This window comes from Scyliorhinus torazame, chromosome 18 (assembly GCF_047496885.1).
Source record: "Scyliorhinus torazame isolate Kashiwa2021f chromosome 18, sScyTor2.1, whole genome shotgun sequence".
Taxonomy (NCBI): domain Eukaryota; kingdom Metazoa; phylum Chordata; class Chondrichthyes; order Carcharhiniformes; family Scyliorhinidae; genus Scyliorhinus; species Scyliorhinus torazame.
Window position 1 is genome coordinate 27,563,711 of NC_092724.1, and position 57,411 is coordinate 27,621,121.

General features: G+C 47.7%; 1 protein-coding gene and 1 non-coding gene across 2 annotated transcripts; one reads left to right on the top strand and one right to left on the bottom strand.

Annotated features, from left to right (window-relative positions):
* The first annotated feature begins 16,349 nt into the window (after nucleotides 1–16,349).
* LOC140395071 (gamma-interferon-inducible lysosomal thiol reductase-like) lies at nucleotides 16,350–53,380 on the top strand. The gene is made up of 7 exons (XM_072482440.1): nucleotides 16,350–16,526; nucleotides 25,591–25,770; nucleotides 28,574–28,648; nucleotides 30,804–30,899; nucleotides 39,195–39,347; nucleotides 40,837–40,905; nucleotides 52,403–53,380. Exons 1-7 carry the CDS (start codon nucleotides 16,401–16,403, stop codon nucleotides 52,466–52,468), a joined length of 765 nt encoding a protein of 254 aa, XP_072338541.1. The 5' UTR covers nucleotides 16,350–16,400; the 3' UTR covers nucleotides 52,469–53,380.
* On the bottom strand, nucleotides 24,974–25,045 carry trnag-ucc (transfer RNA glycine (anticodon UCC)). The gene has a single exon. It is a non-coding gene; the product is annotated as a tRNA-Gly (tRNA).
* Nucleotides 53,381–57,411: the final 4,031 nt, after the last annotated feature.

Sequence of the window (57,411 nt, forward strand, 5' to 3'; positions counted from 1 at the left end):
CACACACAGACTCACTCACACAGACTCAGTCACACAGACTCACTCACACACAGACTCACTCACACACACAGAGTCACTCGCACAGACTCACTCGCACAGACTCACACACACAGAGTCACTCGCACAGACTCAGTCACACAGTCTCACTCACACAGACTCAGTCACACACACAAACTCAGTCACACACACAGACTCACTCGCACAGACTCCCTCACACACACAGACTCACTCACACACACAGACTCACTCGCACAGACTCACACACACAGACTCACTCTCACACACAGACTCAGTCACACACACAGACTCACTCGCACAGACTCCCTCACTCGCACAGACTCACTCACACACATAGATTCAGTCACACACAGACTCACACACACAGACTCACACACACAGACTCACTCACACACACAGACTCACTCACACAGACTCACACACACAGACTCGCCCGCACAGACTCAGTCACACAGACTCACTCACACAGACTCAGTCACACACACAGACTCAGTCACACACACAGACTCACTCGCACAGACTCACACACACAGTCTCAGTCGCACAGACTCACTCACACACAGACTCACTCACACACACAGACTCACTCACACACACAGACTCACTCGCACAGACTCACACACACAGTCTCAGTCGCACAGACTCACTCACACACAGACTCACTCACACACACAGACTCAGTCACACACAGAGTCACACACACAGACTCACACACACAGACTCACTCACACACACAGACTCACTCACACACACAGACTCACTCACACAGACTCACACACACAGACTCACTCACACACACAGACTCAGTCACACACACAGACTCAGTCACACACACAGACTCACTCGCACAGACTCACTCACACACACAGACTCACTCACACACACAGACTCAGTCACACACACACACAGACTCACTCACACACACAGACTCACTCACACAGACACACACACAGACTCAGTCACACACACACAGTCACACACACAGACTCACTCACACACACAGACTCCCTCACTCGCACAGACTCAGTCACACACACAGACTCACCCACACACACAGACTCAGTCACACACACAGACTCACTCGCACAGACTCCCTCACTCGCACAGACTCACTCACACACAGACTCAGTCACACACACAGACCCACTCACACAGACTCAGTCACACACAGACTCACTCGCACAGACTCACTCACACACACAGACTCACTCACACACACAGACCCAGTCATACACACAGACTCACTCACTCACACACAGACTCACTCACACACACAGACTCAGTCACACACACAGACTCACTCACACACACAGACTCACTCACACACACAGACTCACTCACACACAGACTCACTCACTCACACACAGACTCACACACACACAGACTCCCTCACACACACAGACTCCCTCACTCAGACTCAAAGAACAAAGAACAAAGAACAAAGAAATGTACAGCACAGGAACAGGCCCTTCGGCCCTCCAAGCCCGTGCCGACCATACTGCCCGACTAAACTACAATCTTCTACACTTCCTGGGTCCGTATCCTTCTATTCCCATCCTATTCATATATTTGTCAAGATGCCCCTTAAATGTCCCTATCGTCCCTGCCTCCACTACCTCCTCCGGTAGTGAGTTCCAGGCACCCACTACCCTCTGCGTAAAAAACTTACCTCGTACATCTACTCTAAACTTTGCCCCTCTCACCTTAAACCTATGCCCCCTAGTAATTGACCCCTCTACCCTGGGGAAAAGCCTCTGACTATCCACTCTGTCTATGCCCCTCATAATTTTGTATACCTCTATCAGGTCGCCCCTCAACCTCCTTCGTTCCAGTGAGAACAAACCGAGTTTATTCAATCGCTCCTCATAGCTTATGCCCTCCATACCAGGCAACATTCTGGTAAATCTCTTCTGCACCCTCTCTAAAGCCTCCACATCCTTCTGGTAGTGTGGCGACCAGAATTGAACACTATACTCCAAGTGTGGCCTAACTAAGGTTCTATACAGCTGCAACATGACTTGCCAATTCTTATACTCAATGCCCCGGCCAATGAAGGCAAGCATGCCGTATGCCTTCTTGACTACCTTCTCCACCTGTGTAGCCCCTTTCAGTGATCTGTGGACCTGTACTCCTAGATCTCTTTGACTTTCAATACTCTTGAGGGTTCTACCATTCACTGTATATTCCCTACCTGCATTAGCCCTTCCAAAATGCATTACCTCACATTTGTCCAGGTTAAACTCCATCTGCCATCTCTCCGCCCAAGTCTCCAGACAATCTAAATCCTGCTGTATCCTCAGACAGTCCTCATCGCTATCCGCAATTCCACCAACCTTTGTGTCGTCTGCAAACTTACTAATCAGACCAGTTACATTTTCCTCCAAATCATTTATATATACTACAAATAGCAAAGGTCCCAGCACTGATCCCTGTGGAACACCACTGGTCACAGCCCTCCAATTAGAAAAGCATCCCTCCATTGCTACCCTCTGCCTTCTATGGCCTAGCCAGTTCTGTATCCACCTTGCCAGTTCACCCCTGATCCCGTGTGACTTCACCTTTTGTACTAGTCTACCATGAGGGACCTTGTCAAAGGCCTTACTGAAGTCCATATAGACAACATCTACTGCCCTACCTGCATCAATCATCTTAGTGACCTCCTCGAAAAACTCGATCAAGTTAGTGAGACACGACCTCCCCTTCACAAAACCGTGCTGCCTCTCACTAATACGTCCATTTGCTTCCAAATGGGAGTAGATCCTGTCTCGAAGAATTCTCTCCAGTAATTTCCCTACCACTGAAGTAAGGCTCACCGGCCTGTAGTTCCCGGGATTATCCCTGCCACCCTTCTTAAACAGAGGAACAACATTGGCTATTCTCCAGTCCTCCGGGACATCCCCTGAAGACAGCGAGGATCCAAAGATTTCTGTCAAGGCCTCAGCAATTTCCTCTCCAGCCTCCTTCAGTATTCTGGGGTAGATCCCATCCGGCCCTGGGGACTTATCTACCTTAATATTTTTTAAGACACCCAACACCTCGTCTTTTTGGATCACAATGTGACCCAGGCTATCTACACCCCCTTCTCCAGACTCAACATCTACCAATTCCTTCTCTTTGGTGAATACTGATGCAAAGTATTCATTTAGTACCTCGCCCATTTCCTCTGGCTCCACACATAGATTCCCTTGCCTATCCTTCAGTGGGCCAACCCTTTCCCTGGCTACCCTCTTGCTTTTTATGTAAGTGTAAAAAGCCTTGGGATTTTCCTTAACCCTATTTGCCAATGACTTTTCATGACCCCTTCTAGCCCTCCTGACTCCCTGCTTAAGTTCCTTCCTACTTTCCTTATATGCCACACAGGCTTCGTCTGTTCCCAGCCTTTTAGCCCTGACAAATGCCTCCTTTTTCTTTTTGACGAGGCCTACAATATCATTCGTCATCCAAGGTTCCCGAAAATTGCCGTATTTATCTTTCTTCCTCACAGGAACATGCCTGTCCTGTATTCCTATCAACTGACTCTTGAAAGCCTCCCACATGTCAGATGTTGATTTGCCCTCAAACATCCGCCCCCAATCTATGTTCTTCAGTTCCCGCCTAATATTGTTATAATTAGCCTTCCCCCAATTTAGCACATTCATCCTCGGACCACTCTTATCCTTGTCCACCAGTACTTTAAAACTTACTGAATTGTGGTCACTGTTACCGAAATGCTCCCCTACTGAAACATCTACCACCTGGCCGGGCTCATTCCCCAATACCAGGTCCAGTACCGCCTCTTCCCTAGTTGGACTGTTTACATATTGTTTTAAGAAGCCCTCCTGGATGCTCCTTACAAACTCTGCCCCGTCTAAGCCCCTGGCACTAAGTGAGTCCCAGTCAATATTGGGGAAGTTGAAGTCTCCCATCACCACAACCCTGTTGTTTTTACTCTTTTCCAAAATCTGTCTACCTATCTGCTCCTCTATCTCCCGCTGGCTGTTGGGAGGCCTGTAGTATACCCCCAACATTGTGACTGCACCCTTCTTATTCCTGATCTCTACCCATATAGCCTCACTGCCCTCTGAGGTGTCCTCTCGCTGTATAGCTGTGATACTCTCCTGAACAAGTAGCGCAACTCCGCCTCCCCTTTTACATCCCCCTCTATCCCGCCTGAAACATCTAAATCCTGGAACGTTTAGCTGCCAATCCTGCCCTTCCCTCAACCAGGTCTCTGTAATGGCAACAACATCATAGTTCCAAGTAGTAATCCAAGCTCTAAGTTCATCTGCCTTACCCGTAATGCTCCTTGCATTAAAACATATGCACTTCAGGCCACCAGACCCGCTGTGTTCAGCAACTTCTCCCCGTCTGCTCTGCCTCAGAGCCACACTGTCCCTATTCCCTAGTTCTCCCTCAACGCTCTCACCTTCTGACCTATTGCTCCCGTGCCCACCCCCCTGCCATACTAGTTTAAACCCTCCCGTGTGACACTAGCAAATCTCGCGGCCAGGATATTTATGCCTCTCCGGTTTAGATGCAACCCGTCCATCTTATACAGGTCACACCTGCCCCGGAAGAGATCCCAGTGGTCCAGATAACAGAAACCCTCCCTCCTACACCAGCTGTTTAGCCACGTGTTTGTCTGCTCTATCTTCCTATTTCTAGCCTCACTGGCACGTGGCACAGGGAGTAATCCCGAGATTACAACCCTCGAGGTCCTGTCTTTTAACTTTCTGCCTAGCTCCCTGAACTCCTGCTGCAGGACCTCATGCCCCTTCCTGCCTATGTCGTTAGTACCAATATGTACAACGACCTCTACCTGTTTGCCCTCCCCCTTCAGGATTCCCTCTACCCGTTCGGAGACATCCTGGACCCTGGCACCAGGGAGGCAACATACCATCCTGGAGTCTCTTTCACGTCCACAGAAGCGCCTATCTGTTCCCCTGACTATAGAGTCCCCTATAACTATTACTCTTCTGCGCTTTGACCCTCCCTTCTGAACATCAGAGCCAGCCGTGGTGCCACTGCTCTGGCTGCTGCTGTTTTCCCCTGATAGGCTATCCCCCCCGACAGTATCCAAAGGGGTATATCTGTTCGAGAGGGGGACAACCACAGGGGATTCCTGCACTGACTGCCTGCCCTTTCTGGTGGTCACCCATTTCTCTGCCTGCACCTTGGGTGTGACCACACTTACATAACTGCGATCTATGACGCTTTCCGCCACCTGCATGCTCCTAAGTGCATCCAATTGCTGCTCCAACCGAACCATGCGGTCTGTGAGGAGCTGCAGTTGGGTGCACTTTCTGCAGATGAAGCCATCCGGGACGCTGGAAGCCTCCCGGACCTGCCACATCTCACAGTCAGAGCACAGCACCCCTCTAACTGTCATTGCGTCAATTAATTAAAATTAAAATTTGTCTTTTTTTTTTATAAATACTTTTTTTTTTTTTAATTACAAAGTTACTGTCAACTATCTGTTTCCTAGCACTAGATTTCTAATAGAAATGCGATAGCTAACTATAATATCCTCCGATCTCTGGCTTCGATATCCTCTAAATTATAATTAAGTTATTATGTTTAATTAGTTCCCAAATACTCAAAAAAATTTAGGTTAGAATCCCAACCAGCCACTCAGGTCACAGCTTTTCTGTGATGTCACTTCAGTTTCCCCCCGACACACACAATTTGAAAAAAAGATATAAAAGTAAAAATCACTTGCTTACCTTCTGAGATGTTCTCAGGTTCTCTCGCTGACAGAGACTGCTCCTCCACCTCCAATCCTTGGCCTGCACAATGCTAATAATATATAATATAATATGGCACTTACCTTACACCAATGGGTCTTATTATTAGGTTAGAGGAGGAGGGTGGGTGGGAGACACTACACGTGTAGTGTCTCGGGTTTCCTCTCCACCAGAATTTATTGGGGGGGGGGGGGACTTGCCAGAGGTCGAACTTCCGGTTCCCGCCGAAATCCAAAGGGCTGCTCCTGCAAAGGTAAGAGCCTTTAAACTAACACACAGACTAACTCACTCACTCACACAGACTCACTCACTCACACAGACTCACTGACACAGACTCACTCACACAGACTCACTCACACAGACTCACTCACACAGACTCACTCACACAGACTCACTCACACAGACTCACTCACACAGACTCACTCACTCACACAGACTCACTCACACAGACTCACTCACTCAGACTCACTCACACAGACTCACTCACACAGACTCACTCACACAGACTCACTCACACAGACTCACTCACACAGACTCACTCACACAGACTCACTCACACAGACTCACTCACTCAGACTCACTCACACAGACTCACTCACTCAGACTCACTCACACAGACTCACTCACACAGACTCACTCACTCAGACTCACTCACACAGACTCACTCACACAGACTCACTCACACAGACTCACTCACACAGACTCACTCACTCACACAGACTCACTCACACAGACTCACTCACACAGACTCACTCACACAGACTCACTCACTCACACAGACTCACTCACACAGACTCACTCACACAGACTCACTCACACAGACTCACTCACTCACACAGACTCACTCACACAGACTCACTCACACAGACTCACACACACAGACTCACTCACACACACAGACTCACTCACTCAGACTCACTCACTCACACAGACTCACTCACTCACACAGACTCACTCACACAGACTCACTCACACACACAGACTCACTCACACAGACTCACTCACACACACAGACTCACTCACACAGACTCACTCACACAGACTCACTCACACAGACTCACTCACACAGACTCACTCACTCAGACTCACTCACACACACAGACTCACTCACTCAGACTCACTCACACAGACTCACTCACACAGACTCACTCACTCAGACTCACTCACACAGACTCACTCACACAGACTCACTCACTCAGACTCACTCACTCAGACTCACTCACACAGACTCACTCACACAGACTCACTCACTCACTCAGACTCACTCACACAGACTCACTCACTCAGACTCACTCACTCAGACTCACTCACACACACAGACTCACTCACTCAGACTCACTCACTCACACAGACTCACTCACACACACAGACTCACTCACACAGACTCACTCACACACACTCACTCACACAGACTCACTCACACACACAGACTCACTCACACACACACACACAGACTCACTCACACAGACTCACTCACACAGACTCACTCACTCAGACTCACTCACACACACAGACTCACTCACACAGACTCACTCACACACACAGACTCACTCACACAGACTCACTCACACACACTCACACACACAGACTCACTCACTCACACAGACTCACTCACACAGACTCACTCACTCAGACTCACTCACACACACAGACTCACTCACTCAGACTCACTCACACAGACTCACTCACACAGACTCACTCACTCAGACTCACTCACACAGACTCACTCACACAGACTCACTCACTCAGACTCACTCACTCAGACTCACTCACACAGACTCACACACACAGACTCACTCACTCACACAGACTCACTCACACAGACTTACTCACACACACAGACTCACTCACACAGACTCACTCACTCACACAGACTCACTCACACAGACTCACACACACAGACTCACTCACTCACACAGACTCACTCACACAGACTCACTCACACAGACTCACTCACTCAGACTCACTCACACAGACTCACTCACACAGACTCACACACACAGACTCACTCACACAGACTCACTCACTCACACAGACTCACTCACACAGACTCACTCACACACACAGACTCACCCACACAGACTCACTCACTCACACAGACTCACTCACACACACAGACTCACTCACACAGACCCACTCACACACACAGACTCACTCACTCACACAGACTCACTCACACAGACTTACTCACACACACAGACTCACTCACACAGACTTACTCACACACACAGACTCACTCACACAGACTCACTCACTCACACAGACTCACTCACACAGACTCACTCACACACACAGACTCACCCACACAGACTCACTCACTCACACAGACTCACTCACTCACACAGACTCAGTCACACACAGAGTCACACACACAGACTCACACACACAGACTCACTCACACACACAGACTCACTCACACACACAGACTCACTCACACAGACTCACACACACAGACTCACTCACACACACAGACTCAGTCACACACACAGACTCAGTCACACACACAGACTCACTCGCACAGACTCACTCACACACACAGACTCACTCACACACACAGACTCAGTCACACACACACACAGACTCACTCACACACACAGACTCACTCACACAGACACACACACAGACTCAGTCACACACACACAGTCACACACACAGACTCACTCACACACACAGACTCACCCACACACACAGACTCAGTCACACACACAGACTCACTCGCACAGACTCCCTCACTCGCACAGACTCACTCACACACAGACTCAGTCACACACACAGACCCACTCACACAGACTCAGTCACACACAGACTTACTCGCACAGACTCACTCACACACACAGACTCACTCACACACACAGACCCAGTCATACACACAGACTCACTCACTCACACACAGACTCACTCACACACACAGACTCAGTCACACACACAGACTCACTCACACACACAGACTCACTCACACACACAGACTCACTCACACACAGACTCACTCACTCACACACAGACTCACACACACACAGACTCCCTCACACACACAGACTCCCTCACTCAGACTCACTCACTCACACAGACTCATTCACTCACACAGACTCACTCACTCAGACTCACTCACACAGACTCACTCACACAGACTCACTCACACAGACTCACTCACACAGACTCACTCACACAGACTCACTCACACAGACTCACTCACTCAGACTCACTCACACAGACTCACTCACTCAGACTCACTCACTCAGACTCACTCACACAGACTCACTCACACAGACTCACTCACTCAGACTCACTCACACAGACTCACTCACACAGACTCACTCACTCACACAGACTCACTCACACAGACTCACTCACTCACACAGACTCACTCACACAGACTCACTCACACAGACTCACACACACAGACTCACTCACACACACAGACTCACTCACTCAGACTCACTCACTCACACAGACTCACTCACTCACACAGACTCACTCACTCACACAGACTCACTCACACACACAGACTCACTCACACAGACTCACTCACACACACAGACTCACTCACACAGACTCACTCACACAGACTCACTCACACAGACTCACTCACACAGACTCACTCACACAGACTCACTCACACAGACTCACTCACTCAGACTCACTCACACACACAGACTCACTCACTCAGACTCACTCACACAGACTCACTCACACAGACTCACTCACTCAGACTCACTCACACAGACTCACTCACACAGACTCACTCACACAGACTCACTCACTCAGACTCACTCACTCAGACTCACTCACACAGACTCACTCACACAGACTCACTCACTCACTCAGACTCACTCACACAGACTCACTCACTCAGACTCACTCACACACACAGACTCATTCACTCAGACTCACTCACTCACACAGACTCACTCACACACACAGACTCACTCACACAGACTCACTCACACACACTCACTCACACAGACTCACTCACACACACAGACTCACTCACACACACAGACTCACTCACACAGACTCACTCACACAGACTCACTCACTCAGACTCACTCACACACACAGACTCACTCACACAGACTCACTCACACACACAGACTCACTCACACAGACTCACTCACACACACTCACACACACAGACTCACTCACTCACACAGACTCACTCACACAGACTCACTCACTCAGACTCACTCACACACACAGACTCACTCACACAGACTCACTCACACAGACTCACTCACTCAGACTCACTCACACAGACTCACTCACACAGACTCACTCACTCAGACTCACTCACTCAGACTCACTCACACAGACTCACTCACACAGACTCACACACACAGACTCACTCACTCACACAGACTCACTCACACAGACTTACTCACACACACAGACTCACTCACACAGACTCACTCACTCACACAGACTCACTCACACAGACTCACTCACTCACACAGACTCACTCACTCACACAGACTCACTCACACAGACTCACTCACACAGACTCACTCACTCAGACTCACTCACACAGACTCACTCACACAGACTCACACACACAGACTCACTCACTCACACAGACTCACTCACACAGACTCACTCACACACACAGACTCACCCACACAGACTCACTCACTCACACAGACTCACTCACACACACAGACTCACTCACACACACAGACTCACTCACACAGACCCACTCACACACACAGACTCACTCACTCACACAGACTCACTCACACAGACTTACTCACACACACAGACTCACTCACACACTTACTCACACACACAGACTCACTCACACAGACTCACTCACTCACACAGACTCACTCACACAGACTCACTCACACACACAGACTCACCCACACAGACTCACTCACTCACACAGACTCACTCACTCACACAGACTCACTCACACACACAGACTCACCCACACAGACTCACTCACTCACACAGACTCACTCACACACACAGACTCACTCACACAGACTCACTCACTCAGACTCACTCACACAGACTCACTCACACAGACTCACTCACACAGACTCACTCACTCAGACTCACTCACACAGACTCACTCACACAGACTCACTCACACAGACTCACTCACTCAGACTCACTCACACAGACTCACTCACACAGACTCACTCACTCACTCAGACTCACTCACACAGACTCACTCACACACACAGACTCACTCACACAGACTCACACACTCACACAGACTCACTCACACAGACTCACTCACACAGACTCACACACACAGACTCACTCACTCACACAGACTCACACACACAGACTCACTCACACAGACTCACTCACTCACTCAGACTCACTCACACAGACTCACTCACACACACAGACTCACCCACACAGACTCACTCACTCACACAGACTCACTCACTCACACAGACTCACTCACACACACAGACTCACCCACACAGACTCACTCACTCACTCAGACTCACTCACACAGACTCACTCACACAGACTCACACACACAGACTCACTCACACAGACTCACTCACTCACACAGACTCACTCACACAGACTCACTCACACACACAGACTCACCCACACAGACTCACTCACTCACACAGACTCACTCACACACACAGACTCACTCACACAGACCCACTCACACACACAGACTCACTCACTCACACAGACTCACTCACACAGACTTACTCACACACACAGACTCACTCACACACTTACTCACACACACAGACTCACTCACACAGACTCACTCACTCACACAGACTCACTCACACAGACTCACTCACACACACAGACTCACCCACACAGACTCACTCACTCACACAGACTCACTCACTCACACAGACTCACTCACACACACAGACTCACCCACACAGACTCACTCACTCACACAGACTCACTCACACACACAGACTCACTCACACAGACTCACTCACACAGACTCACTCACACAGACTCACTCACACAGACTCACTCACACAGACTCACTCACACAGACTCACTCACACAGACTCACTCACACAGACTCACTCACTCAGACTCACTCACACAGACTCACTCACACAGACTCACTCACTCACTCAGACTCACTCACACAGACTCACTCACACACACAGACTCACCCACACAGACTCACTCACTCACACAGACTCACTCACTCACACAGACTCACTCACTCACACAGACTCACCCACACAGACTCACTCACTCACTCAGACTCACTCACACAGACTCACTCACACAGACTCACACACACAGACTCACTCACACAGACTCACTCACTCACACAGACTCACTCACACAGACTCACTCACACACACAGACTCACCCACACAGACTCACTCACTCACACAGACTCACTCACACACACAGACTCACTCACACAGACCCACTCACACACACAGACTCACTCACTCACACAGACTCACTCACACAGACTTACTCACACACACAGACTCACTCACACACTTACTCACACACACAGACTCACTCACACAGACTCACTCACTCACACAGACTCACTCACACAGACTCACTCACACACACAGACTCACCCACACAGACTCACTCACTCACACAGACTCACTCACTCACACAGACTCACTCACACACACAGACTCACCCACACAGACTCACTCACTCACATAGACTCACTCACACACACAGACTCACTCACACAGACTCACTCACTCAGACTCACTCACACAGACTCACTCACACAGACTCACTCACACAGACTCACTCACTCAGACTCACTCACACAGACTCACTCACACAGACTCACTCACACAGACTCACTCACACAGACTCACTCACTCAGACTCACTCACACAGACTCACTCACACAGACTCACTCACTCACTCAGACTCACTCACACAGACTCACTCACACACACAGACTCACTCACACAGACTCACACACTCACACAGACTCACTCACACAGACTCACTCACACAGACTCACACACACAGACTCACTCACTCACATAGACTCACTCACTCAGACTCACTCACTCACACAGACTCACACACACAGACTCACTCACTCACACAGACTCACTCACTCAGACTCACTCACTCACTCAGACTCACTCACACAGACTCACTCACTCACACAGACTCACTCACACAGACTCACTCACACAGACTCACTCACACAGACTCACACACTCAGACTCACTCACACACACAGACTCACTCACACAGACTCACACACTCACACAGACTCACTCACACAGACTCACTCGCACAGACTCAGTCACACAGACTCACTCACACACAGACTCACTCACACAGACTCAGTCACACAGACTCACTCACACACAGACTCACTCACACACAGAGTCACTCGCACAGACTCACTCGCACAGACTCACACACACAGTCACTCGCACAGACTCAGTCACACAGACTCACTCACACAGACTCAGTCACACACACAAACTCAGTCACACACACAGACTCACTCGCACAGACTCACACACACAGACTCAGTCACACAGACTCACTCACACACAGACTCACTCACACACACAGACTCAGTCACACACACAGACTCACTCGCACAGACTCCCTCACTCGCACAGACTCACTCACACACACAGATTCAGTCACACACAGACTCACACACACAGACTCACACACACAGACTCACTCACACACACAGACTCACACACACAGACTCACTCACACAGACTCACTCACACAGACTCACACACACAGACTCGCCCGCACAGACTCAGTCACACAGACTCACTCACACAGACTCAGTCACACACACAGACTCAGTCACACACACAGACTCACTCGCACACACTCCCTCACTCGCACAGACTCACTCACACACACAGACTCACTCACACACACAGACTCACTCGCACAGACTCACACACACAGACTCAGTCGCACAGACTCACTCACACACAGACTCACTCACACACACAGACTCAGTCACACACAGACTCACACACACAGACTCACACACACAGACTCACTCACACACACAGACTCACTCACACACACAGACTCACTCACACAGACTCACACACACAGACTCACTCACACACACAGACTCAGTCACACACACAGACTCAGTCACACACACAGACTCACTCGCACAGACTCACTCACACACACAGACTCACTCACACACACAGACTCAGTCACACACACACACAGACTCACTCACACACACAGACTCACTCACACAGACACACACACAGACTCAGTCACACTCACACAGTCACACACACAGACTCACTCACACACACAGACTCCCTCACTCGCACAGACTCAGTCACACACAAAGACTCACCCACACACACAGACTCAGTCACACACACAGACTCACTCGCACAGACTCCCTCACTCGCACAGACTCACTCACACACAGACTCAGTCACACACACAGACCCACTCACACAGACTCAGTCACACACAGACTCACTCGCACAGACTCACTCACACACACAGACTCACTCACACACACAGACCCAGTCATACACACAGACTCACTCACTCACACACAGACTCACTCACACACACAGACTCAGTCACACACACAGACTCACTCACACACACAGACTCACTCACACACACAGACTCACTCACACACAGACTCACTCACTCACACACAGACTCACACACACACACACAGACTCCCTCACACACACAGACTCCCTCACTCACACATCTTGAGTACCTCAGGATGGTCTATAGATACAAACCTGCTCACTTTGCCCTGTCTGGGAGACCAGCTGTGCCTGGTGAGTGGGAGTCTAGGCGGGCACTGTTGTTGCAACTCTGCTGTTCCTCATGGTCTCACTGGCCCACTCCACCATCTTGTCCCTTTTGAACCTGTACAGGGCTGCGCCTGCACAGGAACGCGAGAGAGGGACAGCATGGCCAAATGCAGGGAAGCAGGCGCTTTGGAAACAAGTGAGAGCCCAATCTTCCTCGCACTGCTCGCTGCTCCTCTAATCAGACACCCTTTCTCTGCTGAACCATAGGTGAGAAATGTCCTGTGGTTGGAGATGTAGCTGCTTGCAGAATCTTTCATTGAAGTTATCTGTAGTTTGACCGCTAACTCCACCTGATACAAAGGCTGGTTTGGCTGGATCTAGCCTGTGAGTCGGGATTTGGACAAGCCTGCTGTGGATGGTGGGATGGTTTTGGAAAGTTTGGTGAGTTACTTGCCACAGAATTCCCAGCCTCTGACCAGCTCTTGTAGCCTCATTATTTGTATAGTTGGTCCTTGTCAATGATGGTCCCTACGATACAGATGGTCCAGGATTAGGTGATGAAAATGCATTGTCAAGGGGAGATAGTTTGGTTCCCAGTTGTTGGAAATTTCCATTGCTTGGCAATTGTGTGGTGCAAAAGTTACTTGCTACTTATCAGCGCAAGCCTAAATGCTGTCCAGGTCTTATTGCATTTGGACAGGGGCTGCTTCTGTATCGGAGGAGTCTTGAATGGTGCTGTACAGGAGCTGGTTTAGCACAGGGCTAAAGAGCTGGTAAAGCAGACCCAGGCAGGCCAGCAGCATGGTTCGATTCCCGTACCAGCCTCCCCGAACAGGTGCCGGAATGTGGCGACTAGGGGCTTTTCACAGCAACTTCATTTGAAGTCTACTTGTGACAATAAGCAATTTTCATTTCATTTTCATTTCACACTGTGCAACCTCAGCAAACCTTTCCAATTCTGACCTTATGATGGAGGGAAGGTCATTGATGAAGCAGTTGAAGATGGTTGGGCCCAGGACACTGTCATGATATTCAGGTAAACATCATAGTACACACATACATACATACTGATGGACAGATCAACGGACCAATCAACACACACACAACACGACAGGCAAGAGCATACACAGTACAAAACAGGGCACTCGAGCAGGAGACAGCTCAGGGCACAGAGCTCATAGCAAGCCACTCAGACATCCACCATGTGCTGAGTGCCACTACAAGATAGAATTAGGAATAGGTCCACAGATTCCAGGGTTATGATCGAACCTCAGTAAACAGTTAACCAGTGTAAACAGATGTTTGAAATGAAACTCAGTTGTACCATTCGCAACCGTGTTGGTTCGTCTGTGTAGCAGAGCACCCAACACTTCAGACACTACATGGAGGAGCTCCTGTGGCGGTGTCCTGGAGCTGAGATGATTGACCTCCAACCAGCACAGCCATCTTCCTTTGTGTCAGGTACGACTCCAAAATGACAAGAGTCAGGGGCAGAGGAGGAACTGGGAATTAGGCACAAGAAAAAAGTTGGGGTACAGTGGACTTGATTAATAACTCGGAATTGTTTGTTAAATTAAAAAGAGGAAATTTTAAAGGAACAAAATAAGAAAAAAATAAATGAGAAATAAAGAGTTTTCAGTCAGGGGTTGTGGTGGTGGGCGGGGGGAGCTTCTAAATTGACCCATTTCTTTTTTTACCCCCTGCTAATCATTTCCACGTTATTAGTTGTATTTCATTTTATGGAAGTTCAGAATGAGTCAGATGGGTTTTTTTTTAAAAACTGAACAGCAGCTGCAGTGATTGGGATGTGAATCAGCAACCAAGAGGTTAACCTCTCAACTCAGTCATGTGAAAGCTACAGGAAGTCACCTCTATATCCTGGTATTGCAGGGGATTGCCGAGCTTTGTTTGAAATCGGGTGAGAAGAATGAGGGTTCCAGCTGCCCTGGTGTGCCTGCTGTTCTGGACAGTGAAGGAGGTCGATGCGCGGCCTCCCTGCAATTATCCTCCTTCTCAATGGTGCAGCTCGCATCAGATCGCAACTGCCTGTCAGGTAGGGCTCTGAGCTTTGAAAGCCGGGCACATTCGTAAACTGTGATTTATGACACAAAGCGGTCTCTAAACTGGAATACAATCTGAAAGCTTTTTCCAAGTGTCCTATGTTTTGCGTCTCTTTAAAAACGATTTCTTGCAAAAATAGCAATTTTATTGTTCCACGATTTGTGAAAGTATCGACATAGGAGCAACGTGCGTGTAGCTCGCGGTGAATTTTGTTCAAGGCATTGCTTATAAGTTTCTCAAAATCGCCTTTTTGAAAAAGGGGGATGTTATAACTCGCAAGGATCTTTCCGGGTGGGAACAATTAACTTCTCCGCAAACTTTGCAGAATACAAACTTGGACCTCCAAACAATGTCTAGTTGTATGATATATAAAGTTGACCAGTTTGGCACTGGCAAAGAGGACCCAGTTGGTATCTACCATGTGATGTATAAAATATGATGTGGAGATGCCGGCATTGTACTGGGGTATATAATAGTATATAATATATATTATGTATGTAATATTATATATGTATATAATAGTTCTTGTGATTAATCTTTGAACTACTCCTCTGTATGAACTCCTTGCAAGGAAGAGGGTTCCAACAGATGATGAGATGAAGTACAGGCAAAGTTGGGCGATGTTGCAGAGGTAGAAATGATGGTCTCAGTGATGGCAGGAAAATTAGGCTGGAAGATCATCTCAGGATCAAATGTGACACCGAGATTGATGAATAATTCCCTGGGTGAAGGATGTCTTCAGTAGCTAGGGAACAGGGTTAGGAGCAGATTGATGGAAATTTGTACTCCTCCAGCACTGGATGTCGGATAATTCAGTCGGATGATTGAGCAGCAGTGGAGGAGTCGAGAGAGTTGGTGGTGAGGTAGAGCTGGGAGTCTTCAGCGTAGATGTGAAAACTAACGCTGTGCTTTCAGGCAATATCACTGAAAGGACAGCTTGTAGATCAGAAACAGGAGGGGATAAGGATAGATCCTTGGGGGACACCAGAGTAACAGTGCAGGAGCAGGAAGAGAAGCCTTTGCCAGTGATTCTCTGCCTATGGTTATCTAGACAATGATGGAAGCAGGTGAGAGCAGTCCCACACAGCTGGACGGCAGAGGAGAATGGTGTGGTCAACTGTCAAAGGAGGGCGGCACGGTGGCGCAATGGTTAGCACTGCTGCCTAACGGCGCCGAGGACCCGGCTTCGATCCGGCCCCGGATCACTGTCCGTGTGGAGTTTGCACATTCTTCCCGTGTCTGCATGGGTCTCAGCCCCACAACCCAAAGATGTGCCGGATAGGTGGTTTGGCCGTGCTAAATTGCCCCTTAATTGGAAAAAAAATAATTGGGTATTCTAAATTTTTTTTTTTTAAACTGTGTCAAAGGCTACAGGTCGAGAAGGGCGAGGAGAGAACGCTCACCTTATGGGATGTCATTTTCAGCTTTGTTAAGAACTGTTTTGGCCCTGTCAAAGGGATGGGGACCTGATTGGAGAGAATCAAACAGAAAGTTCTGGAAAAGATGAAAATGGATTTTGGAGCCAACAACATATTCCAAAAATTTGGAGAGGAAAGGGAGGTTGTAGATGGGACAGTAGTTTGTGAGGACACTATATGCACGTGTGTGCCCGCTACCCAGGGAGTGTGCATGACAGCTACATCCTGGGACACTCAGAGTTCCCCAGCACCTTGGACCAGCCCAGGATGATGGGTTGACTCTTGGGGCACAACGGGTAATTGTTGTGGTCATGATGGTAATGCAGCTTAAAGATGGTGAGGACTCAGCACTTAATATTCAAAGATACACAGTGCTTAGAAAGGATAGAGAAGGGAATGTAGTGATCTGTACACCTGTACATACATCTGCACATACACCAGGGACTACAGACAGATGTAACAGTCACAGCATCACTAGAGGCTCCTGCCTGACGTTGCCGGTGCAGAGGCCTGAGACCGAGACCGAGATTCGATATAAGGCCCATGCTGCCACCTGTGCTGTCATTGAGCGGTGAATTGGACTGTGCAAAACGCAATTCCGATGGCTGGACCGCTCTGGTGGTGCCCTGCAGTATACCCCTGGGAGGGTCTTCCACTTTGTGGTGTTCGACTGTGCCCGCCGCAACCTGGCACAGCAGTGGGCCGACATGCTGGAGGAGGAAGAACACACGGCCCTGCCGCTGGTCCTCTGACCCCCCTTCAGGGGTACAGGTTGGCCCGCCCCGCATCCACAGCGTTGAGAAGCCTGGCCAGCTGGGCATCCCCAAAGCGAGGCGCAGTTCTGCGCGCTGCCATGCCTGTGTGCTGATTGGGAGTGAGTGGTGAGGGAGTGTTTCAAAGCAGCTCCCCATTGTTCGCGGTGAGGCGCGAGTCTGGTGGATCAAATGGCGAGACAGCCATTAATGAAGAGATGCTCCTGGCTACAAAGTCACCAATGTGGCTGTTGAGAAACATCCCACAAGCTCAAAATGACATTTCGAAGATTTCCCGTTGAATCGCGCCTGGAGTTGTTATAGGAGATTTCATAGTCAGAGGGGGTCAGAGAGACAATTTGTAACCGTTTTGTGAATCCCATAGTGTGCCAAAGTAAACAATGCCATGGAGACGATGCAGAATATCCTGCAGGGGAATGGAATGAACTGGAGGCTGTGGTACACGTTACGACCATTGACACTGGGAGGACAGGTATTGGGTGCCGAGGCCAGAATTTCGGGAACTAAGGAGGAAGTTTAAAAAGTAGGATCTCCAAGGTAGTAATCTCTGGATCACTCCCAGTGGCATGTACTAGGCAGAGTAAAAAATAGGAAGCGAGGGAGATTCGATGTGTGGCTTGATGCGAGAGGGAGGGTTTCAGAGTCTTAGAGCATTAGGACCAGTTCTGGTGCTGGCGGAAGCTGTTCTAAAGACGTGGGTTACACCCCAGCAGGACAGGGACCAAGCTCTTCTTGGGGAGATTCATAGAGTATGGTTGGAGAGGGTTCGAATTAAATTGGCAGGGGTGCAGGCACCAGAAAAATGAAGTAGAAAAGAGGAATAAGTTGCAGAAAGTGAAAGTGTTGGATAGTACTAGAGAAAGAAGGAGCAAAGTAAACTACAAAGAATAGAAATCCAGGTTTAGAATCCATGTATGTAAAAGCATTAAGTGTGGTGAATAAGGTTGACAAGCAACAAGTATAAATAGGAGCGTGGGAATGACCATAAGACCATAAGACATAGGAGCAGAAGTAAGGCCATTCGGCCCATCGAGTCCACTCCGCCATTCAATCATGGCTGATTTCAACTCCATTTACCCGCTCTCTCTCCATAGCCCTTAATTCCTCGAGAAATCAAGAATTTATCAACTTCTGTCTTAAAGACACTCAACGTCCCGGCCTCCACCGCCCTCTGTGGCAATGAATTCCACAGACCCACCATTCTCTGGCTGAAGAAATTTCTCCTCATCTCTGTTCTAAAGTGACTCCCTTTTATTCTAAGGCTGTGCCCCCGGGTCCTAGTCTCCCCTGCTAATGGAAACAACTTCCCTACATCCACCCTATCTAAGCCATTCATTATCTTGTAAGTTTCTATTAGATCTCCCCTCAACCTCCTAAACTCCAATGAATATAGAACATAGAACATAGAACAATACAGCGCAGTACAGGCCCTTCGGCCCACGATGTTGCACCGAAACAAAAGCCATCTAACCTACACTATGCCATTATCATCCATATGTTTATCCAATAAACTTTTAAATGCCCTCAATGTTGGCGAGTTCACTACTGTAACAGGTAGGGCATTCCACGGCCTCACTACTCTTTGCGTAAAGAACCTACCTCTGACCTCTGTCCTATATCTATTACCCCTCAGTTTAAAGTTATGTCCCCTCGTGCCAGCCATATCCATCCGCGGGAGAAGGCTCTCACTGTCCACCCTATCCAACCCCCTGATCATTTTGTATGCCTCTATTAAGTCTCCTCTTAACCTTCTTCTCTCCAACGAAAACAACCTCAAGTCCATCAGCCTTTCCTCATAAGATTTTCCCTCCATACCAGGCAACATCCTGGTAAATCTCCTCTGCACCCGCTCCAAAGCTTCCACGTCCTTCCTATAATGCGGTGACCAGAACTGTACACAATACTCCAAATGCGGCCGGACCAGAGTTCTGTACAGCTGCAACATGACCTCCCGACTCCGGAACTCAATCCCTCTACCAATAAAGGCCAACACTCCATAGGCCTTCTTCACAACCCTATCAACCTGGGTGGCAACTTTCAGGGATCTATGTACATGGACACCTAGATCCCTCTGCTCATCCACACTTTCAAGAACTTTACCATTAGCCAAATATTCCGCATTCCTGTTATTCCTTCCAAAGTGAATCACCTCACACTTCTCTACATTAAACTCCATTTGCCACCTCTCAGCCCAGCTCTGCAGCTTATCTATATCCCTCTGTAACCTGCTACATCCTTCCACACTATCGACAACACCACCGACTTTAGTATCGTCTGCAAATTTACTCACCCACCCTTCTGCGCCTTCCTCTAGGTCATTGATAAAAATGACAAACAGCAACGGCCCCAGAACAGATCCTTGTGGTACTCCACTTGTGACTGTACTCCATTCTGAACATTTCCCATCAACCACCACCCTCTGTCTTCTTTCAGCTAGCCAATTTCTGATCCACATCTCTAAATCACCCTCAATCCCCAGCCTCCGTATTTTTTGCAATAGCCTACCGTGGGAACCTTATCAAACGCTTTGCTGAAATCCATATACACCACATCAACTGCTCTATCCTCGTCTACCTGTTCAGTCACCTTCTCAAAGAAATAATCCCAGGATCCTCAGACGTTCATCGTATGTTAGGCCTACCATTCCTGGGATCATCCGTGTGAATCTCCGCTGGACCCGCTCCAGTGCCAGTATGTCCTTCCTGAGGTGTGGGGCCCAAAATTGCTCACAGTATTCTAAATGGGGCCTAACTAATGCTTTATAAAGCTTCAGATGTACATCCCTGCTTTTATATTCCAAGCCTCTTGAGATGAATGACAACATTGCATTTGCTTTCTTAATTACGGACTCAACCTGCAAGTTTACCTTTAGAGAATCCTGGACTAGGACTCCCAAGTCCCTTTGCACTTCAGCATTATGAATTTTGTCACCGTTTAGAAAATAGTCCATGCCTCTATTCTTTTTTCCAAAGTGCAAGACCTCGCACTTGCCCACGTTGAATTTCATCAGCCATTTCTTGGACCACTCTCCTAAACTGTCTAAATCTTTCTGCAGCCTCCCCACCTCCTCCATACTACCTGCCCCTCCACCTATCTTTGTATCATCGGCAAACTTAGCCAGAATGCCCCAGTCCCGTCATCTAGATCGTTAATATATAAAGGGAACAGCTATGGCCCCAACACTGAACCCTGCGGGACACCACTCGTCACCGGTTGCCATTCCGAAAAAGAACCTTTTATCCCAACTCTCTGCCTTCTGCCTGACAGCCAATCGTCAATCCATGTTAGTACCTTGCCTCGAATACCATGGGCCCTTATTTTACTCAGCAGTCTCCCGTGAGGCACCTTATCAAAGGCCTTTTGGAAGTCAAGATAGATAACATCCATTGGCTCTCCTTGGTCTAACCTATTTGTTATCTCTTCAAAGAACTCTAACAGGTTTGTCAGGCACGACCTCCCCTTACTAAATCCATGCTGACTTGTCCTAATCTGACCCTGCACTTCCAAGAATTTAGAAATCTCATCCTTAACAATGGATTCTAGAATCTTGCCAACAACCGAGGTTAGGCTAATTGGCCTATAATTTTCCATCTTTTTCCTTGTTCCCTTCTTGAACAGGGGGGTTACAACAGCAATTTTCCAATCCTCTGGGACTTTCCCGGACTCCAGTGACTTTTGAAAGATCATAACTAACGCCTCCACTATTTCTTCAGCTATCTCCTTTAGAGCTCTAGGATGTAGTCCATCTGGGCCCAGAGATTTATCAATTTTTAGACCTCTTAGTTTCTCTAGCACTTTCTCCTTTGTGATGGCTACCATATTCAACTCTGCCCCCTGACTCTCCGGAATTGGTGGGATATTACTCATGTCTTCTACTGTGAAGACTGACGCAAAGTACTTATTTAGTTCCTCAGCTATTTCCTTGTCTCCCATCACAAAATTACCAGCGTCATTTTGGAGCGGCCCAATGTCAACTTTTGCCTCCCGTTTGTTTTTAATGTATTTAAAGAAACTTTTACTATCATTCCTAATGTTACTGGCTAGTCTACCTTCATATTTGATCCTCTCTTTCCTTATTTCTCTCTTTGTTATCCTCTGTTTGTTTTTGTAGCCTTCCCAATCTTCTGACTTCCCACTACTCTTTTCCACATTATAGGCTTTGTGGAAGCAATGATGGTAATGCAGCTTAAAGATGGTGAGGACTGAGCACTTAATATTCAAAGATACAAAGTGCTCAGAAAGGATAGAGAAGGGAATGTAGTGATATGTATACATCTGCACATACACCAGGGACTACAGACAGATGTAACAGCCACAGCATCACTAGAGGGCAGCATCAGAGACGGGTATAAAGGGTCCAGCCCAAGGGAGGATCCGCCTCTTTCAGAAGCACAGGGCTAGTGAGCAGCAGCAGACAGAGACAGCTCAGCATAGGCAGCTTACCTTAGCTTCAATGGTCATACCGCTTGGCTGTATTATATCTAGTTAAGCTCTGGAAACAGAACAAACCCATTGAATAAAGTATTTGTGTTAACTGGAAGTCTACAATCTTTATTCAGACTTGGAGAATAACATAGGGAAGAGGGAGATGGGGTAACAATTTGACCTGGGAAGACATTGTAATGTTGGACGGAGAGGAAGTCCTTGAAGGGAAAGTATGGAATCCATTTGGTTAAGAGTTAACGGTAAAGGAAGAGTACGATCACACTAATGGGTGTATTCTCTCCAAAGAGGGAGGGATAGAGGAGAAAACATAGAACATACAGTGCAGAAGGAGGCCATTCGGCCCATCGAGCCTGCACCGACCCACTTAAACCCTCACTTCCACCCTATCCCCCTAACCCAATAACCCCTCCTGACCTTTTTGGTCACTAAGGGCAATTTATCATGGCCAATCCACCTAACCCAGGTTTAATTACTCAGATATCAAAGAGGATTGTGTTAAATTAAAGGGCAAGGATGGGGGGATTTCTGAAACGTGTTCAAAAAAATCTGCCTTGACCAATGTGTTCTCAGCTCAACTAGGAAGAAGGTGTGGCTGGACCTGATCCTGGGGGATGAGCTGGACCACGTTTGTGAGGGAACAGTTGTATTGTATAGGATAGAGGACCCAGAAACAGGCCATTCTACCCAACCAGTCCAAACTTGTGCCTATGGTCCACATGAACCTCCTTGCATCTTTCCTCGCTGATACAAAGCACTCATTAAGTATTGTAGCCTTGTTCTGTGTCTCAAAGCATATATCATCCTAATTGTTCCGAATAGAACCCACTCCGACTCTTACTACAAGCTGTTAGAAGATTTTGAGTTTCCTTTCATGGTAACTTGTCACTCGAGGAGCCCTGGCTTTGGTCCCTCTATCTTTCCTCTTGTTGGAACATACCTAGCCTGTCCCTGAAACATCTCCTCCTTTAAGGTCATCCATTTGTTCTTGCTCTTTTCCATTAACCTTTCATTAATAATCTAAACCCTTATGATCAATGGTCACTCCAGCAAATATATAAAATGAGTAACCATAGACCCCTGAGGACCATAGGCTGCTCTTCCCTATTGAGAGAGAGATGACTGGTGGTGATTTAATCTGAGGGTCACCAGACCTCAGGCAAGGGGCAAGGTTTATGGATAACTTCAGCCGATATGGGAATTGAACCCACGCTGTTGGCCTCGCTCTGCATCACGATCCAGCCGTCCAGCGAACTGGACTATATCAACCCCTGACCAATATATATAGTCACCGAGGAATTCTTCTGAGCATGTGCAATTCGCTCTCACAGGGAGTGGATAAAGCTGATGGTTTAAATTTGCTGAAGGGGAAACTGGGCAAGCACACAAAGGAGAAGGGTTACGATCATAGAGTCTACAGTGCAGAAGGAGGCCACCCGGCCCATCGAGTCTGCACCGGCCCTTGGAAATAGCACCCCGCTTAAGCCAACACCCGTAACCCAGTAACCCCACCCAACCTTTTTGAACACCAAGGGCAATTTAGCATGGGCAATCCACCTAACCTGCACATCTTTGGACTGTGGGAGGAAACCAGAGCACCCGGAGGAAACCCACGCAGACACGGGGAGAACGTGCAGACTCCGCACAGTCAGTGACCCAAGCCGGGAATTGAACCTGGGACCCTGTGCATCTGTGCTAACCACTGTGCTACCGTGCTGACCCTATAAATTCTGAGTTGGAAACTGTTGTTCATCCTCAGTTTGAAACTCACAAAGAAGTGGAAGGATTTCCGATCAAATTATTACTGCGATGGCCGGGAATCGAACCTGGGTCAACTGCTTGGAAGGCAGCTGTGCTCACCACCATACCACCATCGCTCTCTGATTTAGATGAGGAAAGATGGGAGGACACTCAAGTGGAGCATCCACACCAGCATGGACTGGTTGGGCCGCATGGTCTGTTTCTATGCTGTATATCCCCAGTAATCCCAAGTAACTTGGTTTGTATTTGCTCGAGTTTAGCAGGTGGAGAGGGATGCTTCTGATCAAGGCCTTTACAATCACAGAATAATTAGGGAGAAATCATTTCCCCTTGTGAAGGGGAACAAAGGGGAACAATATTAAAGTTGGATCTGGGCCATCATTCGGGGGTTTAGTCACGAGGGACTTTTGCAAACAACGGATAGTGAAACTTTGAAAATTCTGCCCTTCCTGTTTGGAGCTTTCAAGACCGGCTTGATGGGTTTTTATTTGGTAGGAAAGTGGAAGGTTCCGGAGCGTAGGCAGGTAAACAGAGTTCGGAATAAAATCTCATTGATCTCATTGAACAGTGGGACAGGCGGGAGAGACTGCACTATTTTTTTCTATTCTTAGGGACAACCTGTGATATGAAACTAAAGCCTGCTGTGTTCTCTCTCACATAGGTGGAACATAAATGCTTGGAGTACAAGCTGAAGAAGAAGGTTGACCCTGTTGTGATCAGCTTATACTATGAGAGCCTCTGTGGAGCATGTCGTGGCTTTCTCGCTTTTCAGCTTTTCCCCACCTGGCTGACGCTGAATGCCATCATGAATGTCACACTTGTCCCCTATGGAAATGCAATGGTGAAGTAAATCAATACTTATGGTAACAGAGGTTAAAGGGGAGAGGTTAAAGATCAGGCAGGTAGGCCAAGGAGGGTTGGGGGAAGGGCAGGGAGATGAAGGCAGGTGGACTGGGTGAGGTAGAGGAAAAGGTGAGATGATGCCAGACAATGAAGGCGAGAGAGACCAGGGACACGAGGCAATTCCATTAACTCGCAACTTCTGTACAATCTGAATTCAATCAAAAATAAAAGGGAAACTTGAGTTCAGCAGAAAACGTGCTAAGGAGACTATTCAGCCCATTCTCATCCCATTTTGGTTGCATTCTTATTGACCTAATCTGTGGGTTAGGTGGATTGGCCATGATAAATTGCCCTTAGTGATCAAAATTGCCCTTAGTGTTGGGTGGGGTTACTGGGTTATGGGGATAGGGTGGAGGTGTTGACCTTGGGTAGGGTGCTCTTTCCAAGAGCCGGTGCAGACTCGATGGGCCGAATGGCCTCCTTCTGCACTGTAAATTCTATGATAATCTATGATCTATGATAGCCAGAGGGTCACTTCCTGTGTCTGGTATGAGATTTGAACCCGTATTCCCAGAGCAGCAGCCTGAGCCTCATTATTATTATTAGCCCAGTGACACTACCACCATGCCACAGTCCCCGCCCCCCCCCCCCCGCCCCCAGACTTTTGCATTAATATGACCACCCCAAGGCTAGGTTGACTGACCTGCGATGACACAACCTATCCCTTGCTACAGTGGTAGCCTAGCACATATCTGCAGCAGGACTATAACATTCTGAATTCAGTCGATGGTGCTGAGCAGTTATGCCTTCCCTAATCAGACTGAATCAGGGATTGCCAGTCCGTTTTGTCCCTGTTTCAAAACACTTTTGGAATTATTGAATGTTTCTGCAGAGAAAGAGACCACTCAACCCATCGAGCTGTACTCGTTCTTTGATAGATTTATCCAATAAGCCCAGTTCCCAAAGTTCTGCGAACGTTTATCCAGTTCTCTTTTGAAAATTACTATTGAAATTACTTCCTTCCTTTTGTATATTCCAGTAAATTATCTTCAATCATTGTCCTCTGGTTACAAATCCTCTCTGCCACTGGACAAAAACAGAACTAAAATCCCAAATCCTGGAGATGCACAGCACGAAAGACAATAGGAGAAGAACAGGCTATCGACCTGATGCATTCACTCGGATTCTCTCTCCACAGATGCTGCTGAGTTTTTTTTCCAGCACTTTCTGTTTTGATTGTAAATGTTTCAGCATCAAAGAGTTGCGATCTCACCACAGCGGCCAAAGTATTTAAATCCTATTAAAAACATCTGAAATGTAAAGATAGTTTCAGTGTTGGCGGCCATAGAGTAACCGGGTAGTTTAAACTCCTCTGGCTCACTCATGTGCTTTGAGAGACATGGTGGCGCAGTGGTTAGCACTGCTGCCTCACAGCGCCAGGGACTCGGGATCAATTCTGCCCTTGGGTGACCAACCCCGTATCTGCGTGGGTTTCCTCCGGGTGCTCCAGTTTCATCAAGTTAGGTGGAATGGCCGTGATCAATGCCCCTTGGTGTACAAAGATGTGTAGGTTAGGTTACAGGGATAGGGTGGGGGAGTTAACTGAGGTAAAGTGCTCTTTCGGATGATCGGTGCAGTCTCGATGGGCCAAATGGCATCCTTCTGCAGCGATTCTATGATTCTACAGGTCGAAATTTGTTGTCCTTACCCAGCCTGGCCTACATGTGGCTAACCCTAACCACACCAACGTGTTTGAGTCTTATGACCGAACTACATATTTAAACACTATGAAAAATTAAAATAGGATAAAACCAGATGGAACACCCAATCGAGACCTAGGCACGCAACATATCAAAGGTGTACCCAGCCCTGCTAAGTCTCCGCACTAGCATCCAGAGGCTTGTGTTACAATTGGGAGAGCTGTCACACGGACTAATCCAGGAACAACCCAACACAGTTGTACTTAACTTACAGCCAATGTCCCAAACTCTTCCATCACCCCGCCCTGGGTCTGCCCTGGCCAACCAGCAGGATAGACCCCATCAGTAGTGGTGGCCTTTGGAGTGCTCAACATTGACTCAGGATCCCATGAGGTCTTGGCATCGGGTCAAACACGAGCAAGGAAACCTCCTCTTGATTCCCACCGATTGCCCTACCTCAGCTGATGAACCAGTCTCCTTCGTGTTGAGCATCCCCTGAAAGAAGCAGCGAGGGAGAGAACATGGATTAGGAATGGGAAAGCTACTGGATTTCTTTCCCATCTTCACTCAGGCCATACTCGATACAGGGCAGGAAGCATTCAGAAAGGGTCGAGACATCATAAAGTCGAAACATTATGGAATGCAATGTTAGATTTTCACTCTAAGTGTGAAAAGAGAAGTGGAGGACCACAATTTCTTCATTTCTGTCATTCTGCTGATTCTGAGAATGTTGACTGACCAAGTGGAACAGAGTGACGAATGCAGGTGCTGCGTTGAGATGCGCTGCTTTGACGCTGTGCTCCGCTTTGACAGCTCTGATTAATCCACTGTTACCACTTCTGCTTTTCAGCGCATGGGATTTATTTTTAGCTCCACTTCTGCATTGATATATATTAGAGCCTCTTGTAGCCTTTTCCAGACTCGCTCCCAATGGGTTTGACAAAGTGAACAGCTGAGAGACTAAGATGCAGCTTAGATTTCTGTTGTGGCCTTGATTCAATGACCAAGAACACGGCTGAAGTGAACTAAACGCATGCTAGAGGGTCCTAACTGCCATGTTCTCTGTTAATTCTGTAAATATTTTGTTGCCATCTCTTGTAGGAGAAAAATGAAAGCGGCAAGTGGATTTTCAGCTGTCAGCATGGTGAGCAGGAATGTACTGGAAACATGATTGAGGTACGTATCGACTCTGAGCAGATACTGAGAATCACGCTGAAAATCCTCACATCTAATATCCTTAAGAATTTCTTTCAAAGTCTCTTTCTTTAACATCCCCTTTGCCTTCCCAGAATTTGTGTGTGATTAAGGGGGGGATATTCCACCTGCCACCGGGATACCCGCTGGAAAATCCCCCCCCCCCCCCCCAAAATTAGAAAAGACTAACTCCATTTCTCCTCCTGAAACCATCCCTTGACAAACTCCAAAGGGCTTATTAAGGAATTCCATCACTGCCTCCTATTGAGCAGGAATCCTAACTGTTCCATCTTAATGTCTTTCTGACCTTTTGCTGGCCCCCGATTCACTGCAATATTCCTGCAATGACTGATCTTCTGGACCAACCCGTCGCCTCCACCTTTGATGCCCCAGTCCCAATTCAAACCATTACTCAGTCTCACCTTGGTCATTCCTCCTATAATGAGCCTTGTTTCTGCTCCCTTAAGTCCATGGGCTGCAAACCTGAATGTTCATTGTGCCAGCTGGTTCAGCCTGTCACCAGCAGATTTGGCTAAACTACATAATGCACCATCAGGTCCAGCTGACTTCCACTGCTTATCATTGTCGGATCATCCTCGAGTGCTGAGATAATCTCAGTTTTTCATTTCCAGCAAAACCAACATCTAACCATGTCCCGTCACCACCCGCCCGTCCATCTGCTCTACCGTCACTGCTTCACAGCGCCAGGGTCCCAGGTTCGATTCCCGACTTGGATCACTGTCTATGCGGAGTCTGCACGTTCTCCCTGCATCTGTGTGGGTTTCCTCCGGGTGCTCCGGTTTCCTCCCACAAATCCCAAAAGACGTGCTGTTAGGTAATTTGGACATTCTGAATTCTCTCTCCGTATACCCGAACTGGTGCCGGAATGTGGCGACAAGGGGCTTTTCACAGTAACCTCATTGCAGTGTTAGTGTAAGCCTACTTGTGTCAATAAAGATTATTATGATTATGAAAGTGCCTGACCAACTCTCGCTTCCCCAACTACAGGCCATCAGGGCTTGCTGACTCAGGAACTCATAACTATGGTAAGATTCTACCCATTGTTTTCAGGTCCTGCCACAAGCCTCCCCTCGGAGCTCTCAACGCCATCCCTCTCTCTCATGCTGGCCTGTTTAGTCTTAAAAGTGAGCTTCTCGCCATCACCAATGTTGCCTTAAGCATTGCCCAGCTCTGCTCCTGCCTCAGCTCACCTGCATCTGAAATTCTCACACATGTTTCCTCCATTCTCAACTGTTCCAATATTCCCCTGGCCAGCCTCACACCTTCCATCTGCCATAAACTTCAGCTTATCCAAATCTCGACTAACTTGCACGAAGACATGTTCATCCCTCATCCCTGAGCTCATTGATCTACACTGTTCCTGGTCCAGCGACACCTTAGTTTAAAATTCTCACCCTTGTCTTCAAATCACTCCATGCTTTGCCCCTCCCTATCTCTGTAACCTGCTACAAATCTCTGAGTGATCTGGCCTCTTTTGCATTCCCGATTTTAAATTCTCTGCCATTGGCGGCCATGCCTTTGACAGCCTGAGACGTAGGCTCTGGAACTCCCTCTCTTAACCTATCCACCTCTCCATACCTCCCTCTGTCTTTAAGACAGTCCTAACGCCCCTCTTTGTCCAAGTTTTCAATAATGTATCCTAATATCTCCTTAAGTGACTCAGCGTCAAATTCTGTTTGATAATCACTCCAGTGAAGCACCTTGGGATGTTTTACCGGTTTAAAGGTTCTATATAAATGCAAATTGTTTTGAAACTTGTTTTTGGCTCCATTAATAATCTCTGATTGGCTAGTTTAAAATTGACAGCAGTCTTTAAGAACAGGCCTAATCCTGAATTCAACTGAATTCGTTTTATATATTCAGAACTGAGACGTGACACTAAACTAGAGTTTAGGACTATTTTAAACCTCAGTAATCTGCAACAATGTTTTAGCACACCCAGAGCTCATCCTTCATCTGAATCACACGCCATTAGCCTGGCTTCCCCCAACTCCAGAAGCAACTGCATTCGGCTAGCCAGCATCTGCGGAGAACTGAGCATGAGTCGAGAATTAATGCTGCTCTGTACAATGATTGAATTATCCCTGTAATTGTTTCTTTGCTATTTGATTTCCAGACCTGCCTTATACAAACCCTCAAGGACCCTTTTCGGTACTTCCCAGTCATTTTCTGTATGGAATCAGGAGACGATGTGCTTGCTGCTGCTCAGCTGGTGAGTGTCAGTAACTAATGGGGTTACGTATGGTTAGACATGGTTAGACTGGCCAGACCCCCCCTCCCCCAGCCAGGATAGTGGGAGAGCTCCCTGCTCTGGCACCTTGATATAACATCTCCATAACATAACGCTTGGCATTGCAGCGCTTCCTCAATGCCACTCCACCGACTTGAGAAACTCTAATTCGCTCTCCACAAATGATGCCTGCCCTGCTGAGTATTTCCAGCACTTTCTACATTGCTGATAGGTGACACGAGGGAAAGATGGACTAAACCCGGAGATCATCCCTGGTTTAATGAAAGGTGCAGGAGGGCATGCCAGGAACAACACTAGGCACACCTAAAAATGAGGTGTCAGTCTGGCGAAGCTCCGACACAGGACTCCTTCCGTGCCCAAACAGCTGAGGCAGCATGCGATAGACAGAGCAAAGCGCTGCCATAAATAATGGATCAGATCAAGGACACAATCTGTCGGCCATGCTGCACCCGAAAAGAAGTGCGTCGCAGTGCAACGTGGCTGGTAAATGCTGGGAGATCCCCCTTCTGGATCTACCCGGCTTGCTACGCCTCACGAGATATAACGTGATCTCGCGAGACATCGTGATGTGAACACGTTTTGGCAAATCTGCATATTAGCGCAAGACAGCTAGTCTCATTCTAATATGCAGTTCCCTGAGGTAACCATGGTGTTGGGATCTATCCCCTTCGCCTTGGAGACCACAAACGGGGACCAGATGGAACGGCGCTCATGGGGTTCTCCCAGGGGTTCAGAAGCCCCCAGTGTTGTGTTAGGTACACTGGTATAACACTGGCTGCAACTGGATGTAGCTTAGGTCAAAAAGATACTCCAGACCTTGAAGTTAGTTCAATCAGGTTTATTGAACTAATAGCACAGTTCGCACAGTTCTCTGTGAGTTCGACTCTCTGCTAACTTAAGTGTGGTTACTCTGTCTGACTGAACCAGACTAGCTGTTAGCTACGTGGTGGAGGTGTGGGATTGTAACAACACCTTTCACTGACTCTCTAGATGTTCATCAGTGGAAAGAGGCGGAGTGCGATTGCCTCGTGTCTTTTATAGTCAGACCCCATCCCTGAGTGTCCTGCCTGCTTATTGGTCATGTCCTGTTCTCTGTGTCCATTAGCTGCTTGTCTGTGCCTGCCTGTATATCATTGTGTGTGTCTGCATATCATGACACCCAGGTGCTTACCCTATGGGTTGGGTGGCATCCTGGTACTGCTGGTGCCACCTGGGCACCCTGGGACTGTTAGCCTGGCACTGCCCAGGTGGCACTGCCAGGGTGCCAGGCTGGCATTTTTCACGATGGTGATCGGGCCTGGGGGGTTGCATTGCGCAGGTGTGGGGGGATGTGGGGAGGCCTGGGGACCCCCATATAGTGAGTTGGGGCTTGGGGGGTTCAGGGGTCGAGTCGGGAGCTCGAGAAATCAAAGATGGCATCCCGATCCCTTACTGCACTGAGGAGGCCCGGTGGGCGGATCTCCTCCGACCAGACAACCGGGCTGAGTGCGGTCTAGGGCACACGTTCCTCGCTGAGGCCCCGTATCTAACCACATGGACGTTAGATAACGGGGTGTTGCTTGGTGCTCAATGCACTTACTATGGGACTCTGTTCCTATTTGGTTAGATCAGGCCCCACAGCTCTGCAGTCTGCCACATCCAGTCGCAATAGTGGTAGACAATTAAACAACTAACTGGAAGAGGAGGCTCCACAAATATCCCCATCCTCAATGATAGAGGAGCCCAAGTACCTCAGTGCAAAAGTCAAGACTGAAGCATTCGCAACAACCTCCAGCAAGAAGTGCTGAGTGAATGATTCATCTCGGCCTCCTCCCGAGGTCCCCATCATCACGGGTGCCAGTCCTCAGCCAATCCAATTTACTCCACATGATATCACAAAATGGCTGAAGGCACTGGATACTGCGAAGGTTACGGGCCTTGACAATATTCCGGCAGCAGTAGCAGAGGTTTGTGCTGCAGCCATTCCGTACTGCAGCTGCTTCATCGGTGACCTTCCCTCCATGCGATCAGCAGTGGGCTGTTCGCCGCTGATTGCACAATATTCAGCGCCATTCATGGCTCCTCTGATATTGAAGAACTCGGTGCCTACGTGTACCAAGAACTGGACAACATTCAGGCTCGGACTGATAGGTGATAGGGGGGTTGGGGTTACCATTGACTAGAAACTGAACTGCACCAGCTATATACATATTGTGGCTTCAAGACCAGGGGTGCGATTCTTCGACCCCCCACGGGTCGCAGAATCGCTGGGGGCTGGCGTGAATCCCGCCCCTGCCGTGTCCCGAATTCTCCGCCACCAGAGATTCGGCGGGGGCGGGAATCACGCCGCACCGGTCGGCGGGGGTGGGAATCGTGCCGCGCCGGTCGGTGGGCCCACCCCCGGCGAATCTCCGGCCCGCGATGGGCCGAAGTCCTGCCGCTGTCAACCCTCTCCCGCCGGTGTGGATTAAACCACCTTTTGAACGGCGGGACAAGGCGGCGCGGGCGGGCTCTGGGGTCCTAGGGGGGGCACAGTGCGATCTGACCCCGGGGGGTGCCCCCACGGTGGCCTGGCCCGCGATCGGGGCCCACCGATCCGCAGGCGGGCCTGTGCCGTGATGGCACTCTTTTTCTTCCGCCTTTGCCATGGTCTTCACTATGGCGGAAGAGACCCCCTCTCCTGCGCATGCGCGGGGATGACGTCAGCAGCCGCTGCCGCCCCTGCGCATGCGTCGCCTGGCGAAGCCCTTTCGCCGCCGGCTGGCGTGGCGCCAAAGGCCTATCCTGCCAGCCGGCGGAGCGGACACCACTCCAGCGCGGGCCTAGCCCCTCAAGGTGAGGGCTTGGCCCCTAAAGGTGCGGAGACTTCCGCACCTTTGGGGTGGCCCGATGCCGGAGTGGTTCCCACCACTCCATCCTGCAGGGACCCCCCGCCCCGACGGGTAGGGGAGAATCCTGCCCCAGGTCAGAGGCTAGGAATTATGTGGTAAGTAACTCACCTTCTGACTCTCCAAAGTCTGTCTACAGGTCAGAATGTGATGGTCATAAAGTCATAGAGGTTTACAGCATGGAAACAGGCCCTTCGGCCCAGCTTGTCCATGCCACCCAGTTTCTATCACTAAGCTAGTCCCACTTGCCCGCATTTGGCCCATATCCCTCTATACCCACCCTGCCCATGTAACTGTTTTTTAAAGGAAAAAATTGTACCCGTCTCTACCACTGCCTCTGGCAGCTCGTTCCAGATGCTCACCACCCTCTGTGTGAAGAAATTTCCCCTCTGGTCTCTTTTTGTATCTCTCCCCCTCACCTTAAACCTATGCCCTCTAGTTCTAGACTCCACTACCTTTTGGAAAAGATGTTGACTATCTACCTTATCTATGCCCCTCATTATTTTATAGACCTCTATAAAATCACCCCTAAGCCTCCTGTGCTCCAGGGAATCCAGCCTCTCCTTAGAACTCAGGCCATCAAGTCCTGGTAGCATCCTCGTAAATCTCTTCTGCACTCTTTCTAGTTTAACAATATCCTTCCTAGAATAAGGTGACCAGAACTGAACACAGTATTCCATGTGTGGTCTTGCCAATGTCTTGTACAACTTCAACAAGATGTGCCAACTCCTGTATTCAATATTCTGACCAATAAAACCTAGCATGCTGAATGCCTTCTTCACCACTCTGTCCACCTGCGACTCCACCTTCAAGGAGCTATGAACCTGTACCCTGAGATCTCTTTGTTCTGTCTCTCCCCAACTCCCTACCTTTAACTGAATAGGTCCTGCCTGATTTGATCTCCCAAAATGCATCACCTCACATTTATCCAAATTAAACTCCATCTGCCATTCATTGGCCCACTGGGCCAATTGGTCAAGATCCTGTTGCAATCTTATATAACCTTCTTCACTAGCCACTATGCCACCAATCTTGGTGTCATCTGCAAACGTCCTAACCATGCCTCTTATATGTATCGCAAATAACACTTGACCCAGCACCGATCCCTGAGGCACGCCGCTGATCAGAGGCTTCCAGTATGAAAAACAACCCTCCACAAACACCCTTTGGCTTCGGTCGCCAAGCCAATTTTGTATCCAATTGAATGCAGTACTCTCTGCTTGCTTGAATGAGTGCAGCTCCAACAACACTCAACACCACCCAGGACAAAGCAGCCCGCTTGATTGGCACTGCATTCAAAAACATTCGCTCCCTCTCTCACCGACACTCAAGGGAAGCCATGTGCCCTATCTACAAGTCACACAGCAGAAACTCACCAAGGCTTATTTGACAGCACCTTCCAAACCCATGACCATTGCCATCCAGAAGGACAAGGGAGCAGACACCTGGGAACACCACCACCTGCAAATTCCACTCCAAGCCACTGACCACCCTGACTTGGAAATATATCGCTGTTCCCTCACTTTCGCTGGGACAAAATCCTGGAGCTCCCTCCCTAACAGCACTGTGGGTGGACCTACACCGCGTGGACTGCAGTGGTTCAAGAAGGCAGCTCACCACCACCTTCTCAAGGGTGTTTAGGGACGGCCAATAAATTTTGGCCTCGTCATAGATGGCCCATCCTGTGAAAGAATAAATAAAGGGAGCAGGTTTGACTATTTTACCTTGATCTTGAAACGTCTGGAATAGTGATGTGGAGAAATTGAGGAAGAAATTTGAAATACTGATTCCATTCCAATTTATTGGGAACCCAGAGCTGTAGTAAAGATTCAGCCTGGGCAATAATTGGACAAAATCCCTGAGACTGAAGTGATTGGAAAACAAGCTACCTGTCTTAGAATTCATGGTGCTGGAGACGGAGTAGGATGTGGATTGTGGGGAAGGTTTAATGCAACATAATGCAACTTCACATTGGAGTTGGGAGTCAATCCGCTGAATACCAGAAGGATGACCATGAACGTTAGAACAAGACTATGGGCATGATAGGCTGAATGACATGGGTTGTATAATTACATGAAGAATTAAAGCATTTGAAGGGTTGGGAAGGTCAGGTCATTTACTGGAGATTAGTCTGGGAGTTTAGCATTCTGACTTTGTACCCAGCCAGCTCTCTCTTTACAGATATTTGTCACAATGGCAACACTAAGTCCAAACTGAAATTTTACCCAGGAAGTCTTCCAGAATCCAGGAGGAGGGATAGATTTTCCACCCGAGGAGCTTGATCCTTCACCCCCCCTCCCTCCACAATGTCTGCCCCAGTGCCTCCTACAGTCGGCCTGGTGCTTCAGACCTCCTACAACATTGGAACGTGGAGGTTCGCAACTGTTTCTGCAAAGTTGCAACGGGAAGTGGGGGGAAGCTGAAACTGAAACGCTCTGTGACTACATTGACCTCTTCCTGGACTCTGCATTAAAGGTTTTGATCACCTTGCTTCCCCTTCCTCAACCACAGCACCTGTGCCTTGAGCTTCTAAGTGGCTACCTCAGCTTCCTGATCCAATACCAGACAGCCGGTTGTTCCTTCCCACTCTGCTCATGTTCTGGACTTGGTGAATGTGGGGTGTGAAGTTGACACTGGAACTGATGATTCTAACAGACTTCAGTTTACCTGAGAATGGAGCTTTACGAACCTAAAATAACAGTGTTTGAAAGAAACTGTTTGCAGCTTACAAGGAATGCTGCGTTCTTTGCATATAGAACACATTGTAAGGTTTAGGGTTTTGAGGTATAAAACCCTTCTAATTAAAAATAAAAGCTCTTTGGATTTGAATTCTTAATTTTTAACACTGAGGTCCTCAGTGTGTTTCACTTACGAGGTACGAATGACTGATATTTGTTAATTAAACAGAATTTATTAAGTTAAATGTAAATATACTTAACGAGAACCAGTGAAAACAGTCTGAACAGTTGGTTTAGCTCAATTGGCTGGACGGCTGGTTTGGGATGCAGAGCGACACCAGCAGCAAGGGCTCAATCCCTGTACTGGCGGAGGTTATTCGCAAAGGCTCCACCTTCTCAACCCGAGGTGTGGTGATCCTCAGGTTAAATAACCACCAGTCAGCTCTCTCCCTCAAAAGGGGAAAGCAGCCTATGGTCATCTGGGACTATCCTCAAGAGCCTAGGATTCATTGAATGCTGACAGCACAGCTGAATTCTGCTTTCTTCTGTCTCAGATTGTGAACTATGTCTCAGAAGAAACATAAATGAAGCGATGGTAAAACTGTGCCAACAAGGACACTAATTCTAGAACTCCACAACTCACTATTCCACACAGGTTTTTGGGAATGGTCCAAATTCTCGCCATCATCTCGTGTCACCCCACCATTCCAAACCCTGCTCTAAGGGTCATTAACTGAGACACAGAAGTTTACATTCCATTCCAAACAAATCACATATTTCCTCTTGATATAAACAAAGTCATATTCTCTTGTTAACAGATAGGGCTAAATTCTCCGCCTTGCACCGCCGGTAGCGGAGCTACGGATGAGATGGAGAATCAAGCGGTTGCGAGAACAGGATGGGTGTCTGTCACCAACCCGTTTCGGATGCTCCAGCACCGCCTCCCCCCACCCTACCCCCGCTGGTATCGAGATCGAGGTTCGTGGCTCACGCCAGTGGGAGGATGCAAATGGGTCATTAAGACCAGCGTGCATCCACTTACTGGGTCGGGCACCATGCTCTCTTTAAGGGGTAACTCTTTAAGGGAGTAGGGGCTTCAAAGTCCACCCGAGGGCCATCCTCCCCTCCTCCCCCACAAAGTAAGACCCACCCAACCCACATCCACCAGAAACCCCCTAAATAAGGAGACCGCCAAGTCCCCTAAATAAAAAGACCCCCAGAATATAGAGACCCCCCCCCCCCTCACAGAACCCCATAGAAAAGAGATCCCTATCAGGAAACCACCCCCAGAAGGGAGACCCCCTGTCTGGAACCCCCCAGAAGGGAGACCCCCTGTCTGAAAGCCCCTCAGAAAGTAGAACAACCTCTATAGAAGCGCCCAGTAAAAAATCCCCTGTCAGGAAGCCTCAGGAAGACCCCAGAAAAGAGGCTCCCCCCCCCCCCCCCCCCCCCCCCCCCCCCAGAGACCACTGTCTGGAAGCCCCCAGAAGAAAGACCCCCTGTCAGGAATACCCCTGGAAGCCCCCATCCCCCAAAAGAGACGCCCTTGTATGGAAGCCCCTCAGAAGAGATGCCCCTGTCTGGAAGCTTCAGACAGAGGCAATGAAAAAATTGACTGCTTTAACACTCACTTGGGCAATACACCTGCTGGCTCAGACAGAGGAAGCACCACTTGTCAATTCCTGCAAAGAGAAAACCAGTCAGCTGTGCTTAAACCCCCCCAGATCTCTGATCTGCAAGCTATTCATTAATTTCTCTTGGATATTGATTTTACTGGGCTGTGATTGACAGCTCCCACACACAACTGTCCGAATTGCTCCATTCATCTTCCTTCATGATTGAGTAAATCTGAAGTGCATGAACCGCAATGTTTATAAACATCAAGCTTTGATTGACAGCTCCTGGACCACTTCAAACAGAATTAAGTGCTTTCTAATCACCTCCCTTCATGGTTCAATATGGCGAGGGACGCATTTACGCCATTTCCGGGGTGCTGGAGGATCCTGTTTTGGCGTCGGAGGCTATTTTCTGCCCAATTGCATTTCACAAATTTGCCGTTCGCCGACTGTAAATGCCGCCCAACATATCAATTAAAGAAGTGGCTTGTAGTTGGTTTAAACATGAGGGGCGGGATTCTCTGTTTTCCCGACGGTGTGGGGCTGCCCACAATGGGAAAGCCCATTGGTCAGCTGGCGGGACGGAGAATCCTGTCCAAGGTGTCACCCTAAGTTGATTGCTGTTAACTATCCCTTCAAAGCAGAAAAACCCTTGACTTCAGGCTTTGCAGCACCAATGGAGTCATAGGCTGGAATTCTCTGGTCATTGGGATTCACTTTCCCCATTGGCAGCACACCCCTGCCAATGGGTTCCACAACGGCGTGGGGTAGCTTCAGTAGGAAATCTCATTGACAAGCGGAGAGGGGGATAGAATCCCGCCACCAGCGAACAGCACGCAGCCGAGAGACTCGTGGCTGGGGAACCGGAGAATCCCGGCATAAATTCATCAAATGTTGCTCCTCGCAAGCAACTGTTTCCCTGTTCCCCAATTCCCTCGAGTGTTAATTCTCTAACAGAAATTCACCCTGACCACTTTAAAAATGGCTAACTTAAAACTTCCTAAACATTAAGTCCATCCTGTACAAACCCCCTCAATGTGATACCATTATCAAAATATGTTCAAAGTTACAACTCTACTTTTTTGATCTCTGCAGTGTCTTAAGGTTTACGAGCCCGACGTCCAATGGGCCAATGTTGAAAGCTGTGTTAATGGTGATCTTGGAAACAAACTGATGCACCAGAATGCGGAACTAACGAGAGCACTAAACCCACCACATAAATATGTTCCCTGGATCCTAGTCAATGGGGTAAGTTGGAGAGATGTACCCTGCTCAAGAAGGCAACGTCTCAAACTTGTAAACCGCTTTCACGTGACTCAGACATAGAACCATACAGAAGTGAAGGCACAGAAAGAGGCCATTCAGCCCATCGTGTCTGCGCCGGCCCAAAGGAGGAAAATAAGAAACTAGCCGCTCATTTTAATATCATTTTCCTGCCCCTGGTCCATAGCCTTGCAGATTACATTACTTCAGATGCAAATCCAGGTACCTCTTAAACGTGTTTAGTGTTTCAGTCCCAACCACCCACTTAGGCAGCGAATTCCAGAGGCCCACCATCCTCTGGGTGAAAAGATTTTTTCTCATGTCCCCTCTAATCTTTCTACCAATCACCTTAAATCTGTTCCCATGGTAATTGACCCCTCACCTAGGGGGAAAGAAGTCTTTCCTATCTATCCTGTCTAGGCCCCTCATAATTTTGTATACCTCAGCTAGGTCCCCCTCAGCCTCCTCTGTGCTAAGGAAAACAACCCGAGCTTATCCAATTGCTCCTCGTAGCTGCAATTTTCAAACCCTGGAAACATTCTTGTAAATCTTCTCCGTGTGCACTCCTGAACAATTATGTCCTTTCTGTAATGTGGTGACCACAACTCTGAACAAGCCTCCAGCTGTGGCCTATCCAGCATTTTATACAGTCCACCATTACATCCCTGCTTTTGTATACAATACCTCACCCAACAAAGGAAAGCATTCCATATGCTTTCTTGACCACCAAATCCACCTTCAGGGACCTGTGGACATGCAACCCAAGGTCTCGCACTTCCTCGACCCCCCTCACTATCCTCCTGTTTATTGAGCATTCCCTTAATTTGTTTGTCCTCCCCAAATGTATTACCTTACACTTTTCTGCATTAAATTCCATTTGCCACCTATCCGCCCACTTAATCAAACCTCTGATATCATTCTGGAGACCGCTATCCTCTTCATTATTAACTAATGGCCATTTGTTTTTTTGCATGATGCGCAAATTTCCTGATCATGCCTCTCACATTTAAATCCAAATCCAAAACATGTCTAAAGGGGAAAGAGATTGCATTTCCCATCTAAAGCACTGGACTCCAGTCACTGCTAATTTCAGGCTTCCTTATTCAGAGATCTTTCTTTTTTTCCCCCAATTTAGGGGCAATTTAACGCGACCAACCCACCTACCTTGCACATCTTTCTTTGGGTCGTGGGGGTGAGACCCAAGCCGACACGGGGAGAACGTGCAAACTCCACGTGGACAGTGACCCAGGGCCAGGTGTTTCTTCCTACCGCCCTCCCCATCCCAATCCTGCAGCCCCTTGCTGCTGGCCACACGCCTCCTCCCCTGCTGACATCACACTCACCACCTATCTCCCATCGGAATGTACTCTCCACCATGATTATGAAAGAGTGAAAATCTAAAATGAAATCGTTGAGCTCTTAATTCTCTTTGAGGCATTCTGTTGTGATGTTCAACTCCCAATCTCTTTTACAGAAACACACTGAAGAGTTGGAGCAGCAGGCTGTGTATTCACTCTTCAATCTAGTTTGTAGCACTTATTCGGTGAGTGACCCATTTCCTGAATCTCGAAAACCATAATCACATAATTTTGCTAGTTTCCTCAAACGCGTTAAGTCGGTAATGTTTCACCATGTCCGATGGTTTGGGGTCTTAATGGTTTGCCACGAGAGCCACCAGCTCTTCAAAGGCCTTGGAATCTGGGGCACATGATGCTTTTTATCACGCTGAAGTTGGGGGCTCCACAGGCAGTCAAGAATATTATTGTCTGTCGCTCATCACCGCTTAAGCGTTGCCCTGAAAAACTATCGCACATTCCAGAGCACCTGGAAGAAATCCATGCAGACAAGGGGAGAATGTGCAAACTCCACACAGGCAGTCACCCAAGGCGGGAATTGAACATTGGGTCCCTGGTGCTGTGAGGCAGCAGTGCTAACCACTGTGCCACCGTGCCGCCTGAACAATTTTTTAAGGGACTTCAGCATTTATGGACTACTCAATCCCTTATTCACCGCCCCCTGACAATCACTCTGTGCACCAGGTTTCCTACCTGAGGGCCAACCATCTGAACTGTAGCCATCTGGGATGGCCACTTACAAAGGATCCCGGGAAATATGGCCACTTACAAATGTTATGGGCCAGGGCTTAGAGAACCCCAAAGTGTATCATGGAGTTCACCTGACCCACAACTTTTAATAGATTGTGGTATGGGGAGCACACGGCCCACTCTACAGGTGCGGTACAGCAGAAATGGAAAAGTATTTTGTAAATATTTATTCTATGAATTCAAGTTAACCTTTTTGAAACATACAGTGAACATATTAGCAACCATCAATTCAAATACAACCCCCAAAGAATACAACACTAAGTAATCCTTAATAACTTCCCAAACAACATCCAGAAGACCGAAGAAACACCTTTGAACAGAAGCACATTAGGTTTACATTCACTACTGAGAACATTTATAATTCTGAATTCACCAAATGGTCAAGAGATAGTCTTTTGATGGCAGAGAGAACAGCAGTACACCTGCTCTGTCTGGCTTAAGCTCCAACACTGAAAACGAAACAAAAACACACCCTGCAGAAAACAGCCTAAAACGAAAGTAAAAAGCTGACAGACAACCCAGCTCCACCCACACTCTGACATCACTGCAGTAGTAAACACCCATTTCTAAAAGCAACTCTCACTACAGGTATGTAGACACACACCCATTTATAAACACCCATTTCTTAAAGGTACTCTCACTACAGATACTTATATACACACCCATTTATAAACACCCATTTCTTAAAGGTACTCTCACATGACACCTCCCACCAAGAAAAAAAAAACCCCATCAACTTCAAGATGGTTTCATTTTTCACCTTTTCACCATCCTTTAAGAAATGCACACAGTAAATATACTTTTTAGTTTCAAAAAACAACACACGCAAACAGGTACAACAATATAGTCCATTTTTGTTCTTCTTCCTCCAACTGAAATCCTTCTTGATTGACAGTCTCATTGAACAAAGAAGGTCTCTGCACGATCCATCCATTTCTCTACGCCTCGGCATTTCTCTTTAAAGTCAGTTACTTTAGTTCAATCTGATCACAGAGACCCTTGTAATTCTTAAACACTTGAGCATTGGTGATCACAGCTTTCAGGCAGTCAAATGCCTGTTGAAACTCCGCTGTCCACTGTAATTTTTGACGTGTCTTCAGCAAGTCCATCAGTGGAGCAATCATGCTACAAAACTTTTGCACAAATGTTTGATCAAATCCACTCATGCCAAGAAATCACATTATTTCCCTTTGTCTTGAGGGTATTGAAAACTTCTCAATAACTGTTGGTTTCACATCCTGTGTGACCATTCAACCCAGTCCGATTGTATGGCCAAGGAAAGTGACTTGGGTTTTTCCAAATTCACTTTTGGCTAGGTTTATCACCAAACCTGCCTCCTGAAGTCGATCGAATAACTCCATCTGATGTTTTAAATGTTCTTTCCATGTCTGGCTGAAAATTACCAGATCGTCGATGTATACCGCACAATTGGGTAATCCTGAAACAACTTTGTTAGTTAACCGTTGAAATGTGGCCGGGGTGTTTTTCATGCCAAATGGCATAACTTTGAATTGGTGTATACCATCTGGAGTCACAAAAGCTGCAATCTCCTTTGCCCTTTCGGATAAAGGTACCTGCCAGTCACCTTTAAGTAAATCCAGTTTAGAAATAAAAACTGATTGTCCCACTTTCTCAATGCAATCCTCCAAACGTGGGATAGGATAAGAGTCCATTCTTGAAACTGCATTAACCGTTCTATAGTCCACACACAACCGTTGGGTACCATCTGGTTTTGGTACCATCACTATGGGTGAGTTCCATTGGCTGCAATCCACTTCAATTATGCCATTTTTAAGCATACTCCCAATCTCTTTGTTAACCTGTGCCAGTTTTAAAGGGTTAAGTCTGTATGGATGTTGTTTGATTGGAACAGCATTTCCCACATCTACATCATGTGTAGCCATTTTAGTACTTCCCAATTTATCTCCACAAACTTGCCCATGTGATATCAATAACTCTTTCAAGTCAGTCCGTTTTTCCTCTGGAAGGTAACTCAACAATATTTCCCAACTTTTAAGAACATCCTCGTTTTCCAATTTAATTTGAGGTATGTCAAATTCACAGTCATCTGGATTTGGTTTGTCACTTTGAGTTAGAATCATTAAAACCTCCTCCTTTTTCTCTCTTTCCCTTTCAAAGTACCTTTTAAGCATATTCACATGACACACTCGGTGAGTTTTCCTTCTATCTGGTGTTTTTACCACATAATTCACCTCACTTAATTTCCTTTCAATCTGATAAGGTCCACAAAACCTAGCTTTTAAAGATTCCACGACCACTGGTAACAATACTAAACTTTATCTCCACTGGCAAAACTACGAACTTTGGATTTCTTGTCCACTTCATCACATTTTGTGCAACTTTTAAATGTTGTCTAGCCAATTCACCTGCTCTATTTAATCGTTGCCTAAAATTTGACACGTAATCCAATAATGTAATCTGAGTTCTCACCAATTTTTTCTCAATCAATTTAAGTGGTCCTCTCACCTCATGGCCAAAAATTAGTTCAAAAGGACTGAATTTGGTTGACTCATTAGGTGCATCCCTAATTGCAAACAGTACGAATGGAATTCCTTTATCCCAATCCTCTGGATAATCTTGACAATAAGCCCTCAACATTGTCTTTAATTTCTGATGCCACCTTTCTAACGCTCCCTGCGATTCTGGATGGTACGCAGTTGATTTAAATTGTTTTATTCCAAAGCTATCCATAACTTCTTTGAATAACCTTGAGGTAAAATTTGATCCTTGATCCGATTGTATTTCTGTGGGTAGTCCATATCTCGTAAAGAAATTAAGTAACTCCTCCACAATCTTTTTAGCTGTAATATTACGTACTGGAATGGCCTCTGGAAACCTAGTAGACACATCCATTATAGTCAAAAGATATTGATTCCCACTTTTTGTTTTCAGAAACGGCCCTACGCAATCAATTAGGACCCTTGTAAAAGGTTCCTCAAATGATGGAATGGGTATTAAGGGCGCTGCTTTTATCACTGCTTGAGGTTTCCCTATCACTTGACATGTGTGACATGATTGACAAAATTTAACTACATCTTTATGTAGTCTAGGCCAATAAAAATGTTTCTGGATTTTAGCTTGAGTTTTCCTTATTCCCAAATGACCTCCCACTGGTACCTCATGTGCAACTCGCAACACCTCCTTTCTATACCCTACCGGCAATACTACTTGATGAACTTCTGCCCACTTTTCATCCGCCTTTCTCTGTAAAGGTCTCCATTTTCTCATCAAGACATCACTTTTACGGTAATAACGCTCTGGTACACACTCAGATTCCTCTTCCGTGTATGCTTTCTGATACATCCGTTTTATTTCTATATCTTTCAGTTGTAACTCCACCAATTTTCCTGAACTAAAAATATCCACCTCATCCTCCACCTGTTCTTGTTCTTTTTCAACCATCTGATCAAAAATAGTTTCTGATAATTGCACTTCAACTTCATCTTCACTCTTTGATTTTGCCTCTTGTCTTAACCTGTGACTTTGCGACCTTGTTACCACACAAATCGGAAAAATCCCAGGATATTCATCCTTGAACACTTCAGTTATCTGATTTTCCACTGGCTTATCCACCACAGTAGGCATCATTCCCACCTGCGATCCAGCAATATCATTACCCAAGATAAACTGTATTCCTGGACAAGATAGTTTCTCTATTACTCCTACTACCACTTCATCATTCTTACTGGACTTTCCAACCTGACCTTATATAATTGAACACTACTCCTCTCACCCTGAATTCCACATATTACCACCTTTTCTGGCAACATTCTTCCCAAATTACCTAACTCCTCATCTCTTACCATTAAAGATTGACTGGCTCCCGTCTTCTTACCTGCTCCTCCTGATACACATGAGTAAACTTCACCCACACAAGTAAATTCTTTAAAGAGATCTGGCACCTTCTTATCAATCACCTCTTGATCAAGCTGTACAACCTTTTGCACCTCCTTCGCTTCACTTGGGCTTTCCTTTACCACTTTAACAAACCCCACTGTCTTATCCTGTTTTACCACATCAGCCTTCCCAGTGCTTTTCTTCAGCCACCAACACTGTGACTTTACATGGCCTAGTTTATTACAGTGAAAACATTTGAAACTTTTCATTTCTCTTCCACCCTCCTGGATTTCTTTTTTAATCAGAGGTACACTCTCCTTATTATCTCCCATCAGATCACCGTTATCTTCACCACTTGAGTATTTCTCATGTCCCCAGTTTCTACCCCTCACCGGCTGAAACTAATGTCGGAAACCAAGCTTTGATTTATGAACTAATTCATAATCATCTGCCATTTCTGCTGCTAATCTCGCAGTTTTAACCCTCTGCTCTTTCACATGAGTTCTCACTACATCAGGAATATAATTTTTAAAGTCTTCCAAAAGTATAATTTCTCTGAGAGCTTCATACGTTTGGTCTATTTTCAAAGTCCTTATCCACCTATCAAAATTACTCTGTTTGAGCCTTTCAAACTTCATGTATGTTTGACCAAATTCTTTCCTTAAATTTCTAAAGCTTTGTCTGTAGGCTTCAGGCACTAGTTCATATACACCTAAGATGGATTTTTTCACCTCCTCATATGTCCCAGATACCTTCTCCGATCGTGATGCAAACACTTCACTATCCCTACCTATCAGCTTTGTTTGAGTCAGTAATACCCACATGTCCTGTGGCCATTTCATTTGTTTAGCCACCTTCTGAAATGGAAGGAAAAAGGCTTCTACCTCCTTCTCATCCAGCCTTGGCAATGCTTGGGCATTTTTAAATAGATCCCCACCAAGCCTTCGACTATGACGCTCTTTCTCACTATCCTCATCACTATCATCCAACTGTACTTTTCCCTTTATGCTTGCCAATTTTAACTGATTGTCATGTTTCATGGCCATTTTCTGAAGTTCAAACTCTCTCTCTTTATCTTTTTCCCTGATCTGTATCTCCCTTTCTCTTTCTTTTTCCTCTCTCTCTCTTTCCTCTCTCTTTCGTATTAAAGCTGCTTTAATTCTTTTTTTTAAAATAAATATTTTATTGAAAATTTTTGGTCAACCAACACAGTACATTGTGCATCCTTTACACAATATTATAACAACACAAATAACAATGACCTATTTTATAAACAAAAAATGAATAAATAATAAATAACAAAAATGAAAACTAACCCTAATTGGCAACTGCCTTATCACAAGTAACACTCTCCAAAAATATAATTTAATAGTCCAATATATAATTATCTGTCGCAACGACCTATACATATTATACAGTATATATTAACAACCCTGAGAGTCCCTCTGGTTCCTCCCCCCCCCCCCCCCCCCACCCCTCCCTCCCCCCCCCCCCCCCCCCCCGATCCTGGGCTGCTGCTGCTGCCTTCTTTTTTCCATTCCATCTATCTTTCTGCGAGGTATTCAACGAACGGTTGCCACCGCCTGGTGAACCCTTGAGCCGACCCCCTTAGAACGAACTTAATCCGCTCTAGCTTTATAAACCCTGCCATGTCATTTATCCAGGTCTCCACCCCCGGGGGCTTGGCTTCTTTCCACATTAACAATATCCTGCGCCGGGCTACTAGGGACGCAGAGGCCAAAACATCGGCCTCTCTCGCCTCCTGCACTCCCGGCTCTTGTGCAACCCCAAATATAGCCAACCCCCAGCTTGGTTCGACCCGGACCCCCACTACTTTTGAAAGCACCTTTGTCACCCCCATCCAAAACCCCTGTAGTGCCGGGCATGACCAAAACATATGGGTATGATTCGCTGGGCTTCTCGAGCACCTCGCACACCTATCCTCCACCCCAAAAAATTTACTGAGCCGTGCTCCAGTCATATGCGCCCTGTGTAATACCTTAAACTGAATCAGGCTTAGCCTGGCACACGAGGATGACGAGTTTACCCTGCTTAGGGCATCTGCCCACAGCCCCTCCTCAATCTCCTCCCCCAGCTCTTCTTCCCATTTCCCTTTTAGTTCATCTACCATAGTCTCCCCTTCGTCCCTCATTTCCCTATATATATCTGACACCTTACCATCCCCCACCCATGTCTTTGAGATCACTCTGTCCTGCACCTCTTGTGTCGGGAGCTGCGGGAATTCCCTCACCTGTTGCCTCGCAAAAGCCCTCAGTTGCATAGACCTGAATGCATTCCCTTGGGGCAACCCATATTTCTCGGTCAGCGCTCCCAGACTCGCGAACTTCCCATCCACAAACAGATTTTTCAGTTGCGTTATTCCTGCTCTTTGCCACATTCCATATCCCCCATCCATTCCCCCCGGGGCAAACCTATGGTTGTTTCTTATCGGGGACCCCCCCAAGGCTCCAGTCTTTCCCCTATGCCGTCTCCACTGTCCCCAAATCTTCAGTGTAGCCACCACCACCGGGCTTGTGGTGTAGTTCCTCGGTGAGAACGGCAATGGGGCTGTCACCATAGCCTGTAGGCTAGTCCCCCTACAGGACGCCCTCTCTAATCTCTTCCACGCCGCTCCCCCCTCCTCTCCCATCCACTTACTCACCATTGAAATATTAGCGGCCCAATAATACTCACTTAGGCTCGGTAGTGCCAGCCCCCCCCTATCCCTGCTACGCTGTAAGAATCCCTTCCTCACTCTCGGGGTCTTCCCGGCCCACACAAAACCCATGATGCTCTTTTCAACCCTTTTAAAAAAAAGCCTTCGTGATCACCACCGGGAGGCACTGAAACACAAAGAGGAATCTCGGGAGGACCACCATCTTAACCGCCTGCACCCTCCCTGCCAGTGACAGGGATACCATATCCCATCTCTTGAAATTCTCCTCCATTTGTTCCACCAACCGCGTTAAATTTAACCTATGCAATGTGCCCCAATTCTTGGCTATCTGGTTCCCCAGGTAACGAAAGTCCCTTGTTACCTTCCTCAACGGTAGGTCCTCTATTTCTCTACTCTGCTCCCCTGGATGCACCACAAACAACTCACTTTTCCCCATGTTCAATTTATACCCTGAAAAATCCCCAAACTCCCCAAGTATCCGCATTATTTCTGGCATCCCCTCCGCCGGGTCTGCCACGTATAGTAGCAAATCGTCCGCATACAAAGATACCCGGTGTTCTTCTCCTCCTCTAAGTACTCCCCTCCACTTCTTGGAACCCCTCAACGCTATCGCCAGGGGCTCAATCGCCAGTGCAAACAATAATGGGGACAGAGGGCATCCCTGCCTTGTCCCTCTATGGAGCCGAAAATATGCAGATCCCCGTCCATTCGTGACCACGCTCGCCATCGGGGCCCTATACAACAGCTGCACCCATCTAACATACCCCTCTCCAAAACCAAATCTCCTCAACACCTCCCACAAATAATCCCACTCCACTCTATCAAATGCTTTCTCGGCATCCATCGCCACTACTATCTCCGTTTCCCCCTCTGGTGGGGCCATCATCATTACCCCTAACAGTCTCCGTATATTCGTGTTCAGCTGTCTCCCCTTCACAAACCCAGTTTGGTCCTCGTGGACCACCCCCGGGACACATTCCTCTATTCTCATTGCCATTACCTTGGCCAGGATCTTGGCATCTACATTTAGGAGGGAAATAGGTCTATAGGACCCGCATTGTAGCGGGTCCTTTTCCTTCTTTAAGAGAAGCGATATCGTTGCTTCAAACATAGTCGGGGGCAGTTGTCCCCTTTCCTTTGCCTCATTAAAGGTCCTCGTCAATACCGGGGCGAGCAAGTCCACATATTTTCTATAGAATTCGACTGGGAATCCATCCGGTACCGGGGCCTTTCCCGCCTGCATACTCCTAATTCCTTTCACCACTTCTTCTACCTCGATCTGTGCTCCCAGTCTCACCCTTTCCTGCTCTTCCACCTTGGGAAATTCCAGCCGATCCAAGAAGCCCATCATTCTCTCCCTCCCATCCGGGGGTTGAGCTTCATATAATTTTTTATAAAATGTCTTGAACACTCCATTCACTCTCTCCGCTCCCCGCTCCATCTCTCCTTCCTCATCCCTCACTCCCCCTATTTCCCTCGCTGCTCCCCTTTTCCTCAATTGGTGTGCCAGCAACCTGCTCGCCTTCTCCCCATATTCGTACTGTACACCCTGTGCCTTCCTCCATTGTGCCTCTGCAGTGCCCGTAGTCAGCAAGTCAAATTCTACATGTAGCCTTTGCCTTTCCCTGTACAGCCCCTCCTCCGGTGCTTCCGCATATTGTCTGTCCACCCTTAAAAGTTCTTGAAGCAACCGCTCCCGTTCCTTATTCTCCTGCTTCCCTTTATGTGCCCTTATTGATATCAGCTCCCCTCTAACCACCGCCTTCAGCGCCTCCCAGACCACTCCCACCTGGACCTCCCCATTATCATTGAGTTCCAAGTACTTTTCAATGCACCCCCTCACCCTTAGACACACCCCCTCATCTGCCATTAGTCCCATGTCCATTCTCCAGGGTGGGCGCCCTCCTGTTTCCTCCCCTATCTCCAAGTCTACCCAATGTGGAGCGTGATCCGAAATGGCTATAGCCGTATACTCCGTTCCCCTCACCTTCGGGATCAACACCCTTCCCAGCACAAAAAAGTCTATTCGCGAGTAGACTTTATGGACATAGGAGAAAAACGAGAACTCCTTACTCCTAGGTCTGCTAAATCTCCACGGGTCTACACCTCCCATCTGCTCCATAAAATCTTTAAGTACCTTGGCTGCTGCCGGCCTCCTTCCAGTCCTGGACTTCGACACTATCCAGCCCTGGTTCCAACACCGTATTAAAATCTCCCCCCATTATCAGCTTTCCCATCTCTAGGTCCGGAATGCGTCCTAGCATCCGCCTCATAAAATTGGCATCATCCCAGTTCGGGGCATATACGTTTACCAAAACCACCGTCTCCCCCTGTAGTTTGCCACTCACCATCACGTATCTGCCCCCATTATCCGCCACTATAGTCTTTGCCTCGAACATTACCCGCTTCCCCACTAATATAGCCACCCCCCTGTTTTTCGCATCTAGCCCCGAATGGAACACCTGCCCAACCCATCCTTTGCGTAGCCTAACCTGGTCTATCAGTTTCAGGTGCGTTTCCTGTAACATAACCACATCTGCCTTAAGTTTCTTAAGGTGTGCGAGTACCCGTGCCCTCTTTATCGGCCCGTTCAGCCCTCTCACGTTCCACGTGATCAGCCGGGTTGGGGGGCTTCCTAACCTCCCCCTTGTCGATTAGCCATCCCCTTTTTCCAGCTCCTCACCCGGTTCCCACGCAGCTGTATCTCCCCCAGGCGGTGCCCCCCCGCCCATCCCCTCCCATACCAGCTCCCCCCTCTCCCCAGCAGCAGCAACCCAGTAATTCCCCCCTCCCACCCCCCCTCGCTAGATCCCCCGCTAGCGTAATTACTCCCCCCATGTTGCTCCCAGAAGTCAGCAAACTCTGGCCGACCTCGGCTTCCCCCCGTGACCTCGGCTCGTGCCGTGCGATGCCCCCTCCTTCCTGCTTCTCTATTCCCGCCATGATTATCATAGCGCGGGAACCAAGCCCGCGCTTCTCCCTTGGCCCCGCCCCCAATGGCCAACGCCCCATCTCCTCCACCTCCCCTCCTCCCCCCATCACCACCTGTGGAAGAGAGAAAAGTTACCACATCGCAGGATTAGTACATAAAACTGCTCTTTCCCCCCTTTTTAACCCCCCTCTTCGCCCCCCACATTCGCCCCACACTTTGTTCAAATGTTCTTTTTAATAACCCGCTCATTCCAGTTTTTCTTCCACAATAAAATTCCACGCTTCATCCGCCGTCTCAAAGTAGTGGTGCCTCCCTCGATATGTGACCCACAGTCTTGCCGGTTGCAGCATTCCAAATTTTATCTTCTTTTTATGAAGCACCGCCTTGGCCCGATTAAAGCTCGCCCTCCTTCTCGCCACCTCCGCACTTCAGTCTTGATAAACGCGGATCACCGCGTTCTCCCATTTACTGCTCCGAGTTTTCTTTGCCCATCTAAGGACCATTTCTCTATCCTTAAAACGGAGGAATCTCACCACTATGGCTCTGGGAATTTCTCCTGCTCTCGGTCCTCGCGCCATCACTCGGTATGCTCCCTCCACCTCCAACGGACCCGCCGGGGCCTCCGCTCCCATTAACGAGTGCAGCATCGTGCTCACATATGCCCCGACGTCCGCTCCCTCCGCACCTTCAGGAAGACCAAGAATCCTCAGGTTGTTCCTCCTTGCGTTGTTCTCCAGTGCCTCCAACCTTTCCACACATCGTTTCTGATGTGCCTCATGCGTCTCCGTCTTCACCACCAGGCCCTGTATGTCGTCCTCATTCTCGGCTGCCTTTGCCTTCACGACCCGAAGCTCCCGCTCCTGGGTCTTTTGTTCCTCCTTTAGCCCTTCGATCGCCTGTAGTATCGGGGCCAACAACTCTTTCTTCATTTCCTTTTTGAGCTCTTCCACACAGCATTTCAAGAACTCTTGTTGTTCAGGGCCCCATGTTAAACTGCCACCTTCCGACGCCATCTTGGTTTTTGCTTGCCTTCCTTGCCGCTGTTCTAAAGGATCCACTGCAATCCGGCCACTTTCTCCTCCTTTTTCCATCCGTATCCAGGGGGGATTCCCTTCTGGTTTACCGCACAGTGTTTTTAGCCGTCAAAATTGGCGTTGGGGCTCCTATCAAGAGCCCAAAAGTCCGTTTCACCGGGAGCTGCCGAAACGTGCGACTCAGCTGGTCATCGCCGCACCCGGAAGTCAAAGCTGCTTTAATTCTTTCTCATGTTCCATTTGTTTAATCATTTTGATCCCCAAGAATTCATCCTTGGACAAATTTGGGAAGGTGTTTGAAAAGTGCATTAATTCTGCAGTTCTTCAGTTATTGCTGTTGTCATAAAGGCAAGTGCTTGATATGTTGGTCATGAATGGGTTGTGATTTTCGTGCTGTGTGATATTGCATTAATTGAGCATTGTTTTGTCTGCAGGGTACGAAGCCACTGGCCTGTGCAAAAGCTGAAGGAACAAAGTCATTCCCGAAATGCATGATCTAGTCATGGCTGCACAATGACTCCAGCCAAACTCCCCTCTGGCCATGGCTCCAGCCAAACTACCCTCTGGCCACGGCTCCAATGTGTTTACATTTTATTGTTTGGATGGGATAGCAGGTGTAACTGTGGTCTCAAATGCGTGATACCTGACTGGGCAGCATACATTTTAACTGCTTCAGTTTTTTACTGAACATTGCTGGAGTTCTGGAGAGCTTTTATTTTCCTGGGCAGTAGGAACCCAAACGCTGTATTTTCTTTGTCCTTACTATTTCTTTATGCAAGTTGTCTTTCATGAAACAAAAGCAAAATACTTCAGATGCTGGAAATCTGAGTTTTATAAAACAAAACAGAAAATGCTGGAAAAGTACGAAGCTTCTCAATCTGTGGCTTGAGAAAGAAGCAGTTCTGAGCAAAAGTCAATCAGCTTGAAACATTGGCGAAGTTTCCCAGCTGTTAACGCTGGCGGGATCTTCCAGTCCCAGCGCGGTCTCCCGGCGGCAGGGGGTACGTTCAATGGGAAATCCCATTGACGATGGGGCGGGGGGGGGGGGGGGGGAAGATCCTGCTGCCGGCAAATGGCGGGTCGTCTCGCAGTGGGCTGCTCTGCAAATCCTGCTGGTTAACTTTGTACAAATGCCCCCAGACCTGTTGAATATTTGTGGACGTTTCTTCTTTGATTGTGTTAGAGAAATCTGGCTGCAGACCCCTGGCACTAAAACCAAGAGAGAGATTTTCGATGCTGTGAACATTCAAAACCAAATTCAAGCACCAGCAAGATTCTCCAGGTTGTCATCTTAATTGTTTTGTGCTACTTCTGTCCCGGTGACTTTAATTGAAAATGTAATGGATTTTTTTTACTGAAATATTTTTTGCTATTTCTGCTGAAGTCAAATAAAATGAACATTTAAAATTGAATTGTATTGGGGACATTCTTAAGCGACTGAGATAAACTCCAATCTTAAGCATAATCAATGTTGGTCATTTATTGAACGCTGAGAAATTACCATCTCTCTTGTTGGAGGTGGTCATTGTCTGGCAGTTGTGTAGTGTGAATGTAACTTGCCACTTGTCAGCCCAAGCCTGGATATTGTCCAGGTCTTGCTGCATTTGGACGCGGGAGTGCACCAGTACCTGAGGAGATGCGAATGCTGCTGAGAATTGTGCAGTTACCAGTGAGCATCCCCACATTTGACCTTATGATGGAAGGAAGGGCCGGCACGGCGGCGCAGTGGTTAGCATTGCTGCCTCACAGTGCCGGGGTCCCAGGCTCTGGATCACTGTCCGTGTGGAGTTTGCACGTTCTCCTCGTGTTTGTGTGGGTTTCGCCCCCACAACCCTAAGAAGTGCAGGCTAGGTGGATTGGCCACGCTAAATTGCCCCTTAATTGGAAAAAATGAATTGGCTACTCTAAATTTATAAGAAAAAAAATGATGGAAGGAAGACCATTGGATTTTTTTCTTTTAGAATTTTAGAGTAGCCAATTATTTTTCTTTTCCAATTTAGCGTGGCCAATCCACCTAACCAGCACATCTTTGGGTTGTGGGGGTGAAACCCACCCATACATGGGGAGAATGTGCAAACTCCACACGGCAGTGACCCAGGGCCAGGATTCGAAGCCAGGTCCTCAGCGCCGCTGTCCCAGTGCTAACCACTGCGCCACATGCCGCCCAGGAAGACCATTGATTTTTTAAAATAAATTTATAGTACCCAATTATTTTTTCCAATTAAAGGGCAATTTAGCGTGGCCAATCCACCTATCCTGCACATCTTTGGGTTGTGGGGGTGAAACCCACGCAGACACGGGGAGAATGTGCAAACTCCACAAGGACAGTGACCCAGGGCCGGGATTCGAACCCGGGTCCTCAGCGCCGTAGGCAGCAATGCTAACCACTGTGCCACCGTGCTGCCCCTGGAAGACCATTGAAGAAGCAGCTGAAGATCTTCCTCCTCTCCCAGTTGTAACACCTTTTTCAAATAAAGAAACTAAAAATGTACGTCAAATTCTAGGTTTGGCCTCATCAAGGCTCTGTACAGATGCAGGGAAACTTCCCGACTTGTATATTCCATTCTCCTTGCAATAAATCTTAGCATTTCACTTGCCTTGTGTTACGACACCATGGGCTAGTGCGTGGTCAATTCCAGCCCTCCCCTTGACCCGGAGTCACAAGTGAATTAACAAACAATTCTGAAAAGGATAACTGAACACTTTGGCCCTTGGCTGCCCAATAATTACAGTCACCAGGTTTGTAAATGTAAACTCAATTACTTTCTATTAATAACAAGAACTATCATGACTATTATCCAATTCCTAATCACCCCCCCCCACCTTAACTTGCCCACACATATATATACATATATACACACACACACACGACAAACAAACACAAAGGGGAAGATGGGTGAAAATAGTAAGGATGAAAGTAACAAGATAAAAGAGCCTTTGGCCGCGACTTGCCCGAATGGGGACAGAGTGCCATAGCGTGATTAGACGGATGTTTCCCAGCGCTCGGAAGACCGAGAAACACCCCGCTATCCAACGGTCATGCATGGCCTCCCCACATTCCTGGCCTGATGCTCGCCATGCAAACAAATGCCAGCTTGGCCTTGGAAATGCCAGTCTGGCACTCTGTGGTGCCCCTGCCAGCTGGCAGCGCCACCTTGGCAGTACCAGGCTGGCGGTGCCTGGGTGGCACCGGCACCAGCAGTGTCAGCGTGCCACCTTGCCCAGAGGGCATGCACCTGGGGGACTTCGATTTCCTGGGGGACCCCCTTGAGTGCCATTCCGTCTGGTTCCCCTTTGTGGAGGCGACCATTGAACGGGTTCACCCGAGGTCTCCAAAGCGAGCGAGTTAGATAGTTTTGCTGCCTTGATTACATCTCGGGACTGGCTGTCTCGTTCTAATATGCAGGTTTGCCAGAAAGTGATCCTGCCCACAATGGCGGGATTCACATTATGATGTCTCGCGAGACTGTGTTAGGTCCCATGAGATGCAGCAAATTGAGTAGATCCCGGACATGGGATTTCCCAGCATCTACCAGCTGTACACTGCTTTTTGAGTGCAGCACAGCCATTAGATCCCACCCTATGTTTCAGACAGTTGTTCCTAGCATCTTTCTTCTCTTCAAACATTGCTTTCAGTTTGAGGTTGTCACCGTAGATTCATTCAGGTCTCTGCAGTTTCAGAAATACAACAACAATAATAATCTTTATTGTCACAAGTAGGCTTACATTAATGCTGCAACGAAGTTACTGTGAAAAGCCCCGCCTGTTCGGGTACACAGAGGGAGAATTCAGAATTCTCAGCAGCAGCTTTTCTGGAGAGATAACGAGGGAGCGAGAGCAGGTCCTTCCCTTCCAGCGTCAGAATCTACTTTCCTTAGGTCTCTGAAAATCATCCCACTCAGGCAAGATCCAATCACTATCTGTTACCAGGCGGACCACAGCCTTTTGGCCAATTTATTAGCTACCAGCCAAGCAATCGAACCAATCCTACCCCATCTCTCGGGTGCCATAAAGTCTGAATCTTCCTTTTTGAACACTAGTACCAAGTATTATGTTGCAACTTCCTGAATTCTTCATTCTCTCCGCTGCTTAACTTGAAGACACATGTGCATTAAGCATCCATGGATCAAAAATGATAGCGGCAATAATAAAGAAAGCGGAAATAAGGGAATCAACAGGAAGGACCCACACTTCGTAACCACTTGCTGTACCTGAATACTAACATTTTGTGATTCATGTGCCAAGACACCCAGGTCCATCTGTACTTCAGAGTTCTATAGTCTCTCTCTATTTAAATAATGTGTTGCTTTTTCCATTCTTCCTGTCAAAAAGGAAGAGTTCACATTTTCTTACATTATGCTCCATCTGCCAACCTTTTAGCTCCGTTGGCTGGGCAGCTGGTTCGTGATGTAGAGCGATGCAACAGCATGGGTTCAATTCCTGTACCGGCTGAGGTTATTCATGAAAATCCCGCCTTCTCAACCTTGCCCATCACCTGAGGTGTGGCGACCCTCAGGTTAAATCCCCACCATTCATCTCTCTCAAAAGGGAAGAGCAGCCTCTGGTCCTCAGGGACTATGGCGACTTTCATTTACTGTAGTACTGCCTTGCCTGACAAAATGGGAAAAGGTACCAATTATTAAACTTAGCGAGTCTCGAGGCCGTCGAAAAACCCGGGTCATTAGTTTTCCAGGTGGAGGAGGATAAAGAGGACCTTGAAATAATCCTCCCAAAATTTGAGAATATCTGTCTCCCAGAAAAAACATAATCCTCGATAGACATGTGTTCAATTCAACAAACCAAAGAGTGGATGAATGAATACAATCTTACACGGCCGCCCTGAAAATATTGGCAAAGAAACGTGCGTCTGGATTAGAGATCAAATAGTTTGTGGAATTCACAGTGGCTTAGTCTGCAAGCAGCTGATGCAGGAGAAAGACCTAACGTTAGAAGCAGTACCTGTATGTTAAACAAACAATCAGAAAAAAGAAGCAGAGATTTTAGGTGGGTAACAGATGTATTTGCAGTACAGAGGCGCTCTGCTCCAACTGCAGTGGCCTGCACCCTCTGAACAGAACAGCTTGTTTTGTATATGGTAAAAGATGCAACAAATGTGGGAAATGGAATCACTTCGCTCAGTGCTGCAGATCAAAACCGCAGCAGCAACATGGCAGTGGATCAGCCCTGCACGGGTAGGAGCGACAGTAAGGTGATTGAATTGGGGCTCAGCAAAGCTACAGAGCTCCAATAACACTTCATTGCAAGATCTTTATCACCCTCAACATAATTGGCAGTAATGGAAGGGTAAAGATAAAGATTGACACAGGAGCAAAGTGCAACATATTATCCAGCCGAATGTTATGGGAAAGAGACCCATCTGCGGCACCAGATCCCAACACCCTGGCAGACAACGTGGCAGATAAACCATCCGTGTAGGTGTAGC

What these genes read in the sequence shown, in the direction of transcription:
- LOC140395071 (XM_072482440.1), top strand. Translation starts at nt 16,401, where the DNA reads ATGAGGGTTCCAGCTGCCCTGGTGTGCCTGCTGTTCTGGACAGTGAAG. An exon ending in TCCCCTATGGAAATGCAATG is followed by an intron (nt 25,771 to 28,573) that starts GTGAAGTAAATC and finishes CATCTCTTGTAG; the next exon opens with GAGAAAAATGAAAGCGGCAA. An exon ending in TGCTTGCTGCTGCTCAGCTG is followed by an intron (nt 30,900 to 39,194) that starts GTGAGTGTCAGT and finishes TGATCTCTGCAG; the next exon opens with TGTCTTAAGGTTTACGAGCC.